Source organism: Triticum urartu, chromosome 3 (genome assembly GCF_003073215.2).
Source record: "Triticum urartu cultivar G1812 chromosome 3, Tu2.1, whole genome shotgun sequence".
Lineage (NCBI taxonomy): Eukaryota > Viridiplantae > Streptophyta > Magnoliopsida > Poales > Poaceae > Triticum > Triticum urartu.
In genome coordinates this window covers 431,271,138-431,343,226 of record NC_053024.1, presented here as the reverse complement: position 1 = coordinate 431,343,226, position 72,089 = coordinate 431,271,138, and positions in this window count along the sequence as shown.

Here is a 72,089-nt window from a genome sequence, read left to right as displayed (position 1 = left end):
GTGTTCTCTAGTAGCACCGAGCCTATAGTAGCAGATGATTGGCTCCGCAAGATTGGAAAGGAGTTAACCACTACAGGATGTACTGATGCTGAGAAGGTGCGGTGTGCCGCACATCAGTTGGATGGACCAGCAGCATCATGGTGGGAGAATTACATTGTCACCTACCCTATAGCCACGGTGACATGGGACCAATTTCAGCAGGCTTTCCGTACCACCCATGTTTCAGCAGGAGCTATGGCCATGAAGAAGCGTGAGTTTCGCAACTTGCGCCAAGGAGGACGGACACTTGGCCAATACGTGGATGACTTTAGTAAGTTAGCATGTTATGCCCCGGATGACGTTGCTACGGATGCAGCTAAGCAGGAGAAGTTTCTAGAAGGACTGAATGATGAGTTGAGCATGCAGTTGATGGTAGCAACCTTCAACAACTACCAGGAACTGGTAGATCATGCTCTTATGATTGAAGGGAAGCAGCAGCAGATTGAGAACCGCAAGAGGAAATATGGACAAGGGAAGTACAATTCAGGAGCCCAGCAGAAGCCATGTTTTACCCCAAAAACGGGAGGACATTTTCAGCATACCCATGGAGGAGGAAGTTCGCATAATCATAATGGCCCCAAGAACGGTAATGGGAATGGGGGAAGCAACGGTCAGAACCGTACCAACCCATCAACCCCAGCCAAGAGAGACCTGAGCCAAGTCACTTGCTATAAGTGTCAGAAGACCGGACATTATGCCAATGAATGTCCTGAAACCCAGAATGGTAATGGCAATGGAAGCTCTGGGAAGAAGCCGAACCCTTTCAACAGGGGACAGGTGAACCACGTTAACATGGAGGAGGTTGAAGCCCAGCCAGATGCAGTAATAGGTAAGTTTTTGGTTAAGTCATTTACTGCAATCGTTATTTTCGATACTGGTGCATCGCATTCATACATATCAAGTGGATTCGTGGATAAGTATAAACTGCCCACCAAGGTTCTTAGAACAACCATGTTAGTAAGCTCACTAGGAGTGGAGTATATGGCCAGTAAAGGATGTTTTCAAGTGCCATTGAGTATAGGTAGGCATGTGTTTCCCTCGGATTTAATCATTTTGGAATCAGAAGGTTTGGATGTAATTCTGGGTATGGATTGGCTATCGATGTATGGAGGAAACATTGATTGTGCTAGTAAGTCAATTTTTCTTACCACCCCAGAAGGGAGAAGGATCAAGTATGTATCACGGCATGTGCCGAATAGGACTCAAGTAAATTCCCTAATAGGAGTTGTACAGGAGGATGTACCGGTGGTAAAGGATTTTCCGGATGTGTTTCCAGAAGAGTTGCCAGGCATGCCACCGGATAGAGACATTGAGTTTTTGATTGAGCTTTTGCCAGGCACAGGACCAATATCTAAGAGACCATATAGAATGCCTACAAAGGATTTGGAGGAGATTAAGTAGCAGATTAAGGAGTTACTGGATAAGGGATATATTCGCCCAAGTTCATCACCTTGGGGATCACCAGTACTTCTAGTGGAAAAGAAGGATGGATCGTTAAGGATGGTTGTTGATTATCGAGGATTGAATGAAGTGACGATCAAGAATAAGTACCCACTGCCGATGATCAATGATCTGTTTGACCAATTGCAATAAGCAAAGGTATTTTCCAAGATCGATTGCAATCAGGATACCACCAGTTGAAGATTCGAGAGCAGGACATACCTAAGACAGCTTTTACTATGAGGTACGGGCTGTATGAGTATACCGTTATGTCATTTAGTCTGACTAACGCACCTGCTTATTTTATGAACATGATGAACAAAGTTTTATGGAGTTTTTGGATAAGTTCGTCATAGTGTTCATTGATGATATTCTGGTTTACTCGAAGAATGAAGAATAACATAAGGAACATTTGCGTTTGGTACTTGGTAAGCTCAGAGAACATCAGTTATATGCCAAGTTCAGCAAATGTGAGTTTTGGTTGAAGGAAGTTGGATTCCTCGAACATGTTATATCCGGAGAAGGAATAGCAGTAGATCCCACCAAAGTTGTCACTGTGACAAATTGGGAAGCCCCAACAACAGTTGGAGAGATCCGGAGTTTTCTTGGACTCGCAGGATACTACCGGAGATTCATTGAAAATTTCTCGAAGATTGCAAAACCTATGATGGATTTGTTGAAGAAGGATACCAAGTTCAATTGGACTGAGGAATGTGAGGCCAGTTTCCAGAAGTTGAAGAAACGTTTGGTTACCTCACCAGTGTTGATTCTACCAGATCAGCGCAAGGATTATGAGGTGTATTGCGACGCTTCACGTCGAGGACTTGGAGCAGTGCTTATGCAGGAGGGAAGAGTTGTTTCGTATGCTTCACGACAGCTTAAGCCCCATGAGTTTAATTATGCTACACATGATTTGGAGTTAGCAGCCGTAGTGCACGCTTTAAAGACGTGGAGACATTTTCTCATCAGAAACCATTGTGAGGTGTACACAGATCACAAGAGTTTGAAGTACATCTTCACGCAGAAGGAGTTGAATCTCAGGCAAAGAAGATGGTTGGAGCTCATCAAGGATTATGACATGAGATTGCATTATCATCCCGGAAAGGCTAACGTATTAGCCGATGTGTTGAGCCGCAAGAGCCAGGTCAACACACTAATGACCGGAGAGTTACCAAAGGAGTTAGCCGAGGATCTTCGTGAGCTATGTTTGGAGATAGTTCTGAGAGGCTATTTAGCAGCATTGGAGATTCAGTCTACTCTGATGGATAAGACCAGAGAAGCTCAGAAGACCGACAAGGAGATTGCCACCCTCAAGGAGAAGATGAGCAAGGGAAAAGTTAAAGGTTTTCGTGAGGATGAACACGATACCTTATGGTTTGAGGACCGCGTTTATGTGCCTAATGACCCAGAGATCAGGAAGTTGATTCTGCAAGAGGCCCATGACTCGATTCACCCAGGAAATACCAAGATGTATTTGGATTTGAAGGATACTTTCTGGTGGACCAGAATGAAGAAAGATATTGCAGAATATGTAGCAGTTTGTGATGTATGTCAGAGAGTAAAGGCGGAGCATCAGAAGCCAGCAGGATTGGTACAGACATTGCCGATACCCGAATGGAAGTGGGATAAGCTAGGCATTGATTTTATCACGGGATTACCCAGGACCCGTTCAGGATATGACTCGATATGGGTTGTAGTCAATTGTTTGATGAAGGTAGCTCATTTCATCCCAGTGAAGACTACTTACAGCAGTGCCAAGTTGGCTAAGATATACATGACCAGGATCGTATGTCTGCATGGAGTTCCGAGGAGCATTGTATCATATAGAGGAACCCAGTTTACCTCAAAGTTCTGGAATCAGTTGCACGAAACTTTGGGTACCAGGCTAGAGTTCAGTACAGCTTTTCATCCGCAGACAGATGGACAGACCGAGAGAGTCAATCAGATTTTGGAGGATATGCTGAGAGCTTGCACGCTAGATTACGGATCTAGTTGGGATGATAATTTGCCATATGCAGAGTTCTCTTACAACAACAGTTATCAATCCAGCTTGAAGATGGCCCCTTTTGAAGCCTTTGTACGGAAGAAGGTGTAGAACACCATTGTCATGGGATGAAGTTGGAGACCGCCAGTTGTTTGGACCAGATTTGATTAAGGAGTCTGAACAGAAGGTGAAGTTGATTCGCGATAGGCTCAAGGTAGCCCAGTCCAGGCAAAAGAGCTATGCAGATTCTAAATGCAAAGAGACAGTTTACGAAGTCGGAGACAGAGTTTATCTCCGTGTATCCCCGCTTCGAGGAGTTAAGCACTTTGGAGTTAAGGGAAAATTAGCGCCACGTTCTGTGGGACCATACAAAGTTTTGGAGCTTATGGGAGAAGTTGCTTACAAGTTGGAGTTGCCCGAAGGATTGTCAGGAGTTCACGATGTGTTCCACGTTTCCCAGTTGAAAAAGTGCCACGCAGAGATGGCTGATATACCGCTAAGAGATACAGTGCCGCTGGGAGTGATTCAGTTGGATAGTGATTTGACCTATGAGGAGAAACCAGTTAAGATTCTCGAATATGCCAGCCGGGTCACCCGCAGCATGGTTATCAAGTTTTGTAAAGTTCAGTGGAGCCACCACACCGAGGATGAAGCCACCTGGGAGCGAGAGGAAGATCTGCTGAAGGACCACCCTCACCTATTTTCTAGCCAACCCGAACCTCGAGGGCCAGATTCATCTTAAGGGGGGTAGGTTTTGTAACATCCCAAATTTTCAATTTGGAATGTTATACATTAGATCATCATTTCATATCATATTTTATTTGCACTTTGGCTTGATCCTAGAAATCCTACGCAACTCAAGGACCCATGGAGAGAGTTGGGGATTTCGTTATTTTCATATTTGAGTTTTCTCAAAATTTTGAAAATAGGATCATTTGATTTAATTATTTTATCTTCAATGATTCCAATTATAAAAATAAGTGAGAGGGAATAAAATGACTTTCCCAAAATAAAGGAATATTGAGGATTTAATAAAAAATCAAATAAGATTTTATTTCGGTCTTTTCTCGCTATTTTATTTGAATTAGGAAAAATGCCCATTTTTCAAAATTGCATATAGGCCCCAAATACATGTTCACCTTGTCCGGCTTGATTTTAGAAGTCGGGGAAAATTTATTTCGGGATTTTTGGAGTCCGTTTAGTATTTTTTTTCTTTCTTTTTCTGCACACGTCCGAATTGTTAAAAAAAATGCGCCACCGACCTAACCGGGCCGTGTCCGTCTAGGACTCCTGGCCGGCCGGCCTTATAAGCCAGGGGAAGCCGCCCCTCCGCCCACCCCGCCGAAACACTAGCCCGCTCGAGCCGCCGCCGCCTGCGTCGCCGCCGCAGCCGCCCCACCCGCCGGAGCCGCCGCCGTCGCCTCGCCGCCCGCCAGAGCCGCCACAGTCGCCGGTAACCGCCGCCTCCGCCGTTGGTTTTCTACAGAAAACCGATCGGTTTTTCGTTAGAACTCGCAGTTTATTTTTTTAGATTGGTTTTTTTCAGTTTATTTATTTAGAGGACGTTCGTCTGTATGTTTGTTTTAACGAACGGTTTTCATAGTTTAGCCACAGACAGCGAACGTTCGTTCGTTAGCCTATTTGTCGTTTTTCTTTTTCTCGGATTTTTCCACGATTATTTCTGATTGCGATTTTTGATCCGATTTTCGTTTTATTTTAACTTTTCGCTCGTTTATCGGAATCAGGCGATTCAAGCTCCTAGAGTTTCGTCTAGAAACCCTCTTTCCGTTTAACCAACTCAAACAAGTTTTTGCTTCTGTAAAATTTGACTTAGATCCAGATTTGTAAATGAAGCTCGTTTCTTTCGCCGTTTGACTTCCGTCGCTTCGTTTGATTTGTTTCTTTTTGCAAACCGGAGTTCTTAAGTTGAACTTTCTGGTTAGATCTCTTATTTGAGTTTTACCTGTGCATTACATGAGTACCTACTGTATGCTTGTTTGTTTGTTTGCGTTAGAGTACCCGGAGTGCGCCGCTTGCTACTTCGAATCTCTAGGTTTCACGAATCATCAGCAAGGCAAGTAACACTTTCATCATACCTCTTACCACCCAGTTTTTATTGCATTAGATCAATCATCAAACATTGCATGATTAGGATCTAATTAAATTGTGGGTTTTGGGAAAGTAGATGAGGTAGTACCTATTACCTGTTTTATTATCAAACCCTTGGGAGTTACTTCTATGTTTGCATATATTGCCATGCTATGCTAGTAGACGTGGATTGGGTGAGTGTATCCATGACAGATGTGAGATTGATAATTAATGGTTTATTTAAGGTGGCAACTTTAATACACATCTGGGTGGATTGAGGCACCTGGGTTTTCCAGCGATTGCCTATTTTTCTTTATGGACCGCCACCCAGGCTCAAAGGGATCATGAGATTATTCATGCTAGAAACTTCCGTGTGCAGCCTCAAGCTACTATGGGCTCTAGCATAGTTGATTAAGTCGTGCGAACTCTTACAGTGGTAGACTAGCAGATGTAGGGGAAAGTAGGTGTAACGGTCTACCCGATCGTAAGGTGCTAGCGCTTCTGAAAGACTATGTCTCGGTCATCCATTTCTCAAACACCATGTAGTGCAAGAATCCAAATGGAGGAGATCGAGTCTTGTGGGGAAAAGTGCGCAAACCTTTGCATAGTGTATAAACTAATCATGGTTAGCCGTGTCCCCGGTTATGGACATCTTGAGTTTCTAGTACTTGGATTATTATCTGAATCTCATCATGTGACTTTAATTAATTTTGTTGGGTTTTAATGATGATGCTTATTTGGGATTGAGAGGGTGTCTACACTCTCAATTTTTAACAACCACCATGATAGTTAAATAAAATTTATTCCTTTGTAGTAGGGAAAAATTGGCTTTACGCAAAACTGTAACCATAGAGCTTTCCACCAGCCATATATGCATGTAGTATAGCCTATTTCTGTTCATTGCTCTCTATGTGTTACATTGCCAACCTATTCCATGTGCTGACCCGTTTTCGGGCTGCAACGTTCATGTTGCAGACTTTTCAGACGACGAGTAAAGAGCTTTAGGTCGTGGTTCTATACTCAGTGATGCCGTTGGAGTTGATGGACTCACTTATCTTCCAAGCCTTCCGTTGTTATCGTTATTAGATGGCCTTAAGCCATATTATTTGTTATAAGTTCTCTTTTGAGACACTCATTGTAATAAGTGTGTGATTGCTACTCTGTTATAAATCCTTCAAGTACTGTACGTGTCAGCATTACTGATCCAGGGATGACACTGAAGCACAGAGATCAGACCTTTTGAGGTCTGGTCGCTACACTTGGCCTCCTGGATCTCCTAGAGGGCGCCCCGGGCCTCAATCTGGGCCTCTTCCGTGCTTTGATGGGCCGTAGCGAGTTCGGTCTCTCGAGTCGAAACGTCGCGCTCCAAGGATTCGAATTTCTTCACCGCATCCTGGAGCTCTTGCCGGACCTCATCCAGCCTGGCCTCGTGCTTCTCACGGTGGCTTTTTCCTTGGCCGCTTTCTCCTCGGCCTGGGCCAGGGCCTGTTTGAGGACCTCGACCTCGGTCGCCGCTCCTATACATATCATGGCACTACAGTCAAACACGCATTATTTATTCTTTCCGAATATACAGCCAGTCAGTACATACCTTGTTGGTCTTCTAGTTGCTTCCTCGCTTCGACGAGCACCTCCTCAGCCCGCTCCAGTCTCTGCTTTAGTCCGGAGACTTCGGCAGTGTGTGAGGTCGCGGCCAGCAATGACGCCTGCTTATTCATATAAGACATTTTTAGTCAGTTTCCTGCGAAAATAAATTGATCCTCTGTCCAGCTCTTCTTTCCGAACATCGGACAGTGTCTCAGGGGCTATTGTCTATATTGGGATTTTCTCTGTTGCGTCGCTTACCTCAAAGCCTGTCAGCAGGCTGCCGCAGGCTTCGGTCACTCCACTTTTGACGGAATGAACCTTCTCAATCACCATACCCATAAGGATACGGTGTTCATCCACAATGGAAGCGCCTCATAGTGCTTCCAGCAGATTATCCGGTGCCTCTGGTTGGACAGAGGTCACCGGCGAAATAGGCACGCCCCCTTCTTTTGAAGGAGGTTGCTCGCCAAATTCTGGAGCCATATAGGTCTTTGGACTTGTATTCGACTGGGGGCCGAACTAAGCAAAGCCCTAGTCCCCAGTCGCCATGGGGGTATGCTCCCCCATGCGTCCGGCAGCCGAGGTTTCGGCCTCTGGCGCCACCCCGGCGGCCTCTTGAACCTCTCCCTGGCCTGGGAAGGTCCTTTGGGACAACACCTCGTCGTCGCCCTTGGCCGTGGTTGAGTGAGCGGCCGGCGGTGACTCGTTGGCCATCGCTTTCGAATCCAGCGAACCTCTTGATGAGGATCGCTGGGAGCTATCGTGGGCCGGACTGCAATGACATCATTTAAACATATCAATATCATGAAGCAAGAGAGGCCGGATGTAGGGACGTGTGCGGGTTCTTAGTACTTATGACGCGGCCAGGGGCTTGTTTCGGGGGCGTCGCTCCGGGCTGCTGTCGACTTCCCATGCGGTGTTATCCGCAAGGGGACCCTTCCCCCTCATGGGCGCCTCCGCCTCTAGATTGGTGGAGGCCGCCCTCTTCTTCCTCCCCCCGTCAGGGGGAGAGGTACTTTCCTCCTCCTCGTCATCGTCTTCGGCGGCGGAGGAGTGAGTCTTGTCTTCGGACGATACGTCCGAAGCTCCCTTGTGGCGGGGGCCACTCTGGACCCCCTTGGCCTTCTTTTCTGGCGCCTTATAGGGCGCCGGTACCAGCATCTTCTCCAGGAGCGGGATGACTGGTTCCTCGGGCAGCGGAGCCGAACATCAAATCCGCTCCGCTCTCTCCATCCATACCTGAAATAATAAAGTTTAGATATCTTCCTTGAAACAAGCAAGTAGAGGATGCGTCTGGAGATAGTAAAGGCTTACCTCATTGGCAGAATGGGTAATATCGTGCCCGCGGTCCGAGTCTATGGCTGGCGGCGTCTCGTTGCCCTTAAAGAGCAACATCCAGGCATCTTCGTGAGTGGCTCTGAAGAGCCTTTCCAAGGTCTGGTGCTTCTTCGGGTCGAATTCCCATAAGGGGTAGCTTCGGCATTGGCATGAGAGAATCCGGCGAACCAGCATCACCTGGATTACGTCAACGAGCTTGATGTTTTTATCCACCATGCTTTGAATGCACGTTTGCAGCGCTATCAGCTCGCCTGATGAAGACCAATTTGGGCCCTTCTCCATCCAGGAGGTGACCCGCACTAGAGCTCCGGACTTGAATTCGGAAATCGCGACCCAATTGGTGCCACGGAGCTCTGTGATATATAACCACAGTTTCTGCCACTCCTTGAAGGTCTCCACAAAAGTACCCTTGGGCCATGTGACAATGGGCAACTTGCTCACCATGGCGCCTCCGCATTCCGCGTGCTAGCCATCCACTAGCTTCATCTTCACATTGAAAATCTTGAGCCACAGTCCGAAGTGGGGTTGGATGCGGAGGAAGGCCTCGCACACGACAATGAATGCCGAGATGTTGAGGAAGGAGTTCGGGGCTAGATCATGGAAATCTAGCCCATAATTGAACATAAGCCCGCGGACGAAAGGGTGGAGAGGAAACCCTAACCCGCGAACCAAATGGGGGATGAAGACCACCCTCTCGTTGGGCTTCGGGGTGGGGACGATTTGTCCCTTGGCTGGAAGCCGGTGGGTGATTTCTTTCGCCAGATACCCGGCCTCCCGAAGCTTGGTGATGTCCTTCTCCCTAACAGAGGAGGCCATCCACTTGCCTTGCCCTCCAGATCTGGACAGGGTTGAGTGCTTCCTAGGGGCGGAGAGAATGAGGACTTGGGCGCTGGAGCTCGAGGATGGAAGGGCAGATGAAGAGAGAAGGCGTGGGTGAAGAAAGGGGAATCATTATCTCCTTATAAAGGCAATGAATACCAAGCGCCTCCCCACTCGCCTTAAAACTCGCATGTTCCCAAGGGCTGTGTAAATGACACTGTTATATTACCCACGCCTGTATTGATGAGAATCCCACAATAAGGGGACACGATCTCTGCTTCGACAAGACGTGCCTATTAAAACCACGTCTCGAAACATGGAACAGCAGATGGAAAACGGTTCGAAATGATGACCAAGCAGACATGATTTCACATTACAAAAAGTTGTCAGCGGATTGGACTCGTGTAATATTATATTCTGTGCGGTTGTGTGTGGGACTTGTGTTGCAGATCCGGACACGTTCATTATGACCGAAGACTATCTTGGAGTATTCGGAAAGGGGAACCCGCCTTGCAATGCCGAAGACGATCTACGCGCCAGACACCTCGTCATTGAAGCCTGGTTCAGGGGCTACTAAGGGAGTCCTGGACCTATTAGACATGGGCCGGACTGATGGGCTATGAATATACGAAGACCGAAGACTTTACCTGTGTCCGGATGGTACTCTCCTTGGCATGGAAGGCATGCTTGGCGTCCAAATATGAAGATTCCTTTCTCTGTAACCGACCTTATGTAACCCCGGATCCCTCCGGTATCTATATAAACCGGAGGGCTAGGTCCGTAGAGAGATATCCTGATAATCATAGTCAGACAGGCCAGACTTCTAGGGTTTAGCCATTATGATCTCGTGGTAGATCAACTCTTATAATACTCATATTCATCAAGATCAATCAAGCAGGAAGTAGGGTATTACCTCCATCGAGAGGGCCCTAACCTGGGTAAACATTGTGTCCCTTGTCTTCTGTTACCATCGACCTTAGACGCACAGTTCGGGACCGCCTACCCGAGATCCGCCGGTTTTGACACCGATAGGGGGCGCCCCCACCCCCACCCCAAGCCCGATCTGAATTGGGTGGGGGTTGGCCCCCCTTTCCTTCCTCCTTCCTCCCCCTTCCTTCCTCTCCTAGTCCAACTAGGGAAGGGGAGGAGAATCCTACTCCCGGTGGGAGTAGGAATCCTCTAGGGCGCGCCATAGAGGGCCGGCCCTCGCCCCTCCTCCACTCCATTATATACGAGGGAGGGGGCACCCCAAAGACACACAAGTTGACATTGTCTTAGCCGTGTGTGGTGGCCCCCTCCACCATAATCCTCCTGGTCATATCATTGCAGTGCTTAGGCGAAGCCCTGCGCCGGTAGCTTCATCATCACCGTCATCGCGCCGTCGTGCTGACAAAACTCTCCCTCGACACTCAGCTGGATCAAGAGTTCGTGGAACGTCACCGAGCTGAACGTGTGCAGATTACGGAGGTGTCATACTTTCGGTACTAGGATCGGTCGGATCGTGAAGACATATGACTACATCAACCGCGTTGTCATAACGCTTCCGCTTTCGGTCTACAAGGTTACCTAGACAACACTCTCCCCTCTCATTGCTATGCATCACCTAGATGGATCTTGCGTGTGCGTAGGATTTTTTTTGAAATTACTGTGATCCCCAACAGTGGCGTCCGAGCCAGGTCTATGTGTAGATGTTATATGCATGAGTAGAACACAAAGGAGTTGTGGGCATGGGTATATATACATATTTCTTGCCTTCACTAGTTGATTCTTGATTCAACGGTATTGTTGGATGAAGCGGCTCAGACTGACATTATGCGTACGCTTACGCGAGACTGGATCTACCGACGTGCTTCGCACACAGGTGGCTAGTGGGGGTCAGTTCCTCCAACTTTAGTTGAATCAGATTCAATGAACATGGTTCTTTCTGAAGATCAAAAAGCAATCACTATACCGCGTTGTGGTTTTTTATGCGTAGGTAAGAACGGTTCTTGCTCAGCTCGTAGCAGCCACGTAAAACTTGCAACAACAAAGTAGCGGACGTCTTACTTGTTTTTGCAGGGCATGTTGTGATGTGATATGGTCAAGACATGATGCTCATTAAATTTTATTTTATGAGATGGTCAGGTTTTGTAACAGAGTTATTGGCAACTGGTAGGAGCCAAATGGTTGTCGCTTTATTATATGAAATGCAATCACCATGTAATTGCTTTACTTTATCACTAAGCAATAGTGATAGTCGTAGAAGCAATAGTTGGGAAGACGACAACGATGCTTCAATGGAGAATAAGGTGTCAAGCCGGTGACAATGGTGATCATGACGGTGCTTCGGAGATGGAGATCAAAGGCACAAGATGATGATGGCCATATCATATCACTTATATTGATTGCATGTGATGTTTATCCTTTATGCATCTTATTTTGCTTAGTTCAGCGGTAGCATTATAAGATGATCTCTCACTAAATTTCAAGTTATAAGTGTTCTCCCTGAGTATGCACCGTTGCTACAGTTCGTCGTGCCAAGACACCACGTGACGATCGGGTGTGATAAGCTCTATGTTCACATACAACGGGTGCAAGCCAATTTTGCACACGCGGAATACTCGGGTTAAACTTGACGAGCCTAGCATATGCAGATATGGCCTCGGAACACTGAGACCGAAAGGTCGAGTGTGAATCATATAGTAGATATGATCAACATAGTGATGTTCACCATTGAAAACTACTTCATATCACGTGATAATCGGGCATGGTTTAGTTGATATGGATCACGTGATCACTTAGATGATTAGAGGGATGTCTATCTAAGTAGGAGTTCTTAAGTAATATGATTAATTAAACTTTAATTTATCATGAACTTAGTACCTGATAGTATTTTGCATGTCTATGTTATTGTAGATAGATGGCCCATGCTGTTGTTCCGTTGAATTTTAATGCGTTCCTAGAGAAAGCTAAGTTGAAAGATGATGGTAGCAACTACATGGACTGGGTCCGTAACTTAAGGATTATCCTCATTGCTGCACAGAAGAATTATGTCCTAGAAGCACCGCTAGGTGACAAACCCACTTCAGGAGCAACGCCAGATGTTATGAACACCTGGCAGAGCAAAGCTGATGACTACTCGATAGTTCAGTGTGCCATGCTTTACGACTTAGAACCGGGACTTCAACGACGTTTTGAACGTCATGGAGCATATGAGATGTTCCAGGAGTTGAAGTTAATATTTTAAGCAAATGCCCAGATTGAGAGATATGAAGTCTCCAATAAGTTCTACAGCTGCAAAATGGAGGAGAGTAGTTCTGTGAGTGAAAATATACTCAGAATGTCTGGGTACCACAACCACTTGACTCAGCTGGGAGTTAATCTTCCTGATGATAGTGTCATTTATAGAGTTCTTCAATCACTACCACCAAGCTACAAGAGCTTCTTTATGAACTATAATATACAAGGGATGGATAAGACGATTCCCGAGCTCTTCGCAATGCTAAAGGCTGCGGAGGTAGAAATCAAGAAGGAGTATCAAGTGTTGATGGTCAATAAGACCACCAGTTTCAAGAAAAAGGGTAAAGGGAAGAAGGGGAACTTCAAGAAGAATGGCAAGCAAGTTGCTGGTCAAGTGAAGAAGCCGAAGTCTGGACCTAGGCCTGAGATTGAGTGCTTCTACTGCAAAGGGACTGGTCACGGGAAGCGGAACTACCCCAAGTATTTGGCGGAGAAGAAGGATGGCAAAGTGAAAGGTATATTTGATATACATGTTATTGATGTGTACCTTACTAATGCTCGCAGTAGCACCTGGGTATTTGATACTGGTTCAGTTGCTAATATTTGCAACTCGAAACAGGGGCTACAGATTAAGCGAAGATTGGCTAAGGACGAGGTGACGATGCGCTTGGGAAATGGTTCCAAAGTCGATGTGATCGCTGTCGGCACGCTACCTCTACATCTACCTTTGAGATTAGTATTAGACCTAAATAATTGTTATTTGGTGCCAGTGTTGAGCATGAACACTATATCTGGATCTTGTTTGATGCAAGACGATTATTCGTTTAAATCAGAGAATAATGGTTGTTCTATTTATATGAGTAATATCTTTTATGGTCATGCACCCTTGATGAGTGGTCTATTTTTACTAAATCTTGATAGTAGTGATAGACATGTTCATAGTATTGAAGCCAAAAGATATAAGTTTGATAATGATAGTGCAACTTATTTGTGGCACTGCCGTTTAGGTCATATTGGTGTAAAGCGCATGAAGAAACTCCATGTTGATGGGCTTTTGGAATCACTTGATTATGAATCACTTGATGCTTGCGAACCATGCCTCATGGGCAAGATAACTAAGACTCCGTTCTCCGCAACAATGGAGCGAGTAACAGACTTGTAGGAAATAATACATACTGATGTATGTGGTCCGATGAGTGTTGATGCTCGCGGCGGGTATCGTTATTTTCATACCTTCACAGATGATTTGAGAAGATATGGCTATATCTACTTAATGAAACGTAAGTCTGAAACATTTGAAAAGTTCAAAGAATTTCATAGTGAAGTGGAAAATCATCGTAACAAGAAAATTAAGTTTCTATGATCTGACCGTGGAGGTGGATATTTGAGTTATGAGTTTGGTCTTCATTTGAAATAATGCGGAATAGTTTCGCAACTCGCGCCACCTGGAACACCACAACGTAATGGTGTGTCCAAATGTCATAACCGCACTTTATTATATATGATGCGATCTATGATGTCTCTCACTGATTTACCGCTATCCTTTTGGGGTTATGCTTTAGAGACGGCTCCATTCACGTTAAATAGGGCACCATCAAAATCCATTGAGACAAAACCTTATGAACCGTGGTTTGGCAAGAAACCTAAGTTGTGGTTTCTTAAAGTTTGGGGTTGTGTTGCTTATGTGAAAAATCTTCAACCTGATAAGCTTGAACCCAAATCGGAGAAATGTGTCTTCATAGGATACCCAAAGGAAACTGTTGGGTACACCTTCTATCATAGATCCGAAGGCAAGATATTCCTTGCTAAGAATGGGTCCTTTCTAGAGAAGGAGTTTCTCTGGAAAGAAGTGAGTGGGAGGAAAGTAGAACTTGATGAGGTAATTGTACCTACTCCCTTATTGGAAAGTTGTTCATCACAAAAATCAGTTCCAGTGATTCCGACACCAGTAAGTGAGGAAGCTAATGGTGATGATCATGAAACTTCTGATCAAGTTACTACCGAACCTCGTAGGTCAACTAGAGTAAGATCCGCACCAGAGTGGTACAGTAACCCTGTTCTAGAGGTCATGCTACTTGACCATGACGAACCTACAAACTATGAGGAAATGATGATGAGCCCAGATTCCGCAAAATGGCTCGCGGCCATGATATCTGAGATGGTATCCATGTATGAGAACAAAGTGTGGACTTTGGTTGACTTCCCCAATGATCGGCATGCCATATAGAATAAATGGATTTTCAAGAAGAAGACCGATGCTGACGGTAATGTTACTATCTACAAAGCTTGACTTGTTGCAAAAGGTTTTTGACAAGTTCAAGGAGTTCACTACGATGAGATCTTCTCACCCGTAGCGATGCTTAAGTCCGTCCGAATCATGTTAGCAATTGCCGCATTTTTTTATTATGGAATTTGGCAAATGGATGTCAAAACTGCATTCCTTAATGGATATCTTAAAGAAGAGTTGTATATGATGCAACCAGAAGGTTTTGTCGATCCAAAAGGTGCTAAGAATGTGTGCAAGCTCCAGTGATCCATTTATGGACTGGTGCAAGTTTCTCGGAGTTGGAATATACAATTTGATAGTGTGATCAAAGCATATGGTTTTATACAGACTTTTGGAGAAGCTTGTATTTACAAGAAAGTGAGTGGGAGCTCTGTAGCATTTCTGATATTATATGTGGATGACATATTGCTAATCGGAAATGATACTGAATTTTTGAATAGCATAAAAGGATACTTGAATAAGAATTTTCAATGAAAGACCTCGGTGAAGCTGCTTATATATTGGGCATCAAGATCTATAGAGATAGATCAAGACGCTTAATTGGACTTTCACAAAGCACATACCTTGATAAATTTTTGAAGAAGTTCAAAATGGATCAAGCAAAGAAAGGGTTCTTGCCTATGTTACAAGGTGTGAAGTTGAGTCAGACTCAATACCCGACCACTGCAGAAGATAGAGAGAAAATGAAAGTCATTCCCTATGCTTTAGCCATAGGTTCTATCATGTACGCAATGTTGTGTACTAGACCTGATGTGTGCCTTGCTATTAGTTTAGCATGGAGGTACCATTTAATCCAAGAGTGGATCACAGGACATCGGTCAAGAACATCCTGGAATACCTGAGAAGGACTAAGGATACATTTCTCATTTATGAGGTGACAAAGAGCTCATCATAAACGGTTACGTCGATGAAAACTTTGACACTGACCCGGATGATTCTAAGTCACAAACCGGATACGTATTTTTATTGAATGGTGGAGCTGTCAGTTGGTGCAGTTCCAAGCAGAGCGTCATGGCGGGAACTACGTCTGAAGCGGAATACATAGCTGCTTCGGAAGCAGCAAATGAAGGAGTCCGGATGAAGGTGTTCATATCCGATCTAGGTGTCATACCTAGTGCATCGGGTCCAATGAAAATCTTTTGTGACAATACTGGTGCAATTGCCTTGGCAAAGGAATCCAGATTTCACAAGAGAACCAAGCACATCAAGAGACGCTTCAATTCCATCCGCGATCAAGTCAAGGAGGGAGACATAGAGATTTGCAAGATACATACGGACCTAAATGTTGCAAACCCGTTGACTAAGCCTCTCTCACGAGCAAAACATGATCAGCACCAAGAGTCCATGGGTGTAAGAATCATCACAATGTAATCTAGATTATTGACTCTAGTGCAAGTGGGAGACTGAAGGAAATATGCCCTAGAGGCAATAATAAAGTTTTTATTTATATTTCCTTATATCATGATAAATGTTTATTATTCATGCTAGAATTGTATTAACCGGAAACTTAGTACATGTGTGAATACATAGACAAACAGAGTGTCACTAGTATGCCTCTACTTGACTAGCTCGTTAATCAAAGATGGTTAAGTTTCCTAGCCATGGACAAAGAGTTTTCATTGGATGAACGGGATCACATCATTAGAGAATGATGTGATTGACTTGACCCATCCGTTAGCTTAGCACAATGATCGTTTAGTTTACTTCTATTGCTTTCTCCATAACTTATACATGTTCCTATGACTATGAGATTATGCAACTCCCGAATACCTGAGGAACACTTAGTGTGCTATCAAACGTCACAAGATAACTAGGTGACTATAAATATGCTCTACAGGTATCTCCGATGGTATTTGTTGAGTTGGCATAGATCGAGATTAGGATTTGTCACTCCGTGTATCGAAGAGGTATCTCTGGGCCCTCTTGATAATGCACATCACTATAAGCCTTGCAAGCAATGTATCTAATGAGTTAGTTACAGGATGTAGCTTTATAGAATGAGTAAAGACACTTGCCAATAACGAGATGGAACTAGGTATTGAGATACCGACGATCGAATCTCGGGCAAGTAACATACCGATGACAAAGGGAACAATGTATGTTGTTATGCGGTTTGACCGATAGAGATCTTCATAGAATATGTAGGAACCAATATGAGCATCCATGTTCCACTATTGGTTATTGACTGGAGATGAGTCTCGATCATGTCTACATAGTTCTCGAACCCGTAGGGTCTGCATGCTTAACGTTCGGTGACGATCGGTATTATGAATTTATGTGTTTTGATGTACTGAAGGTTGTTCAGAGTCCCGGATGTGACCACGGGAATGACGAGGAGTCTCGACATGGTTGAGATGTAAAGATCGATATATTGGATGCCTATGTTTGGACATCGGAATGGTTCCGGGTGAGTTTGGGCATTTACCGGAGTACCGGGAGGTTACCGGAACCCCCCGGGAAGTATATGGGCCTTATTGGGCCATAGTGGGAGAGAGGAGAAGGAAGCCTAGGAGGGGGCGTCCCTAAGCCCAATACGAATTGGCTGGGGAGCTGCCCCCCTTTCCTTCCTCCTTCCTCCCCCTTCCTTCCTATCCTAGTCCAACTAGGGAAGGGGAGGGGGAATCCTACTCCCTTTGGGAGTAGGAATCCTCCAGGGCGCGCCACAGAGGGCCGGCCCTCCCCCTCCTCCACTATTTTATATATGGAGGAGGGGGGGCACCCCAAAGACACACAAGTTGACATTGTCTTAGCCGTGTGCGGTGCGCCCCTCCACCATAATCCACCTCGGTCATATCGTTGCAGTGCTTAGGCGAAGCCTTGCGCCGGTAGCTTCATCATCACCGTCATCACGCCATCGTGCTGACGAAACTCTCCCTCGACACTCAGCTGGATCAAGAGTTCATGGGACGTCACCGAGCTAAACGTGTGCAGATCACGGAGGTACCGTACTTTTGGTACTAGGATCGGTCGGATCGTGAAGACGTATGACTACATCAACCGCGTTGTCATAACGCTTCGGCTTTCGGTCTACAAGGGTACACAGACAACACTCTCCCCTCTCGTTGCTATGCATCACCTAGATGGATATTACGTGTGCATAGGAATTTTTTTTTGACATTACTGCGTTCCCCAACACATGTTGGCTGTCCCACACGTCGGCGAAAGTGAGTAGCAAGGTTCCCGACGACCATCGAGGAGGATCCGCACTGTAGAGCGAGTCCATTGTTTTTTGTGAAGAAAAAAATGATTACAGCAAGCGTTTCCACTCTTACGATGGAGGAGTGCAAAACACGGTAGCCACTTGAACATACACAGTGCTCCTACTACAAGGCATGTGAAGTGGTTCATACGTCAGTACTACATAATCTTCTTGCTAGTGTAGTAAGATATGACGATAACAAATGGTGTTGTGCGCATGTCAACCATATGAACAGTAATGTAACATAGTACCGCTTTTTCGACTGTCTGGTCGAGAATGAACGGTGAGACCAATGTTAATAGAACTAGGTCTACAGCACATGGAGAGTATGGTGCTACAGTACTCCATGAAACATGAACCATATGAAGCATGACTCAGTGTTAGGCAGGGTGTATGAAGGGTGCACGGGATGGGAGCAAAAGTTCCCTTCTCGACCCACTTTTGGGTGTTTGGCAGAGTGCATGAAGGGTGCATGAGTCCACACTAGTAGGTTAACACAAATACACAAAGCGGGAACAACTATATTGAGATGAGAATGCAACCAAACACACCCACACGCTTTGTGCTACAGTGACTGATCTACACCGTGTGAGTTTGATCCAACGGTCATGTTGCGCTGAGACATGGACATGCCCATGCAGAGGATGCGTAAACACCACCGAAGTCCCTCTGCTTCTCGAGGCGGATGACGTTGGTGATGCAGGGTGCAACGGCCCGCAGAGACCGCTCCCGGTAGACGGGAGCCAACTCATCAAAGACGGCGTCCAATGGCACGAATGGATTCCGGTGACGGAGCCCTGAGAGGATTTTCCTGGCAACGGCGACGGCAGCCCGCAACCCGTTCTTGTCCAGCTCCGCCCCCACCATCGTGCGGAGACGGCTCAACTCCTCGGAGATATAGGTGAAGAAGGAGACCAGGTCAGGAAGCCGCAGATCATTGAAGTTGACGGGGTGGTCGAACAGGTTTAGCCCGACGGCCGGCATGGTCGCGCTGGCACGACGGTAGGCATCGCGCAGCTGCAACACGTGCGTGGCAACTTGGTACACCGAGTGGCTGAGGCGATCCTGGACCTCGTCATGATCGGCCCGCTCGCTCTCCAGCCGGCTCCCCTGACGGCCTATTGTATCTACCACTTTCTACAGCAACTCCGCCGATGCCTCGAGCATCTTTGTGGTGGATGTCTGCCGCTTTTGAAGCTCCGTGAACTCCCGCACATAACGGAGGAGCATGGCACTCCTCTCTGCCTTGATCTGACGGAGCTCCACTTCCTTGGCCCTAAGCTCCGCATCCTTGGCCTGGAGTTCCTGTGTCAGGCGCCTCACCTCAGACTCCGTGATCTGCTACGCCGCCATGGCACCAGGTAGAAGAAATTGGGAGAGGAAGCAAAGGGGGCAAAACAGCTGAAAGGCAATGCAATCTACGGGAAGGCAGAGGGCGCCAGCCGAGGAGCAGGGAATCTTTTGGTTTTCACCATGGGAAAACACCAGTCAACGACTTCTCACATCAGGGAGCAGTGGGTTTTTCAGGCGGAGTCATCATGACTAATTAGTGTCGCGCCTGCTCCTGTCAATCAAAAAATTAAAAATCCTGCCGCATCCAAAGACTAGAGCAACGCTGCGGTGGATATTTAAATTTACCTGCGGCAAGGAGATAAAAAAGGGTGAAAAAACAAATGTGGCGGCGACCTAGCTAATCGGTCGCACTAGCCCAACTAGCTAGCCAACGTGCTTCATAGATGTACTCAGCGTGAAAGGTGGTCTTTCGTGATTTGACGACTCATTACTTCCATTGGTGCTACGACCGAGGAGGATCCAGAAAACGCGCGGTAGGGTGTCCCACGTCTCGGCAAGGAAGAATATATGCGTGCACCACCCGGGAGGACCCAGAAACCGTGCGGTAGGGTGTGCCATGTCTCGGCACGGAGGAAAAATCTGCGTGTAAAAATATACTGTATCAGATGTAGTAGTACCTATGGTTTGACCTTGGGACCCAACCAGTCAGTCGAAAACACCACACTAGCCACACAGCTTCATCATGCTAATGTGGCACGGAGGATAGGTGTGGTTAGCTCCGTCTTGACCAGCCACAACGTCTCTTGTTCTAGGTGATTCTTCTATTTTCCAAGCTTTTATTAGTCTTAGGTCCAAATTTGATCAATGACAAGTGGGACCCCGTGTGTTGTTCCGATATTTCAGTGTAAGATGGTTTTTTGAACAAACACTTTGCGCGGTTAGACAAGTAACAACATGAGTTACACGTATTTTTCAAGTTTACGAACAAAAATGACAGCGGCATAGAATATCACATCCCCCCTACAGCTTAGATGATATGGTGATACGAGTTTTTACATCGTCGGAACTGAGATCCAATGGCTTGGGAGTAGTCTTTGTAATTATGCGCAATTTCCAAACTCTCCAAGGTTTTTTTTGCAAATAAAACATTTAGGCCTCGTGTGTGCCGTTGCATCTTGGATCCAACGGCTCCCCGTTGCTCATATTAGGCGCTCAAGTAGCTTAATTAGCCGCTACGATGATACTTGCATCTAGGTCGTATGATCTGTGATCAGATGCCACATGCGTAGTACTTGTACTTTCTGCACAATTCCCAAACTCTCTCGGGCGTATATTGCAAAAACATTCAAACCTCCTACTGTGAGCCGTCAGATCTCCATGAACTCGTATCACCACAGGATATACGGTGCGGGAGCACCTCATATTCTTCCATGCGAGAAAACATCAGGTGCTCTCGCAGCTTGGATGGTACGGTGATACGAGCTTCGAGGTCGTTTGATTTGAGATCCAATGGCATCTGAGCAGTCTTTGTGCTTGTAAGCAGTGGCCGAACTCTTTGGGGGGGGGGGGGTTCTGCAAAAAAACATTTGAACCATCGAGGAGTTGTTGGGTCACAAATCCAACGTCTCCGAAGAGCTTGTATCACCAAAGCATCTAAGGTGTGGTAGCACATGATATTCTTACATACATGAGAATATGATGTTCTCCTTTATCTTAGATGCTACGGTGATATGAGCTTCGAGGTCGTTGGATATGGGATCCAAGGGCATCTGAGTAGTTTTTGTACAAATTGTGTGCAATTCTAAAATTCATTAAGGTTTTCTGTAAAAATATTAAGACATCATGTGAGCTGCTATATCTCAGATCAACAAGCTCCAAGCAACTCATATCAGCGTATAGCATCTAAGGTGTGGGGCACATGATATTCTCCCGGGGAGGAGGGGGTGCACAACCAATCAGTGTTTGGGAGGGTGGGGACAAATATAATCTAAACAATCCTAAACAGAACTTCACAATTTTATCTAGGGTCGAGGGGTTAACCCCCGACAATGTACATAGCTCCGCCTAAACACAACATTTGCATGTACTGTAGTACTAGACTTAATATTCATGTGGCAGTTTCCTGTTCATTTTAAATATTGAATTGAGGACCATGCATGACTTTCATTTTACTCCATTCGTTCCAAATATTAGTCTTTTTAGAGATTTCAAATGGACTGCCACATAGGGATGTATATAGACATATTTTAGAGTGTAGATTCACTCATTTTGCTCTGTATGTACTCACTTGTTGACATCTCTAGAAGACTAATATTTAGGAACAGAAGGAGTATTTTTGAATTCGTGTCAAACATGCATGGTTTGGAAAAATATATGCACTATACTTATTAGATTGTTGTTGTGTTCGTGTGTGTGTGTGTGGTCGTATGCTTGATATATACAAAGTTTTCTCACCACCATACCGTTCATCTTTTAAATTTGAATTTGCAATGAAAAACTTACTAGCGATACCATGAAATGTGAAATCCATGTTGAGATCACTATATCACAAACTCACTCTAATTCAAGAACTCATCATAAATCAATTACCACGTTGAGATTATTATTTACAAGGAAAATACGGGCATTGTAATACACATAGATTCGTTCGGCAATTTAAAAGAGTCCTTTTGTATTCTTTTTTAGGGATCCTTTCGTATTCTCGAATGGTAGGACCCAACGACGTACCAGCCAGACCTTGGCTTGTGTTGATCCTAAAAATAACGGGCACGTGTCCTTCTGGTGGCGTGCGTGGTACACATATTAGCCAACCCCAACCAGTCGAGCCTCCGCGTTTCGAGTCGAAATATCTGGCGGCCAGAATTCCAGCCCTAGGAAATTCCCCTCATCTCCCCGGTCCATAATGACTACCGATGAACAATGGGGGGATGCTTTAGTAACTAGACAACGTTACCTACAGTGCCAAGCACGGTTCAATTCCCTCGCTCGCCGCTACCAAGGTCACCCGTCAACTGCATTGCCTAGTACTACTACTACACTAGGATGAGCACATAATTGAGCCCGTTTGGTCGCTAGTACTTGAGTTAATATATACCCCTAAAAAACTTGAGTTAATATATCAGGCAATGCACTGGTATGGAGGGATTATCCTTTTACTCTGCATATATAACTTGTCTGAAGTCTAACTAGGCAAAATGTTTGACCAAATCCTTTCTTAAGAAATACAATAGGAAAGATGTATTGCTTGAAAATTAATTGCATGATGCAGGTTATGATATTGTTTAGAATCCTGGATTTTAAATTTCAGAAAATCCAAAAGTGACCAGAAATTCATGAAACTGAGCATGGTCACGTGATATGGCACAAATATTCATACGCAAATTTTTTCTTCAACTTGAGACAAGCTGCTTATGAGAAGTTGCACAAATGAAGAGCCAAGGTATTTTGGAACAAAGACCTGTCACGTTAAGGAGAACGCTTTCACTATTGAAACCGTGGGCGTTTACATGCCGCCACGAGTCCCGCTTCTCATCGGCAAGTGCCGTCCAAGCAAGCGTGTGAGTCGACGGGAGGCGTGCAAGCAGACTACTGCGCCGGCTGACAGGGAGGCGTGTGAGCAGACCGCTGCGCAGGCTCACCGGGAGGCGAGCCCTTTGACCAGGCTCCGTCGCCCACCTTCGTCCCAACTGCACCCACTTTTAATGTTGCTAGAGCCGCAGTTTAAAATCAACCCCCCACTACCCGGTATCACTACAATCTTCTCTCTTCCCCTCCGATTCTCCTGTCGTCTACCTCCAACTAGCCTGACCAAACCGTACGCCATGCTGCATCACGATGGTCTGCCCTTAGTCTTCCAGTTTCCTAAGGAAGACACCCAGCCGGAGTCTCAAGAACATAAGGCGCTGTGGGACGAGCTTCAACCGGCCTTGGGGGAAGACGACGTGCCTGTCCTCGCTCCCGTTCTGGCTCCTGTCGCCCCGTTTGGGCCAGCGCCCATCCCCGTGGCATTGATGGGCTGGGAGCCGCACATTGTCGCTGAGCTTGATGCCACGGGGTTCCACGAGGTACCCGCTGACTTCGACGTGCCCGTGCACCTGCCAATGCATGTGCCTACATGTGCACTGATGCGCACGCTCGTGCCGGTGCCCGTTCACCTACCAGCGCATGCGCCTGCACGTGCACTGACGTGCGCGCCCGTGCCAGTGCCCGTGCACATGAATGTCTCCACCACGCCATTTCCAGCGCCTGTCCCCGCACGGGTGCCAGTGCCCCCTCAGCGGCATGGATGGCCACCGTCGACCGCTTCCTTGCACCAACACCAGTCGCCTCGTCCCGCTAGTTGACTGTTGACTCGCTCCTGGAGACCGAAGTCTAGAACATTATGGCCTTCCTTGAAGCTAGGGACAACGTCCAGGAGTATGCCAACAATAGCGCAAGACACCGCCGTCGCCGTCACCGTCTGTCAGTGGCCCGACGACACACCGAGCACGGTAGAGGAGCTGCTTCACACTGCAAGACGCCGCGTGATCTAAATTTTCCATGAAAAACGTTTGGTTTGCCATGCTTAAAATCCGAATGTCTATCATTTCCGTTTATTTTAGATCGGTCATCATATGAATGTAAAGTCGGAGTCAGACTGAATGAAATATAAGGTTTGATTGAATGAATGTTCTGCTAGAGCCATATCAAATTAAATATAAAACTTCATCAAGCCACATGTTCCTTCTCATCCAACGACCTAGACTGCTTCAATGTCGAATGCTCAACACGTTTAGCGTGCAGTTAATTTCATGCCAAAAATAGTGCTAATCAAATAATAACACACAAATAATATCCTACTTAATATCTGCATGCACTTAATATACTTCCAAATTAACGTGCATTGCACGTACACATTGACTAGTACTACTAGTACTACTAGTCAACGGCAACATTGCCCGCGAGTTCTTCGTGTTTCCCCGGGCATCTAAATGCAGAAGGGGAGGAGAGAGAGAGCACACATGGAACCCACCAGTAAGTGAAGGCGAATAGTACGTGCTAATGAGCCGGTCCCACTAATGTACTAAAACTAATATTACATGTTATCCATTAAATAGGCTATGGTAATATAAAAACATTATATGAACAAAGGGGGGTACAACAAACATTGCTGTTCTACGTATGTTGTCTATTGACATGCGGCTTGAAGGCCCTGGTCGCATGTTCGATCCTCGTCCTTTATTTTTTAATTTGTATATGGGTCCAAATTTTTTTCATGACAGGTGAGCCCCTTGGTGTGTATTTTGTAGCACTTTAATTTGTGGGTCGAAATTTGTTCCATTCCAGGTGGACTATCGGTGTGTAGTTTTGTAGCTTATTTGTAATAATTAAAGAGAACAACAGAGTTATTGCAATTATACCATGGTGCGGCATTGAAGGCGAGAAAGGACATGTGAGACAGTGATGACCGAGCTAGAGGGAAATCAATTGGGGGAGGTGCGGGGGTTGTGACGGTGTTTGGAGTAGTTGTGGGCCTAATGCTACAAAAATATAATCTAAACCCACCGGAATACATGCCTACACAAATTAATCCAAGGTTGGAGTCCCCCTCGCAATGTAAATAGCTCCGGCTTTGCGAGGGATGGAGAGCTAGCTTCAATGTGTGGAAGATACGGCATGAGAAAGTGAGGTCAATCGAGAGACATATAGATAGAGAGAGAAAGTGAGTGTGGTCCGACATTCATTGAAAAGATATATATTCTCTGGAGAGATATTGTCCGACTGAGCTTTTGGGAAGAGTGAGGGCTATAAGATAGAGCTTGAGAGATGATCCATTCACACACATGTAGATATATTTTGTGCGTGGGAGGAAGCAAGGTCAATCGATTACATATATAAAGGGAGAGAGATTGAGCGAATGTAGGTCGTCATGCGATCGAAAGAGTGAGACAGGTTGGAGACAGTGACCTAGATAGACAATGTGAGTGAGAGAGTATACAATATGAATATGTCGAATTGGGCTCAAACATGGAGATATATCATTTGTGGCCGAGAAAGAGCAAGGTCAATCGAGACATACAAAGAGAGAGAGAGAGAGATTGAGCGAGTGTGGCCCCGCCATGAGGTTGAAAGAGTGGGGGCGGCTTGGTTGGACTGTCCTAGATAGACAATCTATGTGAGAGAGTATAGAGTGTGTCGATCGAGGCCCGAACAGGGAGATATATCATTTGTGTGTGAAAAAAACAAGGTTAATCGAGACTCAGATAAAGAGAGCGAGATTGAGCGAGTATGTCCCGTCGTGCGGCAGAAAGAGTGAGACTGTCTCGAGGGAGTGACCTAGATAGACAATGTGCATGCGTGCGCACGGGAGGTTGAGGGGCTAGATAGGCAATGCATGTATCTAGCGAGAGAGGGTGGGAGCGAGAGAGAGAGAGAGAGCTCGGCATGGGGTGCAATGGAGGGTGTGTGAGGTAAATACATTTGGTAACCAAGTGTAAAAAGGGGGTTGTGTAGTTGAGAGAGTTAGAGATCGAAACATGGAGAGAAAGAATGAACGTGTGTCGAAAACCGATAGCTTCCTGATATGGGTAGGAGAGGAAGATTGACCGGTACAAGAAGTATGTAGCGTGTGTGCCGACGGGGTGGGGGTGGGTGGGGCTAAAAACAACATTTGAATGTAGATAGTACGGGACTTAATATTGATGTTTCAATTGGGTGTACATTGTAAGATTTGAACTGAGGACCATGCATATGGCTAATTATTTTTGAATTTGTGCCATACTAGGTTTGGAAAAGTTGACATTGACTCGATTGTTGTGCTATTTACTAGCAATAGGCCAATGCGTTGCATGGAACATCAAGATGCATTTATACGAGCTGTTTATCTCGTGGGAGACGAAGATGAACGAGGGAAGTCCTTATCTGCAAATGTGGAGAGGGGTGCTGGTATCTTTTTGCAAAATTGTCATAGTTTGCTTCTATCCGTCAGATATAGATCGAACGGTCTATATTGCAGGATGGTAGGCACACCATCATCACCAACTCGTTTTTTATAAGAAGTAGATATTAGGTGTCACAGCCCAGTTCAGCCCTTGCTTGCCTTTGCTTGTTCATCATGCCATCATGTTTAAATTCCAAAGAAATTTGAAATGGGGATTGTTGAAACCCTAGCACCAAATGAATTTAACTAGGTTCAATAAAAATAGTTTCAATAACCCAGAATGCCCTTTGGAAATGTTCATGATTTCTGATAAAGGTAAAAACCTCTTCCAAAAATGATGAACATATTTATAGGCTATTCCTGGATTTTTGAATTAAATTATATAGTATTTGCATTTGGGCATTTAATTGCTAATAATATTTTAAATGCTCAAATAATCACAAACTAAAATGTCTTGAATCGGAGTTATGTTGGCCAACTTTCTTCAATCGAGATACTATGAGTCATAGAGTTATGTTGTGATGCCATGTTGTATTTACACATATCGAGCATATTGTGTGTACGATTGAAATGCTTGGTATGTGTGGGATCCGACAATCTAGTTGTTTATCCTTGGCAGCCTCTCTTATGGGGAAATGTAGTCCAGTGCTTCCTTGAGCCATAGTAGTCCGCTACAGCCTGGTTCACCGGAGTCCTGCTAGCCCAGCACTACTGCTCAGATCACTTGACTGTCCGACATGTGTTTCACTTCGTTCCTGTGTTTGTCCCTTCGGGGAAATGTCACGCGGTGACATCCGGAGTCCTGCCTAGCCTGCTACAGCCCGGGTTCCCGGAGTCCTGTTAGCCCATTGCTACAGCCCGGATTCACACGCTGCTGACCGACATGCTCGATGTGATTCATGTATGCATGTCCCCATAGGTTAGTGCCACTTTGGGTTCACGACTAGCCATGTCGGCCCGGGTTCTCTGTCATATGGATGCTAGCGACATTATCATATACGTGAGCCAAAAGGCGCAAACGGTCCCGGGCCATGGTAAGGCGACACCCGTGGGAATACCATGCGTGAGGCCGCAGAGTGATATGAGGTGTTACCGGCTAGATCGATGTGACTTGGAATCGGGGTCCTGACAGCGTTGGTATCAGAGCCTGACTGCCTGTAGGATTACCAAGCGAAACCGGTCGAAGTTGTGTCTAGAAATGCTTTAGTTATGTAGGGGAATTGATTGTGGAAGGGAACGTAAGGCTCTCTTTACTCCTTTACCTTATGCCCTTCTGATCTGAGTCAACCTATTCTTTTCTACGGGGATTAAGAATTAGGCCTTCTCATCTTTCTATCAGGATGACGTGTTACTAATCCATAGACTTATAGAATTGATAGTTTCAAGCCTCAGTTCCGTTCCTACTACTTCCGTGTGTTCATAATTGGTCTCGGAACCTTGATATTATGATGTTGAGTGGTTATGCCACCATTTTTCAGGATGTCTCAAATCATTTTGAGCATTTACAGCCGTTATGCTGTCCAAGTCATCCCAGGTTTCTACATAGTCCGATGCATTTGCAAATCCTTCATCCCAGTTCCAGATGTCCTTTTGGGCCAGTTTAATCACACTAATCGGTGAGTTGAGGCACTCTGTTGCCTCGACATATATGCTGGAGCTATTACTATGACCCTAGGTGTTTTAGGGAGTCACCTAGTGATCTAGTCATGTTTTGTATTCCCAGTGTGTGATTCTGGCCATTATTCTCAAAAGCATCCCGTGATGCCATGTAGTGGTAGGTATTCTATTCATGGGTTCTTGAACCCGAGATTCACTCTACTTTACCTCTTGTTGATAGTGTTGCTAGTTCCTTTAGGATATTAGTAACCCTTGCGATAGTCCTCGAGGTCTGTGGTATATCGTTCTTCCAATATCATGAGCCAATATGGCAGTAGCTATTTGAACCAAAAGATCACAATCAGAGTACTCTTGAGGAGTTCTCCATTCATAATTGTGATTCTGTCAGTTCTACCTTTCTGCATGGGTTATCCGGAAGAAACCTGTTGAACTTGATTCGACATACTAATCTATGCATCCACAACTCAGAAAGTTATATGTTCCTTTGAGTTGTCCCTCTTTAGTTGTGCATTCGTGTTATCGATGCTTATCTTTCTCGTGGTCCGTTGAGCCATTCTATTTCAGAATGACTAGGAGAAACAAACTCCAGTACCTCATCCATATCCAGGATTGGGTCAAAGCAGTTGTATTCCGCAGATCAGAATGCCAATCCAGCTTCTGTTCTGTTCTACCTTGGAGGGTTGCCTCCTTATGTCAGGAGAGTCATGAGAATTGCACCTTGTCTTATGAATTCTTGACGCAGTGATACTTCTTGCCATCATTGTTCATTCCTCAGTTCCCGTGTTATTATAACCGGAATGCCGGCAAGTGAGTCGTGATGTGTGAAATCAATACTCCTAGCAACCCTTCGCTTGGTAGTTAATGGACATTAATATCATTCTTAGTGTGCGGATTATTGAATCATCACCCTAAGGTTGATCGTGCTACCTAGTCCTTATTTCCGGGTGCACTCATCGACCAATGAGTTAGGACTGTGATAATCCCTCGCTCCTTGATCATATCGTCTTGCCCTGAAAAGCAAGATTGTTCTTGAGCTTAATAACATATTGGTGGTTCGTGATTTTCCAAATATCTTCTCGGAGGTATCACCAGGCTGTCACCTGATCGCTATGTTGAGCTCGTGATCAAGTTGGTTTCTTGTAGCCACCCTCTTCTCCAGGAATCTGTGTTGGATACCCCTGAGCTAGTTGGTTAAGCTTAACAACAACTTGGAGAGTTGGAAGATAAAAGCTTGTCCTACCACGCTCATCCCTAAGGGATATCTTGTATCTGTGTTGAAGAAAGATAATGTCTTCATCGATTGATCCACGTGATCAATTGTCGGCGCTATTGCCTTATCAATCCCTTGATTTGAGTGTGGGCTATTGTCAAATCAAATCAGAACCAACGATGTTCATAATGTTGTCTTACTATTGGTTGATCCCTCGAGCATACACCATTACATCTTTGGTCTGACCAATACTATCACATTGTTCACATAGTGGTCGAAGTCCAGTGATATGGAGATTCCGATGAGTTGCTGTTAAGCCCATCAGCAACATTTTGTCTCCCCCATGATTCACATTGAACATTACACTAGTGTTGGAAACTTTATAAGCATTGCCCTCATGTCCCGATCATGAAGCATATGTCCGGTTGAAAGATGTGACTTCCTCTAATTCATGTGCATCTGATGTAAGTTGCCGCCGTGAATTCGAGAAAGTTTGTTTTTGCTTCCTCTGGAATCATCCCAAGTCAGTCATGCATGTGCGAAGTATTCCATGGTCTGATAGACTGATCATCTACACTCTATACGTATCCCTAGCACACCAAGCCACTGATTGATTTGTTCAAGGAGAAGAAGTTTCTTCTTAAGAGTTAGACCTACGCAAGGACTTCGATATCCTCGTTGATGGTTCCCCCTGAACTCGGTAGTGTTTCATTTTAAGACTACCAGGTGACCATGCTTTTCTAGGACAACGTGTTCACATGCTTGTAGCAGAACCAGCTCATGTTTTGGAGCTTACTACCGTAGTTCATTCCCCCGAGAATCTCGCAACGTCGTCTCGTCGATTTGTGTTGCAAACCTTCATTTTCCTTTCTAGACTCGATGAGTCTGGAATATCCTGACACCAACCAGATCTGAATCTCAGGCAGATATGATGGTTGGAGCATTTTCCAAGAACTATAATATTGGTCTCTCGATAACCGGTAAAGTGGATGTCGTGGCCAACACATCCAGCCGGAAGACCTATTATTGTAGTATCTCGATTTACCTCCGTAGTTAATCCTTACGGATTCTTGTGCTCCCGAAGTCCGACCTTTCACTTGATGTCCTAGATACCAAACCATATCAATAAATGAGTTATCCTAGCACATCAAGGAGAACATTAGAAGCGGAGTGCTAAATGTCTCTCGGTCGATTATCCAGATTTTGTTTCCTTGGCCTCGCTAAGGTGAAATCTGAGAAAGTGTTATCTTCCTTTGCATCGACATCATCCATCACCATTCATCATGGTGGTATGTTGTGTTGCCAGGATCCTTGACATGGATATTGGTAAAACCTTGACGAATATGGAGATACTCAAGTTCTTGAGAGCACGCGCAAGCACCAGGTTTTACCGTTGGCGTTAACTGGGATTTGCCTCCAGTTTCCTCGGTTAGGTTATAACCTTTTCAAACAGTGGACTCACTCTCGATTGTTGAGCTCTTCCCCAGTTACCAGAATCATTCCCAACATTTGCATTTTGTTCTCAGATTGCACCTCAGTAGTTGTTGTTCAGGATCATCTTCAAACGTGGACTTACCATGGGTCCCATCCATTTCCGATGATAAGCAAAAGTCATCCATTGCGTTGTCTTCAACAAGGTAGTCCACATCATCCATTCTAGTCGGGGTATGCCATCCCTTCGTACTCCGCCAAACGATTGTTGTGGTTTGCCTTAGGCTGGTTCAAAGAGTGTCAATGATCTCTGAATCAAAAGTAATTCTTTTTGCCACTTAAGGGAATAGTTCTTTGAGCCACCTTCCTTAAGGTGTCTCGTTGTGGTATCATGGCAACCCAACTCCTCGCTACGTTGACACCGTTCGCCACCCTCCTAGGTGTGGGAATTCCGCTACTTATTTAAACCTTGTCATATGCTCATTTCCATCATTCTTGATGTGTGTATCGTGTCTCATCTCGACAGGTGTCGCTATGTCTCGTTCTGTGAGTTGATCGTCGGTTGCTCGATCTTCGAGAAGATCGACTCCTCTAGATTCTCCTTTTCTTCCCATTGTCATGTTGGATGGAGTTCTCATAGCAAGACGTCGAGTCAAAGATGATGATCGAATCAACGTTCCTATGAAGTGCAACCTGGATCATGAAGACCGTGTTAGCTTGTGCCCCCTCTGTCTTCTTACCTCACGACTTGAATCTCGGGACGAGATTCTTGTTTAGTGGGGGTGAGTTGTCACAGCCCAGTTTAGCCCTTGCTTGCCTTTGCTTGTTCATCATGCCATCATGTTTAAATTCCAAAGAAATTTGAAATGGGGATTGTTGAAACCCTAGCACCAAATGAATTTAACTAGGTTCAATAAAAATATTTTCAATAACCCAGAATGCCCTTTGGAAATGTTCATGATTTCTGTTAAAGGTAAAAACCTCTTCCAAAAATGATGAACATATTTATAGGCTATTCCTGGATTTTTGAATTAAATTATATAGTATTTGCATTTGGGCATTTAATTGCTAATAATATTTTAAATGCTCAAATAATCACAAACTAAAATATCTACTGTTGGATATATCTTAAAAAGTAGCCATGATTAGTTTCATGATTTTTGGAAATCCCTTAGCATTTTAATTAAGTCAAAATAATTGCAGAAAAATAGAAAACAGAAACAATTTAGAAAAGAGAGAGAGAATGACTAACCCGGCGTTTACCTGAGGCCCACTTACCTGGTGGCCCAGTAGAATCGGCCACCCCAACAGGGGCGCCTTGGTCTTCTTCCACCTCTGCCAGTAGGCAGAGGCGTGTTAACGCCAGCGCGCCCGAGGCCTCCACCTCCTCCCTCCCAGCCTACCTGGCTCCTCCTCGATGCACCAGGCGACGCCACGCAGCCGTGGCCCCTCTCACCCTCTCCCGTGCCCCTCCCCTCCTCTGGTTCTCTCTCCCTCTCGCGCCGAGCACCACCGACGCCATTCGCCGTCGCTGCAGCCACCGCCTCCCCCTCGCTTCCCTGACCAGCCCATAGGCTCCGCCTCGACCCCCTCTTTCTTCCACCCCGAGCCACGCCACCGCGGGAGCCCGACATCGCCGCCACGAGTCGTCTTCCCCGAGCACGGCCGCCGGACTCCATCGACGGATTCGTCGCCTGCCGGTCGTCCCCGAGCCCGCTGAGTCCTTCCTCGAGATCATTGTGAGCTCCCACACCTTTCCCCCTCATCCCCGCACTCGTTCCCGCACTCTGGCCGCCCTTTTCACCGGAGCCGTGAGCTCCTCGCCGCCGGTGATGATGCAGACGAGACCAGAGCCACCGCAGCTCACTCCCGAGCACGGCAACGTGCTCCACACCTCACCAGGAGCACGTAGAACCCATCAGTTCCCCTCCCGTGCACCACAACGCCAAACCCACAGGTGCCCGAACTCCGGCCGCCGCGGAAGTGCTCGCCGCCGTCAACCCCGGCCATCCCAGCTGCTGCCGCTACCACCACTAGATGCGCGAGAATGCTAGGAAGCCGTAGGAGCAAACCCCGCCTCAAACCGTGGGCTGTAGCGAGATCCCGACGATCTCCGCCGCGCGAAATGGTCGTCGCCGGCGAAACGCCGGCGACTGATGACATGGCTCATCATTAGCCACTAATGACCCAGCTAAACCACCTCTAGAGCCACTGCCATGTGGGCCCCTATGCCAGTTAGGTTAGTTTAATTTTCTGTTTAAAGTTAGTTAAAACCCAGCGGGACCCACACGTCAGCTTTGACCGCGCTGACAAGGCGGTTGACTGGCCCCACATGTCAAGTTGACTTTGCTGATGTGGTCGTTGACCGGACCCACCAGTCAGCGTCACTAACCAGCCCCTGTCACTGACCAGTGGACCCCACAGGTCGGGTTTGACCTGGACGACGCCTGTTGACTTGCTGATGTCAGCATGACCTCATGCTGACGCAGTAATACATTTTCTGGATTTATTCTTATTCAGGAAATTCCAGAAAATTACCTAAACTTCAAAAAATCATAGAAATTCAACCGTAGCTCCAAATGAAATAAATTATATATGAAAAATTATCAGAAAAATTCAAGGAATCCATATGTGCCACTTTCATGCATGTTAGATCAACTTATACCTGATGATCAGGTCAAATCAATTAAATGGCATTTGAATTTCACATATGGAGTTTGAATTTGAACCTAGGGTTCAAACCAACTCCATTTAACATGTTGCTAGTTGCATTAGCTCAAAACACAGCATATTGACATGTCATGATCATGCATCATATTGTGCATTGCATTGATTGTGTTCATTCTCTGTTGCCGGTGGTTGTCCCCTCTCGATAGACGTTGTACCGACGCTGTGATCGTTGACACTGATGAAGACCCAATGATATCTTCAGAAGTGCCAGGCAAGCACAACCCCCTTGTTCATTCCGATACAAGCCCACTCTCTCGCTCCTGCTCTCTTTTACTGCATTAGGACAACAATGGTTCATCTGTTACTTGTTGCGGTAGTTGAACCCCTTATCCTCTGCATGACCTGTCATTGCCACAGTAACAGATGAAACCCACTAGCATGAGTAGGAGTTGTTTGAGCCCTGATGTGCCTATTCATTCATGCTTGTTTGTCATGCCTGCTACTGCTTAGAGTTGAGTCAGGTCTGATTCATCGGGGGTGAATTGGAACAGTGATGAACATGTCCTATTGTGTGTGAGCTAAGTGTGTGAACACGTTTTGGTAAAGGTAGCGGTGAGAGGCCATGTAGGAGTACATGGTGGGTTGTCTCATTGAAACCGTCCTCAGGAACTGAGTTCTGTGTCTGTGATCCATGAACAGCTACTACCACTCATTGGGATCCTTAATTGACCCTCTCGGCTTGTTAATCACCCTAGTACTCTGTCCAGGAGTTGCAACTAGTTTCTGGTGTTTGTAGGTTATGTGTTGGCGGCCGTGCGTAGCGCTGACCCTAGGGGTGGGCTATGTTGCGGTAGATACACCATGGCACGGTGTACCGGGCGCCCGTTTGGTGTCTCGGGAACCCTGTTCACATCGTTCGGGGCCGTATGTGGAAACCTCGGCCGGACTCCCTGCGGATGGAACCTGGATAGGCGATAAACCTGGACTAGAGACTTAGGTGTTTAGGTAGGCCGTGGCCGACACCCTCGTTGGGCTTCCGCTTGAAGGTTGCCGAGTACATGTCGTGTAAACGACGGTAAGTGGTGGGAGTGTGTGTGAAGAAGTACACCCCTGCAGGGTTATCATTATCTATTCGAATAGCCGGATTCCTCGGATATGGAAACTTGGACCCCTTGCATAGTTCATAGACAAGTGAAAGTGGATACTCTAAAACTCACAAGATAAGTGTGAGTGCTATGGATGGCCTTCTCGTAGGGAGACGGGAGCGGATCCATAGTGGTGTATTGAATGGTGAATATGTGGACTCGTGTGCGCCACCTCAAAAGAGTTGCTTGCAGTCGTAGTTCAGGTTAGCCACTGAGTCAAAGATGGCTTGCTGCAGTTAAACTCCACCACCCCCCCTTGTTGATACCGATGCATATGTAGCTAGTTTTGATGTAAGTCTTGCTGGGTACATTTGTACTCACGTTTGCCTATTTTATGTTTTGCAGAGAGACGTCAGTCTCGCTAGTAGTTCCGCGTGGACTTCGACGTTTAGCTTGATACCTCAGCTACGATCTTGTGCCCTTGGCAGGATCTGGTAGATAGTCAAGCTTCTCAGCCTTCTTCATTTGTAGTTGTCTGTACTCAGACAAGTTAAGCTTCCGCATGTGCTTGTTGCTTGTATGCTCTGTATGTTGGGTCATAAGACCCATGTTTGTAATATTCTCGCTCCTCGGAGCCTAATGAATAAATACTTTGAGTCGTAGAGTTATGTTGTGATGCCATGTTGTATTTACACATATCGAGTATATTGTGTGTATCATTGAAATGCTTGGTATGTGTGGGATCCGACAATCTAGTTGTTTATCCTTGGCAGACTCTCTTATGGGGAAATGTAGTCCAGTGCTTCCTTGAGCCATAGTAGTCCGCTACAGCCCGGTTCACCGGAGTCCTGCTAGCCCAGCACTACTGCTCAGATCACTTGACTGGCCGGCATGTGTTTCACTTCGTTCCTGAGTCTGTCCCTTCGGGGAAATGTCACGCGGTGACATCCGGAGTCCTGCCTAGCCTGCTACAGCCCGGGTTCCCGGAGTCCTGTTAGCCCAGTGCTACAGCCCGATTCACACGCTGCTGACCGACATGCTCGATGTGATTCATGTATGCCTGTCCCCATAGGTTAGTGCCGCTGTTGGTTCACGACTAGCCATGTCGGCCCGGGTTCTCTGTCATATGGATGCTAGCGACAGTATCATATACATGAGCCAAAAGGCGCAAACGGTCCCGGGCCATGGTAAGGCAACACCCGTGGGAATACCGTGCGTGAGGCCGCAAAGTGATATGAGGTGTTACCGGCTAGATCGATGTGACTTGGAATCGGGGTCTTGACATCAGGTCATATGTTTGAATCCATCCAAAGTTTTATCACTACCATGGTGTTCAACATATACATATGAATTTGTATTTAAAAAGTAGCGTGGATACCATGAAATGTGAAATCCACGTCAGAATTGGAGATCGCTATGTGACACACACTCTAATTCAAATAACTAATTATGTGATGCACACTCTAATCCATGTTAGCGTGGATACCATTTCGATTTTTTTTTCAAATAACTCCTCATTAATTAATTTATAGTATATCGTTTCAAATGACTAATTATTTGCAAGGAAAACACGGGCATGGTAATACATACAGATTCGTTTGCAAATGAAAGAAGATTCGTTTGCATTCCCAAATGTAGGCGCACCAGGCAGACCAGGGTCGTGTCGTGGTGGTCGCGTGTGTCATACGGACGCTTAGCACCCAGCCACACACCCCCCTCCCTCCCCCAAAAAACTAAGACAAAATAAGTTCGCGCTTCCACGTTTCAGATTGACATATCTGGCGGCTCCAAGCAAAATCTCCCTTCTCCACCGTCCCCTTCCGCGACCAGATTGCTCAAATCCCCAATTCGCCGCTAACCCAAGCAAAGTTCGAATCGCCCCTCATCTCGTCTCTTTCCCCACCTCTATGCTGGACGATGACGACGGTCGCGCTTCACCACCGCGCTGGAGCTACCTCATCTACGCCCTCCTCCACCGCACTGGGTGGTCCATCGACAACATCGGCCGCCGCAACCGACGTGCCTCACAGATACCGACTTCCAACGCATTTGGTGCGCATCACGACGCCGTCTCCCACCTCACTGGGGCTACTTCACCGAGCACATTGTTACACCTCCGCCCCCGAGGCCCTTGGGGCTTCACCAATGGTGTCGTCCACCGCATCGTAGCGCTCTGCTTCACCTCAAGATCTACATCTGTGCGCGGCCAGCAAACGCCAGCACATCACCCTCAACGGCTCTAAAGTGACCCGCACTCTAGCTAGGCGAGCATGTCCAAACACCGGCCCGAACTAGGTATCCACACATCACTCCCTTGTGCACTGTTCTGACGATGTTTGGATATTCTTTCACTGCTCTCTTAGTTTACACGCCTATGCAAATCCGACTTTAACTCTTATTTCTTCTAGAGATATCATCTGAAACAAGCAAAATCATTTTTAGTGATGCATGACGGCGCTACGGGATCTAGTACACATCCTGCACACCCGTATAACCTTGTAAGTATATGTCCTCTGGTACAACAGCAAGGTCGATTCCTCTTATTTGATCAACCATTCGCCGTGTCAAAAATGCAGAGTGGGATGCAAGGCGCACAAGGCATGCACATCCAAGCAAGTGGTAACATGGACTTGTACATGGAACATCCCAAGCGCAAGCAGAGCTGCACTGAGCCTGTACAAGGAGTTAGCGTAAGTCCCTGCATTTCATTTAATTCGTACTGGCATGCGTGTATGATTTCTGTGCAGTGCCGGATCCGCGAATTCAAGTTACCAGGGGTGAACATTTAACTTGAAAAATACGAAGGCACTTTGACTCCGGAAATCAACATAACTTGAGAAATGTGAAGCTACATGCACTTTGAAAACCAGTGAATGATCCAAAGTAGTTTAGATTATAAAACACTAAATGATGTAAGCACCAAAAAACACAAAATGCAACATGGTGTAAAAGGACTACTAACATGGTTTGTAGCTGCTTGAATTATTCGTTCTCTGGCTGAAAATATCAAAGTGTAATTGCACCTATAACTAGTGCGCAAACTGCATATCAATATATCTATCCTGCACAAGTATGCCAATAGTTTCAAACAACATATTATAAAATTATTTATGCTACGTTGTCATGATATGGGGACTTTCTGATAGATGGCCTCCATGTTTCCTCAAGCCATGAAAATGTACTATAATTTGCTTCTCATCAATGCCTGCAAATATCTATGTCTCTCTCAACATAGTAGATCATCATTGGACACTAAATCCTTCAATGGGAGCTTGCAAAATGCTTGCATTAGATCCCTCATTAGACACTATATGTTCATCTCCAGGAGCATGTAAAATGTTTGCATCAAATCCTTCATTAGCAGTCTGTTCACTAGACACTTCAGGCTCAAGAACAACATGAGCTTGTATGTTTGTACCGGAAAATTGATTAGATACATTAGATTCAGTCAGTTCAGAATTGATTGGGGGAGTTATAAAATAAGCAGAAATTGGTTTCATTTTCTCATAGATTCCCTACATAGAAGTAGTTTTACAACACCGTCAGGTTTAACTATTGGCCAGAAATTGAACAGTTGAATTAGATATAATCAGGGATGTGATGTACCTTCTCATTGCGCATGCTGGTCTCTGTGACTGTCCGTTTGCGCATGCTCAATGCCATGCCCGTGCTACCACCGCTGCCTCCCACGCACGCTACACCGAGGGTTGGATCTTCATCTTCTTTTCCTTCCATTCGCTTGAAGCCCGACGACCGCCCTCCAACGAGGGCGTGAGGAAGTGTTGTGTCGGTCTGTCCAACGACGGCTAGGTTAGGAGCGAACCAAACTGGAGGCTGGAACGAACAAATTGGGATTTTGCCTGCTGTCAATTGATACGGGAGGCACTCGTTTGGGTTGCGAGCCTGCTATAGGGCCTGCCTTGTGCTCATGTTATTGGCCCATCCAAATTGAAACATTTTTCTTCATTTTTTACATTGCCTGCTCGTGCGTTGGGACGAACAAAACTAGCCTGGGCCAACTTGGACGACTCAAACTAGTTGCACACTTTCCAGCCACCCGAGGCGGTCTCCCATACCAGCCCCTATGGTGGCGTCGCCCCTTTTTGCATGTATGATTGGGGTAGAGAAAAATATTCTAGTGGCGCTTTAGATTTACCCACAGAATGGTTGAATTGCTTATTTCTATGAACTGAGTTTGCCAATAATGTGAAGGATGCTAGTCTTTTCATCCTATTGTAGATTGCTTAGATCTCGATATGTCAAATTTAATCGCGTGAAATATACAGTAAAACCCAGTGTGATGTCCGTGGCTACAACTAGTTTGACTACACGTCCTCATATAATGCAACATCCCAAAATTCTAAATGCAACATCCCAAAATTCTAAATTTTGGAATGTTATAATAAATAGATATATTGATTGATTGTTTGATTGTTGTGTGATTCATTGAGTGAAATTCGAAACTTTTTGAAAGTTAAATGAGAGGGAATAAAAGGACTTTCCCAAACATTCACCTTTTGCATTTTGATCTCCGTGAATTCAAATTATTTTCAAATACAAAACCCTCGAGAGAAGATGACATGACTTCTGCCATTTAAATAAATGAAAAGGGTTTTGAAAATATTTGAATTCCATTTGGAAAATATTTCCAATCCAGAAACTTTATGCAACTCAATGATTTTCAAGAGCGAAGATAAAATGACTTCTTCAAAACAAATGAAATATGAGTTGGGAGTTTCAAAGGAATTAAATTCAAAGCCCCTTTGAATTTATTTCCAATTTGGAGTTATTTGAATTTTATTCGAATTATTTTTCTCCAAAATAAAAATAAATGGAAAATAGGGTAACATGATTCCCTACATCAGAAAATTGGAGAGAAATAAATTTGAATTAATTTTGGTATTTTTAAAATGATTTTTACTGGAATTTACTAGAGTACGAGCACTCTTTGAATTACCTGATTTTGTGTGAATTTTATTTAATGCTAGGAAAATGTTCATGTTGTAGAAAATCTTTTTCTGAAAATTTGGATATATTATATGCCTATGTAATATTTTTAGTTATTTTGTTTTTATTATTTTTAGATCTCTGAAAAAAATGTTTATAAAAAAAATTCCCCTCGCCGACTGGGCCGGCCCAGCCGCCACCGCCTTCGTCCCCGACTCCAGTGCCCGCACGACAGCGCCGCCACCGCTGTGACCTTCCCGGACACCGCGTCGCTCCGCCTCTCTCTGCCCCCTCCCGCACGCCACCGCGCCGCCCTCCCTCCATAAATAGCCGCGCCCCCTCCTCTTCTCGCGCCGCTGCCACCTCAGGCTTTGCGCCGCCGCGTAGCTCCGCCGCTGCCGCTGCGCCGCAGCCGCCGCCCCGCGCCTCACGCGACGCGCCACCACCACTGCACGCCTGTGCCACCGCCACTCTTTGCCCAGCTGCCGCAGCCGCATCTCGCCGGACTCGCCGGAGTCCGCAGCCTCGCCGGAGCCGACGCCCCGATCCAAACCGCCGCCGCCAGTTTTCAAAGAAAACTGCCCCGACCGGTAAAACCATTGCCCCGGTTCGAACCGGTTTATTTTCGGTTTAGTCCAGTTTTTTTGAAAAACCCTAGATCTATTTTTTTAGGTTTATTATTCAGCGAACATCCGCTGTTTAGATCAGGAAAACGGACGCTTGCTTTTTAGTATTTTTCTTTTTCTGTTATTTTTCGTCAGGGACCTATCTGTGATGATTTTATTTACGGATTAGTCCCTCTGTTTCAAACGACCACATCTTTTTACTCATTTGTCCAAATGCAACGAAACCAACGCCTACTTCTTCGTTATAATCCCCTCTATCTAGTAATCCAACTCAAACATGTTTTTGAAAGTTCAAAATTTGAATTAGACCAGATTTGAATTCAAACTTCGTTTATCATAACTTGAGTTTCGTGGCTCCGTTTGAGTTGATTCTTTTTGCTGTTTGAAGCTCTTGACCTAAACTTTCTGATAAGGCCAAATTCACTTAATTTTGGTATTGTTAGAAATTTTTTTATGTTGCAAGAGTTATTTGCTTGGTTTTGACGTTTTCCGAACTGTTTTCTTTGTTCTCTCCGATCTTTGAGTGATTGCTTATGTGTGCTTACTATTGCTTGCTTACGATAGATTGACCGGAGTGTGACGAGTAGAACTATCAAGAGTTTTGAGTGCGAGTCATCTTCATCAACGTTGCAGGCAAGTTCACACTTAGATCATACCTCTTACTACCCAGTTTTTATTTCATTAGATCAATCCCCAAACAATTGCATGGTTAGGATCTGAATTAAATTGTGGGTTGGGAAGTAGTTGAGGTAGTACCTATTCACATGTTTATTATCAAACCCTTGGGAGTTACTTCTACGTATTGCTTACATTGCTATGCTATGCTCATAGACGTGGTTTGGGTGAGTGAAATCCATGACAGATGTGAGATTGTTGATTAATGGTTTACTTAAGGTGGCAACTTAAATACACATCTGGGTGGATTGAGGCACCTGGGTATTCCAGCGATTGCCTTCTAGGCACCTGGGTATTCCAGCGATTGCCTATTTTTTTATGGACCACCACCTAGGCTCAAAGGGATCATGAGATTATTCATACTAGAAACTTCCGTGTGCAGCCACAAGCTACTACGGGCTCTAGCATAGTTGACTAAGTTGTGCGAACTATTAAAGTGGTAGACTAGCAGATGTAGGGGGAAGTAGGTGTAACGGTCTACCCGTTCGTAAGGTGTGAGCGCTTCTGAAAGACTATGTCTTGGTCATCCGTTTCTGAAACACCATGTAGTGCGAGAATCCCAACGGAGGAGATCGAGTCTTGTGGGGAAAAGTGCGCAAACCTCTGCAGAGTGTATAAACTAATCATGGTTAGTCGTGTCCCCGGTTATGGACATCTTGAGTATCTAGTACTTGGATTATCATATGAATCTCATCATGTTACTTTAAATTAATTTTGTTGGAGTTCTAATGTTGATGCTTAATTGGGATTGAGAGGGTGTCTACACTCTCAATGTTTAACAACCACCATGATAGTTAAATAAAATTTATTCCTTTGCAGTAGGGAAAAATTGGCTTTTCGCAAAAACCTTATAACCATAGAGCTTTTCCACCAGCCCTATATGCATGTAGTGATAACCATTATTCATCATTGCTCTACAGTGTGAATTTGCCAGTACATTAAATGTACTGACCCTTTATGGCTGCAACGTCTCATGTTGCAGGATTCTTACGACGAGTAAGTGATACGTTAGGGTTACGATTTCTACACTCAACTTTGCCGTTGGTGTTGATGGGAATCCACAACCTTGTTACTTCCGCTATTTGGATTGAGGTAATAGTATTTACGTTACTTTATACATGTGATTTACCTATGTTATATATCCTCGAGTACTATGTGTGTCAGCATACCGATCCAGGGATGACATTTAAGCACAGAGACTTGATCCATTCGGGTCGGGTCACTACATATAACATATCAAGGATGCACCATCTTACCAGATTCGCCATTCGATTTACCAGTGCAGTGTGGGAAAAAAGAAGTATTGGGACTGCGTATCCAAGCAATTGATGCCATGGACTCCTTTATAGAACCTTGTAAGCGAAAAAGAAGTTGCAGTCTGCCTATACAAAGAGCTAGCGTAAGTTCAGTTACCTGCTTCTCGGAATTTTAGTTAGCCGTTTATTGCAAAATTGTTCAATTACATTGCTTGGCTTAATTTGTTTGCGACTGATTACATAATGCCATAGCCTGTTAATCCTATTATAGACTGCACCTATCTATGTGTTTGATACTTACTGTTAACAATTACCTGTTTGTCTGAACTTAAATAGCTACTTAAGCACGTAGATAGCTGGTCATATGTACTTCTAGGGTGCAGCAGAATTCACGTGTAATTTACATTCTGATACCTTGTTTGTTTAAATGGTTTGCTGTTATCACTTGTTGCACTAGTAATGTTTGCATGTTCATAGATAGACAACTAACAGGTTTATATGAGGGACACCGTCTTTTTAACTTATATATGTGTTGTAATCATTTTGCTTACGTCAAAGAAATTTACAGATGTCTGTGTTGCTGGTAAACAGTACCAACTTGTTACTTTAATCATAGTTCAAAAAAGTGCTAGGCGTCAATTGTGCGTTTTTCCACCGCCTTGCGCTTTACTGACCAAAGCGTATGCTTATGCGCAATTATGCGCAGATTAAGCATAGTTATGCACATGCATTTTGCCAACGCCTAGAGCCTAGGCGTGCTTAAGCGCTCGCTTAGGCACGCCTTTTTAAACTATGACTTTAATACGTTGCCAAGAACTTATTAGTTTTACTAGTTCATGTGTAATTAAATACGTTGCCAAAACTGGTTAGTTTTACTAGTTTGATGTTAGTTGCTTATGGCTCTTGCAAAACTTTATTTATTGATTGCTAACATTCAAGTTTGCAGGATCCAACTGAAACTCCGTTGGCACAACAGGTATGTTTTCAGAAACTTCCTTGTTTACCTGGTTTGCTGTTGTAACTTGTTGTTGTAATCGTCTTACCAACTTCAAGTTTTCAGGATCCAATTGGAAGTCCAATTGCATAGCAGGTACATTTTCAAAAATATATTTGTGTAATAGGTTCACTGCTGTAACTTGTTGCTCTAATCAAGTTACTGACTACTCAACTTTTCAGGATCCAAGAGAAACTCCAATGCCACAACAGGTTCCTTCTGCAAAACCTGTTTGTTTAACTGCTTTGCTACTGCAACCGGTTGCTCTAATCATGTTACTGGCTACTCAACTTTTCAGGATCCAATAGAAACTCCAATGCCATAATAGGTACCTTTTGGAAAAATTGTTTGTTTAACTGCTTTGCTGCTGCAACAACCGGTTACAATGATGTTAATAACTAATTCTCAGCATCCAATTGAAACTCTTTAATTCCTTGTTTGTTTAACTGGTTTGCTGTTACAAGTCCCAGTTGAGATGTTTTGCTAACTTCAACTTTTCGAAATCCAATCGGAACTTTAATGGCAAAACAGGCTATCCCAAGATCAAAGAGCGAGGTCCCCATGGACGTTGTATCATCCCACAGCAATGGCACCGGCCCAATCGTGCATTATGAATTTCCAACTACTGACGCTCTAGAGGCTAAACTAGTGGTAGAAAGAGATCCTGCTTCTGCACTTAGATATGAAGTTGACATGTTGAGGAAGCAAACAACCCAATCACAAGAAGTACTCAAGACAACCATTAAATATTTGGTGGATTTCAAAATGAAGCAAGCTGAGACTGACCACATTGTTAAGGTCCTGAAGGAAAAAAGGAAATTAAATTCCCACTTGGTAAATCATAGGGGAAATGTTCTTTCCATCGTTGAATAACCTTTGTGTTGTTTGTTCATCTAATCCATCAAACCATTTGTTTTAGAGATCATGTAATAATTGTTTTTTTCTTGGTTTGTAATTTTATTTGAGCACAAGTCTGTATTAATTGATAAGACTCGGAGACATTTCATTTTGATTGTTGTGCCAGACCTACAAATATGCCAATCGGGCTGAATGTGCATTCAACAATAATAGTAGTATAGATGGACCGTAAGTGGCATGCATCGGAAAGGGCCAAGATGCTGCACTAGCTTCGCTAAAAAAAATGCTCTTCTAGGAAAAAAAATACAGTGGACTGGCTTATGTATATTAGTTGATATTATTGATCCATATCTATAAGTGTTTATATGTTTGTTAGTTTGTACATTCTTAGTTGATTGATTCGTATTTGAAGTTTGATACATCGCTTGTGTACATATCTAAATGGGAGTACACATTATGCTGCATGTGACATTTGAGTTGGACATAAAGGGTTCCAAATATTCAAATTCACCTTAAATTGGATTCTAGCTTCTGAATTCGAGTATCGGCATTTGTAAATCATATTCATATATGACAGTGGAATACATCTTTCTCGTGCTTTTGAAGATATATAAAAACACTTAGAATGATTTATAAAGATTCATATAGGAATACAAAATGGATTCAAATTTAGTTGCCAAGTGTTTACGAATTTTGGGAGATGGAAATTACTGTCGACATGGTGGGCGCCAAACATGGGTGGCAAAACACATTTGGCAACTAAGGGGTAGACAGTAATTTCCACTTCTCTCAATAGGGGTAGGTTAGTAACTTCAATTAGACATGACACGACCACCTCTGAGCACATTCCGACATGGTGGGCGCCAAACATGGGTGGCAAAACACATTTGATTCAAGCTTGTTTGAAAGACCTCTGTTTCTCCCTCCATTTCCCCATTGATACACAGTGGGCGGCAAAACAAACTCGCCGCGGCCGAAATCGATGTAGGCAAATATTTTCAATAGGGGCAGGTTTGTAACTTCACTCAGACGTGACACAACCGCCCTACCTGTCAGCCCCCGTTCATACACCGTGGGCGCCAACCATGGGCGCCAAAACACCCTCTCCTCGCCAAAAATCGCTCTGGGCAAATATTGGCGAGATGCGAGATTACCATCCTATCCCCAACCGACGGGACGCACAAATTTTAAACGGGGGCTAAGTTCGTAACTTTCCCATATTTCAGACAGGCGCGTCGCAAAAACATGGTTCCCCGTACCTCTCCCTCCATTTTTCCCATTCATACACCGTCCGTGCTAGAACACCATCCCCACACAAGCCTCCTCCGTCCGCCACCCCACCTATCGCCGCCGTCCTCCACCCCATCCATCGCCACCATCCTCCACCATGCCGGAGCGCCTACCAAGACCGCGTCGTCCATTGCTAGAGATGGACATTTCTCATGCACGGCGATGTACCAAGAGCCTTGCATCGTGTCCTCTCGCTTCATCGGTGTCGTCGTCCTCTTTACCGGGGCCGCTCACACGACCTTCTCTTCCACCGCAACGGGACTTATCCCTTGATGCACCCATCTATGCTCGCAAATCTACTTCAACGCCACCGATAGCCATCGCACCCCCGATGCCTACACGGCGCTGCAAGATAGGTGGTACTTCATATCTCCTCAACTTTTTGATCTCAACCAGAAAATAGATCGTAACTTGGTTACTGTACTTTCTTTTCAGCTCTTAGAATTTAGTTCTTAGTTCGAAGCAAACAATGGATGCTAAAGAGTCATTTTGGATTGTTGGTCGCAGTGACATTGACCCAGATTACTACTGCAGGCCAGGTTTGTTGACAATTTTACTTGTCTTTCTTACTCATTCGATATGATATCCAATTATTCACGTCAATTAGGTGCAAACAATAAGTGTTAGACAAACTTCTTGATTCAGATTTTGGATGATCTCTTACTGCAGTTACAATTCTGCATACTTGTCCTAGTAAGCTCACAAGTAAATGATTGATTCACTACATCTATGCTTGCCTTGTCATATTTGTTGTCAATATTTTTTAGGGTGGACCACCCTATTTCAAAATACTAGAACTATAGACATGAGTGAATAGTATTTCTCTGTGTGATCTCTTCCATCATGTGTGGGCAACGAACACTTCATTTTATAGAAACAAAGTGTCATTTCCAGCTTTTACACCGACTACAATCTTTTACATGGAATACAATCTGCCTACTTGCTATGCCTCGCACTACCAGCACTCCACCCTTGAAGCTAAACATTATGCCACTCATAATTCCTTAGTTTATTTGTTCAAATACGAATTTCATATGATTTTAATGTTCCTACTTCAGTTTTGAAATGCGTGTCTGCCTGTTATGGAGACATAAGAGGTTTGTATTTCTGTGTGGTCAGGTCAGCACGGTTGGGGGTGAACTTTGCATATGCAGGGGTTTATAGGGAGACACTCTTCGAGTTGAATCCGCAATGCATTCCATAGATAATTTGACTACTTTTTATGTTTTCATGAATCTCAGATTCTGAACAACATCATAATGATTATGAGCTTGCACGCATGAAAAGAATAAAGCAGAACAATGCCATGGCTATCAAACTTGGCATTAAGGGACTGAAATCAAGTCTGGATGCAATGCAAGGAAAATGCTCTCCACCTACAGATTCATGCTCAGAATATGATCCTAACAGTGGTTCTGAGCTAGAGGGAGACCTAAGTCAATGTAGCTCCCTAGTGGAGGAGTCAGAGGTAGATGCCCTATATTATTCACCCATCAAGGTGCTTGCTTTAACTTTCCAAGGTTATATTGGTCGCACATGTCTTGCACTACCATTAGCTTAGTTTACACATCGTGCATGTGAATACGCTCTGCCTATCCATTTTCAGTACATATTCCATCTGTCATCATACCATATTTATCCATTGAAATATTGTTCTTGTGTATTAGACGTTCAAAAGGAAGAGGGCAATTGCTGATCACGGAGGAGCACAAGCAAAGTATTTGGAAAAGGTAGTGACACGTGATAAATCAAATAGCCCATTAGGTGTAGTTGCAATATCACGTGACCCAAAAAACACCCCAACTCTAGCAGACTCTAGCCCTACTACACTGGTCATTTCTGATGCCCCAACTCAGCAGACCCCAACTGTAGCAAATAGTATGATGATGCCAATTGACATAGCACCAGCTCTACGACGCAAAACCCCCATTCCAGCAAAGAGTACACCAAATCCAGTTGCCAAATCCCTTTTCGAACCAGAGAGAGCCCCAATTGTAGCAAATAGGACCCCTGTTCCATTTCTTCCCAGTTTAGAAGACGAAGCTTGTATTGTTGTCAGGAACTTTGTGCGCATCTTTCCTTCATGGAAAGATAATACCGCAGACACGGAACAATTTCCAGTCTTCCTCCGCAACTTACGCGTAAGTAATGTACTAATGTTATTCATGGTAATTACTGTATATGTTTCTGCTGACAAAAGACACAAGATTTCATTCTTTTAAATAGGCGAGGACCAAGCTGGATTCTCAAGACGAGCAAGGGTTGGTTGCGCTTTTCAAGCACTCGTTGTTGAAGTACCGTTCCTACCTGAGGCAAGCGCACTTCAATGTCAAGCCTCTAAACAAAATATCGGTAAAGTCTCTGGTGCTACATTTATCAGATAGTGACTAGAACAATCTTGTTACACATTGGTCACGTCTGCAGCATAAGGTATTGTCTATGATATCACATAACAATTTGAACTACATTTCTGCATTTGCCTTAATGTCTCACTTGTACGAAAACTGTTAGCAAAAGAACACTCATCCTCAAGGGACCATAGAATGTCGCAACTATACGGCACACTGCATTGATCTTGCGAGTACCTCTTGCCTTGTATGACCATACTTACTTTCATAGTTGTTTGATTATGTAGCATCACTGCACATGTTAGCCTCGTTATCGTCCATTGGTGGACATTATAAGATCCGTAGGGACTCTTACATAAACTTAGAATCAACCCAATGCTTTTGAAGAGGTTTAGTTCTGCAGTCGTCTTGTAAGGACTGAACGTCGTCTATCACTGTACTTACATTAACAACTACTCCCTCTGTCCCATAATATAAGAATGTTTTGTATAGTACACCAGTTCTCAAAACACTCTTGTATTATGGGAAGAGCGATTGGTTCATTGTTTAGCATTCTGCATCTTATCTCCCTCACCCACCATTTACTAAAAATATACCAGATCTATATTTAATCTTACCAAAAAGTTGAATGCACAGATAATGTCAGTGCAGAAGTGTAGCCCAGTGCTCTTGTCAGTACATTTTGTCCTGTAACTCTTGTATTTCCATGGATTGGTAGTTGATTATGTAGCATCAATCTGCATCTTATCTTCATTATCCTCTATCCCTTCCAGTATTATAATATCTATAATTACTCTCTACAGAATGTAGAGTACAGGCAATGCTTATGAAGAAGATTATGTGCTGAAATTCTTGACTTATCCTTCCCTTGACATGGAGAAGGGCATTATAAAGCCTGTGTTAACTATTAATGTAAGTCAGTCCTTCTAAAGCCTTTGTCCTCAACTGCTGTTTAATTTGCTCATACTCCCTATCGTTTACTGCTGTTTAGTTTGTTGTTTCTATCAAAATGCATGTTCGCAAGAACCGTAAGTTCCAAGTTTTACTTGTAAAACCAAATTCCTTATTCATACCACGCACATTACTCAATACCCCCTATATGTATGCTTTTTTTGTGGATCTATAATCCAGTGTGTGGTGAAGCAGCCCACAGTTGCACCTTGTCATCTCCTGTTTTATCTTACTGGTGTGGCTGATGATATGAAGAACATGCCATGCACATTAACCAAACTAGATACAATGATTGTCTTTGTCCTTCATCTATGCTTGTTATGTTGACATAGTAATCCAGTAGTGTGGGGAAGCGCCCCGCATTATGAACAATGCCAAATTATGCTATTGATATTTTGAACTTACTCTTTATTTTCTAATTTCAAATTGGATGGAATTGACAACACAATTATCATCTTTGTTTATATAAGTGCAAAATATGGCATCTCTCTGCTTGTTTTAGGGTGATATGCCTGATGGCATGAACAAGTCTGTTGAAGGCTGTGAGACAAACCCAACATATATTGCAGCAAAGAAGGAAAAACATCTTGAAGATAGAGAGACAACCCCAAAGTCTTGTGTTGATGCAGTGTTCAAATTACTTGAGACTAGTAGTCAGACAAGGTCATAGAATTCGCTGTCTAAATCAGTTCGACTTCTTCAGTCCCAAGTTCTAGAAGACAGGCATTCTGCAACTCAACTTCGACTTGAAGTCCTATCTCTAAGAAATATAGCAGAGAACACCAATGAGAACCTCATTGCTAAACAGCTACACCTGGAAGCTACGACCGACATGCTAGGCCGGTCTCACAACCTTGCTCGGCAGCTTGCGCAACAGTTCCCATGCAAGCCTAACCTTTCTTGAACTGTCTTGGAAGTGGTCTCGGTTAAGTATTATTTTCTTACGCTGCAATGGTGCCCAGTTTTTGTAATATGCTTCTTCATTGCGCTTTATGATCATTGGTGGCGAACTTCGATGCCCAGTGGATGTAATATACCATAAATCCTTTATTGTATAGTGTAGGTTTATTCTAAGTTACTATGCCATAATTTCTTTATTGTATAGACTAGGTTTGTTCTTAATTCGTACAAGTTACTGCCATCATTTGCTATCTAAAAAAAATCTGATGTAGTCAACCGGGCCGAAACATTCGCCTCTAACGGGCCTGGTTTTTAGTAGGCCACAATTGGGCCGGTCTGGATCTTTATTGGGCCCGAATGGCCATTGGGGCCTTCACACTTTGCACCAGGCCCACTGTCGGTGTCAAAACTGGCGGATCTTGGGTAGGGGGTCCCGAACTATGCGTCTAAGGCGGATGGTAACACGAGGCAGAGGACACAATGTTTACCCAAGTTCTGACCCTCTCGATGGAGGTAATACCCTACTTCTTGCTTGATTGATCTTGGTGATATGAGTATTACAAGAGTTGATCTACTATGAGATCGTAGAGGCTAAACCCTAGAAGCTAGCCTATGATTATGATTGTTGTGTCCTATGGACTAAACCCTCTGGTTTATATAGACACCGGAGGGGGCCAGGGTTACACAGAGTCGGTTACAAGGGAGGATATCTACATATCCGAATTGCCAAGCTTGCCTTCCACGGAAAGGAGAGTCCCACCCGGACACGGGACGAAGTCTTCAATCTTGTATCTTCATAGTCCAACAGTCCGGACAAAGTATATAGTCTGGCTGTCCGAGGACCCCTTAATCCAGAACTCCCTCAGTATCCCCTGAACCAGGCTTCAATGAATATGAGTCCGGCGCGCAGATTGTCTTCAGCATTGCAAGGCGGGTTCTTCTCCAAGTTCCGAATACCTGTCAAATAGTGTTCGCCTTCTCATGAATGTTGCACTCCTTGGCTTCTGCGCCTAATAATGGCTATCCTCCACGTGTTGAGCGAATGCGAGAAGTCGGGGCATTTTTACACTTGCCACCCTAACCATGTGAGTAAATCGTCTATTTAAAGATACGGGGATCCTCAGATCCAGATCACACCATCCTCCCACAGCAAGTATCCATCGGAGCGCGCTCGGAAAAATTCCATCCCATCATGGCCGGCCAACGCAGCTCCTCCTCTCGCTCCCGTAGCCCTAAGCCAATCGATTGGAAGAAGTGTTCCAGCCCCCACGGCCAATTAGTAGAGTTATAGACCCAGGGGTTTCTCCCCCCAACGTATATGGTCCCCGTTCAAGCCGGACTTGCCACCTACAACGGCGGGGAGCAAGCGGAGAGCTTTCCCAACCCATCCATGGGGGAGCGGGTATGCCTTGTCCCTTACTTATTTAGGGGGCTTGGATTTCCAATCCATCCCTTCCTCCACGAGCTCCTGGAGTTCTATGGCCTCCAGCTGCATAACTTTACTCCCGCCTCCATATTACACATCGCTGGCTACGTTGCCCTTTGTGAGCTGTTTTTGGGCTCCGAAGCTCATTTCGAGCTATGGAAGAGGCTATTCTGCCTCGTACCCCATACACAGGAGGGGTCAATATATCAAGTGGGCGGAGCCGAGATATGGCGCATCGCCGGGACCGGATACCTGTTCGGTACTTCGAAGAAGACATCCGAAGACTGGCCTTCGGAGTGGTTTTATATGGAGGACGTCCCATTTCCGGACCCTATTCGGAGGGGCCTTCCTGAGTTCAATAACGCCCCTTTGAAGAAATGCCGCAGCTGGCGCCCTCGGAGCCCCCAGGAGGAAGATAATAGAGAGGTCTATACAAATCAGGATTGACAATAATCGAGGTCATGTCAATATGTATAATGCGGGGGGTGCAGCCACTTCAATATCGGGGACAACCCATGTGGCACTTTAATGGAGAATACGATGCCACCCGCTGCAGTTGTAAGGGACCGGACTCCATCGCTACTCTAGCGAAAATATTGTCTGATTTATACAAAGGAGAGGAAGAGGAGTTCATCTGCATTAAGCCATGGGATGGATTCTCCATCTACAACCCCCCAAACTGGGTGAGCTGCTACTTTCTACTCCAGACCTTCCTGCATTCTTCGTCATAAGTATTTACCTTGCTATTTCATAGCAGGAACTACGAAAATCTGTGAAGGAGGTCCACAACCCGTCTCCACAACCAGAGGACCCAGACCGGGCCCTCGACCCTGGACTCGAAGAAGATCCGGACACATTTATGGAGCTCATCGACAAGATGTTCTATCAGTTAAGCTGTGACGGTGCCTTGGTGGCCATCGTAGCCGATTATCCTGGACTGCTCCCTGCATCGCATGTAAGTAAAACCGGAGTGCCAACTTCCGACAAGGATCCCTATTTTTCGCACTTCACCTACCGCACACATATGGTGTCTTACAGGGAAGGCCCTTAGGATGCCATGCTGAACTCGAAGTAACTCACCAACAAGGGGCACCGAAGCCGGGTAGGCTTAAAAGGAAGGCGGTTAGGACTGAGACGCCATCGTAGAGGTATGAAAAAGAAACCCGCTCCGTGGTTGTCGTCTTTTAAAATATAATAACGTCCATGGTTCCTCGCAGGAAAAATGAGCCAGACCATATCCGGAGAGCCTGCTGGCCAAGCCTCCACCAGCCGAGCTCCAGAGCCGGACTTAGAGGTAGATGCTAACGTGGGGCCAACACCGGATGTTCCTCCTACAGAGGATGCGGATAGGCTGTCCGCTACAAATTCCAAAGTGGAGAGTGCCATGAATCACAGGCGTCGTCGAGCCGTACTCCACGATGCTTGTTTCTCTCAAGAGGCGTTCGATGCCTTCAACTCAGGAGACGTGTACATCCGAGCTGCTCAAAATAATCTTGCACGAGCCACGGACCAGTATGTGAAGGATATACGGGTAAGAAAATCTAATAATTATGTATACCAGTAGCCCCTGAGACTTGAAACAGTTGGCACAACTGATTTAAGGATCATTGTTTGTGTAGGTTCTTATGGAGAAGAATACCCACTTGTCTCAAGAGCTGGAGGAGTGCAAAGCCCAACTACGGGCCGCAGTTGCCGCAATGAAGGAGTCCGAGAAGTCCCCATCTGGTAAAACTTGTTTCTATCTAAAAGAATGACATGTACCAGTTAGTATTCGGCATGCATGCAAATCTAACAATAGATTCTGCAGATGATCCCGGAGTGAATCCGGAGGTCATGCGAGGGGATGAGAAACATGCTCAACGATAGTTAAAGGCTGGCGAGCGCGTGCTTACACAGGTTAGGCGGGAGAAAAACAATCTCCAAGATGCCAATACCCGGCTGGGCGTTGAACTGAAAGATGTTCGGGCCCAGCTTGCTGACTCCATAAAGGAGAATAAGAGGCTTCGACGTGACATTTTTAGTAAGTGCTTGAACGAACTTTTATAGTGTTCGGTGAAGAAATCGGCTAACAGAGTTATATCTATAGGTATGCTGACGGGTCGTCCCGTAGAGGAGATGCTTGGGTCTGCGGGTGATCTTCTGCCAGAGCTCTCACAGCTGCACAAACAAGTTTGGCAGGTGATGCAGGGCATTGCCCAAGCCTTGTGGACATCCGCCTCCCTGCTAGGAGGCATGGGGGAGCTTGTAGAGATGCTCAAGGGAGCGCGGCAGCGCTTCCGATTATGGAAGATATCAGCCTGCCGACAAGGTGCAAGGGAAGCCTGTGCCATGGTGAAGACGCGGTATACCAAGGCTGACCAGAACCACATGGCCGAGGTCGGACCTGTCGGGTCTGATGGGAAAGAGATCCCTGTCAGTTTGGTGTATGACCAGGTGAAATTAGCCGCAAGGTATTCCCAACAAGATTGTAGGCTAGACAGCCTGTTGGATGGTATAGAAGAAGAATTTAGTCAGTCTAAGTGATTGTGTACTTCAAGTGACATATATTGTCCCTAGCCGGATTGTAAATCATTTGTCATAGCGGACCTTTTCGCCTTAACCTCCGCACCCGACAGTCCGGAGTGTATCCGAATACCTACTCAGTTATGTAAAAACTGGGGTATACATGGAAACCAGGCGTAGGGGTCATAAGTGCTTGAACAGACAAGTACCCAACTAGCTATGTTATATTACATGGATAGTAAGAAACATCTTCCAGGGAGAATAGTTCCATTAAGGGTTCCTTTCCCTGGGTACGCATGCATTAATGTGCATGTCCGAACTGCGAGAAGAGACGCGGGATATAAACATCTGGGGGCATGTATTACCATAAATAAAAGTCATCTTTGTTCACCGACCGAATATTCCCTTAAGAATGCTAGCTTTCGGCTTCACCCAGTCTAAGGTACACATCCGGCTGACCCGGCAGTAGCTATCGCAGAGGTGCTCCCCTTATGCCCTAGCCGAATTAACGGGAACGTAGGGCATAAACACAAGAGCCAGGCAACCCAGCTTGGCCAAAACTTAAGTCATATCGATGCATATAATGGCGAAGAAAAGGTACATGTGGAAAAGTAACACATGTGCGGGGGGCATAGAGCCTGGAACATAGTTATATTAAGCTTTTGTATAAGAAGCCCCCAGGTATAATGAGCACGCCTAGCGTGTCAAGATTGTGTAGTCAAGACACATTTTAGCCTTTTAAGGCCGTGAATAAAAAGGGAAGAAAGAAAGAAAGAAAAGATAGATAACGGATATATAAAAAATTGACGGAGGTAAGGAGACGAACACAGAGTCCGGCACTAGGCGTAGAACCTTTGGAGTCTGGTTGCGTTCCACGGGTTTGGCTCGAGTCGATTGTACGATGCATCCCGCAGATGGTACGCTCCACCGGTTAGAACTTTGTCAATAACGAAGGGACCTTCCCATTTGAGCTTGAGCTTGTCCTTTTCTTCTCCGGTAGGCGTAGAACGAGTTCACCAACGTTATAAGTTTTGGCATGTACTTCTCTGCCTTGATACCACCGAGCCTATTGATGATAGAATGCGGAGCGGGCTTTTGCCACGTCACGCTCCTCCTCCAGGGCGTCCAAACTGTCCTGCCGACCAAGCTCGGCTTCTTTCTCTTCATACATGCACACTTGAGGTGAGTCATGAATGATGTCGCAGGGCAGTACCGCCTCTGCGCCGTACACCATAAAGAACGGTGTGTATCCAATAGTGCGATTCGGCATGGTCCGCAGACCCCATAGTACGGAGTCAAGCTCCTCCACCCAGTGCGTATCTGATTCCTTGAAGGATCGCACTAATCTGGGTTTAATGTTGCTCATGATAAGACCATTTGCTCGCTCAACTTGACCGTTAGTTTGCGGGTGATAGACAGAGGCATAATTGAGCTTAATGCCCATGTTGATGCACCAAGTTTTTACATCGTCGGCTGTAAAGTTCGAGCCGTTATCGGCGATGATGTTGTGGGGGACGCTGTAACGGTGTACAACCCCGGATATGAAGTCTATCACTGGTCCGGACTCGGCCGTTTTAACTGGTTTGGCTTCTATCCATTTGGTGAATTTATCCACCATGACCAATAGGTATTTTTTCTTATGGCTCCCCCCTTTAAAGGGTCCGACCATATCAAGCCCCCAGACCGCAAAGGGCCAAGTAATGGGGATTGCTTGGAGAGCAGTAGGTGGCATATGGCTTTGGTTTGCAAAAAGCTGGCAACCGACGCAACGTTGAACAAGGTCCTGTGCGTCTGCTCGGGCCGTCGGCCAGTAAAAACCTGTACAGAAGGCCTTGCTTACAAGGGCCCGAGCTGCGACGTGGTGGCCGCCAAGTCCAACATGAATTTCTGCCAAAAGTTGTCGTCCTTCCTCTTCGAAGATGCACATTTGAAATACTCTGGTAGCGCTTTCCTTATAAAGCTCTTCCTCATGGACCTTTTAGGCTTTAGACCACCGCACAATGCAACATGCCTCGTTTGGGTCATCAGGGAGTTCTTGCCTAGTTAGGTAAGCCAAGAAGGGCTCTGTCCACAAGGTGATGACAGCCATAATCACATGGGCCGAAGTTGTTATTTCGGTGGCAGAGCCTCCGATTACGTCAGAGTGTTCGGGGTCTGGTGTTGTGGCCGGATCCGGACTGTTTTTGCCAGTCTCCCCTTCCCACACCACGGATGGCTTAAACAGCCTTTCCAAGAAGATATTAGGTGGGACAGGGTCGCGCTTAGTGCCGATGCGTGCGAGGATATCCGCCACTTGATTGTTTTCTCGGACCACATGGTGGAATTTGAGGCCCTCGAACTGAGCAGACATTTTGAGGACGGCATTGCGGTAAGCCGCCATTTTTGGTTCCTTGGCGTCAAAGTCCCCGTTTATTTGAGATATTGTGATGTTCGAATTCCCCCGCACCTCTAGGCGTTGAATGCCCATGGAGACTTTCATCCGGAGACCATGCAACAGGGCCTCATATTCTGTTGCATTGTTGGAGTCTGTGTATAATGTTAGGAGTAAGTATTGGACTGTATCTCCGGTGAGGGATGTCAGGACGACGCCTGCCTCCAAACCAGCAAGCATCTTAGATCTGTCAAAGTGCATGATCGAATTGGAGTACGCTCCATACTCTTTAGGTAGTTCGGCTTCCGTCCATTCGGCGACAAAATCAGCCAGTACTTGTGACTTAATGGCTCGCCATGGTTTATATGTTATGTCGAACGGGAGGAGCTCGATAGCCCATTTAGCAATCCGGCCCGTGGCATCGCGGTTATTTATTATGTCGTTAAGTGGTACTTCGGAGGCCACCGTAATTGAACACACTTGAAAGTAGTGTCGTAGTTTCCGGGATGCCATGAAGACCGCGTATGCTATCTTTTGATAATGTGGGTACCGTGATTTACATGGAGTGAGGATGGTGGATACGTAGTATACCAGCTTTTGAAGCGGGAACTTATGTTCGTCCGTCTCTCGTTCGATGATGAGCACTGCGCTTACAACTTGGTGTGTTGCCGCTATATATAACAGCATTGGTGCGCTGACATTTGGCGCGGCCAAGATTGGGTTGGTGGCCAATACGGCTTTTATTTCTTCCAATCCAGCCGTGGCCGCATCCGTCCACTCGAAGTGTTCGGTGTGTCGAAGAAGGCGATAAAGAGGTAGTGCCTTTTCTCCTAATCGGGAGATAAAGCGGCTTAAGGCAGCCACACATCCAGTTAACTTCTGGATTTGCTTGAGGTCTGTTGGGATAGCCAACTGTGACAAAGCTCAGATTTTATCCAGATTTGCTTCAATTCCTCTATTGGAGACAATGAAGCCCAAGAGCTTTCTGGTGGGCACGCCGAAAACACATTTTTCCGGATTGAGCTTGATGTCATTTGTTCGGAGATTTTCGAACGTGAGCCTCAAGTCGTCTATTAAGGATTCGACATGTCTTTATTTAATGACCACATCGTCTACGTATGCCTCCACTGTTTTGCTGATTTGTGTTTCCAGGCATGTCTAAATCATGCGTTGATAGGTTGCACCGGCGTTTTTGAGCCCGAAAGGCATGGTGTTAAAACAGAAGGGGCCATATGGAGTGATGAATGCCGTTGTGGCTTGATCGGGCTCCGCCATCTTAATTTGATGGTATCCGGAGTATGCATCGAGGAAGAACAATGAGTCGTGTCCTGCGGTAGCGTCGATAATTTGATCGATGCGGGGGAGGGGGGAGGGATCCTTGGGGCAAGCCTTGTTAAGGTCTTTGAAATCGACACATAGGCACCAGGATTTGTCCTTCTTTGGTACCATCACCAGGTTTGCTAGCCAGTCCGGATGTTTTATTTCTCTAATGAATCCGGCCTCGAGTAACTTGGCTAGCTCTTCTCCCATGGCTTGTCGCTTAGGCTCAGAGAAACGCTGAAGAGTCTCCTTGACCGGCTTGAACCCCTTTAGAATGTTAAGGCTATGCTCGGCCAGCCTGCGTGGGATTCCTGGCATGTCTGAAGGATGCCAGGCGAAGATGTTCCAATTCTTGCACAAGAACTCCCGCAGTGCGGCGTCTGTTGTGGGGTTCAGCTGTGCCGCGATGGATGTTGTTTTTGTAGGGTCCGTTGGGTGGACCTATAATTTGACTATTTCGTCCGCTAGTTTAAAAGAGGTGGACTTGGGTCTTTTGTCGAGTATCACATCGTCACTGTCCATCGTGGAGCGCATCGCAGTTAGTTCTTCGGATGCAAGGGCTTCGGATAACGCCTCTAGGGCTAGTGCGGCGGTTTTATTCGGCGCGGAGTGCTATGTCCGGATCACTAACCAAAGTGATGATTCCATTGGGCCCGGGCATTTTGAGCTTCATGTACCCGTAATGGGGTATAGCTTGGAAGATTGTGAATGCATCCCGCCCTAAAAGGGTGTGGTATCCGCTACTGAATGGGGCCACTTGGAATGTGATTTCTTCGGACCTATAATTCTCCGGCGTGTCGAATACCACATCTAGTGTGATTTTTCCCACACATCGTGCCTCCTGACTAGGGATGATTCCTCTGAAGGTCGTGCTGCTTTGCTCAATGCGGCTCTTGTCTATTTCCATTTTGCTAAGAGTTTCCTCGTAGATGATGTTTAATCCGTTGCCATCGTCCATGAGCACTTTAGTAAGCCGGAAGCCGTCAACCATTGGAGTGAGGACCAAAGCAGCTGGTGCTCGGGCTGTTCGGACTTGAGGTTCGTCACTGGCATTGAAGGTTATGGCCGCGTCGTTCCATGGATTTATTGCGGAGTGTTCGCTTGCGCCTAATATTTGAGGCGAAGGTCTTGAAGACTGTCAATACTGTATTGTTATTTTCCACGGGATGGTGCTCTATTGTATTATTGATGAGGATATCCTCGCCGCTCTTGGCCACCTGCTGGAGTATCCAACGTGCTCTAAGGCTGTGTGTTGGCATGGTATCCGCTGTACTGTGAATTTTGCAAGGCCCGTTGAGACATCCCTCCAATACAGTTCTATGCCCTGTAATGGGCTTTGGTTTCTTTGTAATTGGATCGGGTGACTTACGAGAGTACACCCTTTTAGTTCGGACGGGGGGTTTAGTAAGAGCCGGGGGATCCCAGAATTTTGTTTGGGTTTTCCAGGAACTTTCCATTGCACAGTACTTCCGTACTATGGCCTCCAAGTCAGCAAAGTGTGCTATGTCACAGTGACTTATGGCGTTGAGGATTCCCTTGTCCGTGCAATTTTTGCAAAAGAATGAAATTGCATATTCCTCGCGACAGTCCTTGACCTTGCTCATTACAAGGAGGAATCTGACCCAATAGTGATGTACTGTCTCTGGGGCTCTTGTCTAATGTGGGAAAGATCACTTGAGTATGGGTGGGTGGGCAGATTTAGGTCCGAACCCTAACCCGATCTGAGATCCAGGGGCGAAGGAGTTTCCGAGCTTGGCAGTTCGGACTCCGGGATGCTGCCCAATAGTTCTGGCCCGCTGTCTGATTCTAGGTTCAAAGCTTGGGCCATGTCCTCCCGTGGACGGGTATCCGGCTCGGAGAGGTCGGGAATCCGGACATAGTTTTTCTTCGAAATAGAGGAAGAATTGCTGCATTGCTCCTCCACCACCGCTATCTGATGGGTGACCGGCGGAGAGTCAATCTCCCTTTGGTCGGGTTTAAGCCCGATCCGATCATAGTCCGTTGCGACTCCCAGGGCGGCGATGCGATCCAAGAGCTCGTTCAAGGAAGAGTTCTCTAATGGATCCATCTGCTTGAAGAATCCCAAGCCGACATGGAGGCTGTTTTTGATGACTCAGAAGTCTTAGTCTGCGCAATGACCGAACGGGCGGTCATGATGGAGCCGCCTAGTCGGAGAGTTTGGCCTATAGCCAGAGCTCCCCCCGAGGTAATGTTGTCCTTGACAGCAAGACGAGCCATCAAACCTTATCGTGGCGGCACAATGGAACTCTCAATGAAAGCACCAATGTCGGTGTCAAAACCGGCGGATCTCGGGTAGGGGGTACCGAACTGTGCATCTAAGGCGGATGGTAATAGGAGGCGGGGGACACAATGTTTACCCAGGTTTGGGCCCTCTCGATGGAGGTAATACCCTACTTCCTGCTTGATTGATCTTCTTGATATGAGTATTACAAGAGTTGATCTACCATGAGGTCATAGAGGCTAAACCCTAGAAGCTAGCCTATGATTATGATTGTTGTGTCCTACGGACTAAACCCTCCGGTTTATATAGACACCGGAGGGGGCTAGGGTTACACAGATTCGGTTACAAGGGAGGAGATCTACATATCCGAATTGCCAAGCTTGCCTTCCACGCAAAGGAGAGTCCCACCCGGACACGGGACGAAGTCTTCAATCTTGTATCTTCATAGTTCAACAGTCTGGCTGTCCTAGGACCCCTTAGTCCAGGACTCCCTCACCCACAACTTACTCCGGCCTATATTCGTCCCAAATTTTAGTTGGGCCTTTTGTGGAACCAGCTCTTAGTTTGGCCCATGTAACGTTGGGCCATTAACAGGCTGAATATTCTGCTGGCCTGTTATGGCCCAGAAGAAACCATGGGCCTTTAGCAGGACGAAATGCATGTTGGGCCTCAATTTTCACTAGTCATCGATGGGCCTTCAGCGGGCTGAAATGTAGACTGGGCCTTTTTCAACCCAGTTATATGACGGGCCATTAGTTGGCCCACTGATATCATGGGTCTTTAATAGGCCAAAAGCTTAGTACAGGCATCAACAGGTCGAATTATACGACAGGCCTTTAACAGGCACAAATTCACGTTGGGCTGAACTGTTGCCACCTTTATCACGGGCCGTTAGTGGGCCGGATGTCGCGTCGGACCATATATGGCCCATGGGCAGCACGGGTCATTCCCAGGCCGAAAGACACACCGGGCTGAAATGGGCCCATGTCTACATCGGGCCTCTAACAGGCCGAAAGTCACTGGGCTGTAATTGCGCCCAAATATTTGGCGAACAATTAACGGGCGAAATCTGGCTTCGGGCCGTAAATGGGCCTTTAGTAAACACGCTGTTATTGGGCTGGCCCACAAGTACCTGAGTAAGTACTACGGGCCTTTGACTGGGCCGACCTTTTTAACCTATATGGGCCTCTGTTGGGCCGTGCCACATGTCGACATATCATAGGCGCCTCCTGTCCAATGAATTGATGACATCTATCCCAACGGTGAACCAACACATGTTTCCTCCGGCTAGTGAGAATTTTACGCGTGAAAAATCCTCATTGGTCCGGGCTGTTAGCAGGTTATCGGATCCAAAACCGGACCCGATAGCTTAACGGCGACCCGTTACGGTGGATGCCACGTGTCAGTCACCCTTGATGAAAGCACTTCCATGACACGGCATTTATCGTCATGGAAGTGGACACTTCCATGGTGATAATTTTTGTAATGTCATGGAACACTTCTACGACAGCACAGGTATGACTATCTTGATTCTGTCATAAAATTGTCATGGATGTACATGCATGACCTAAAAGGTGACCTACTATGACAAACACGTATCATCACGGAAGTGTATTTTTTTGTAGTGGTACAAGAAGGAGCGTTTTCTGAAGAAGCATGTAGTCACAATGACGACTGATGAACTTGTGGCCATGCAAGCTGAGATCAAAGGACTTAGTGATGAATTTGACGCATATCGTGCAGATTGGCTGGGAGCTAGAGTCAGATTCGTCAAGATGGTGAAAGGATTCACCTCCAATGTTGCAGCCCTAGTGCAACAAGAAATTCCTCAGGCTGAAGCATCTACTCGGCCTACTAAAGAGCATGCCAGCACCACTGATGAAAATTGGGATGCTGAAGAAACTGAAAGCACCAGGGCTGATGAAGAAATTCCAGCTGCTGAATAAACTACCAGGGCAACCTCTAGTGTTGCGCCTGAAGAACAAGCCAGGCCTGTTGAAGCTTCTGCTACAGCGCCTGAAGAGATTGACCAAGCCAGGACAACTGCATCAGTTGTGCCTGAATAAACTGAACCAATTCCTCTGCTCCTCTTGCACCAACTACAAGCATCAACCTTCCTTCTGCATTAGAAGTGAAGAAAACCAAGGCTATAGAGCGAGCAGCTGTGAAGAAAAGGAAAGCATTTGCTTCCTCAAAGTCTTCCGCTCCAAAGAAGGCGAAGACTTTGACAAGCTCCTATGAAAATCCTATAGATGTTTTTCCTCTGTCAAGCATGCCATCAAAGGAGATTGTTCCCTTTGGTGAAGAATATATGATTCCCAATGAATCAGATGAAGAAGATCCTTCCTATGCTTCGTTAGAGCAGTTGGATGAAGAAATTGAAGTGGATAACATCCCTTCAACCCCACTGGTTTCATCACCTATGCCTCAGTTCACTGTTGAAGAGGTCGGCGTTGAAGAAGTAGATGAGGAAGATGAAAACGTGGACATTGGGTGCACCACTCCTATTCCAAATGATGACTACTGGGAAAGTCATCACCCCAATTCACCACAGTTTACACCTTTGCAACAGATTCCTCAGCCCCTTGTTCAGACCAAAGAAATTCACACGGGATTTGAAGAACTTCAAGCATCTCTCCTCACTATACCTGAGGAAGTTCCAGCCACTAGCGCTGATGAAAATGTTGCTGTTAAGATGGAGGCCAAGGTTGCTGAAGAGATTCCCACTGAAATTCCTCAGCCTGTGGCTCCATATTTTGTCATTCAAGAGGCTATGATGGAAACTACTACAAATCTTCAGCCCCAAGCCTCAGAATCCTCACTCCAAGAAGCAAAAGTTCAAAGCTGATGACTTCATTGTTGAGCACATATTCTTCACGGATTATACTCCATATGACTCTGCAAGACTTCGACGCGAGCGCTTCTGGACAGCAAGCTAAATGAACTTATATTCTTCACTGCTATTCGATAAGGACAAGATCTTTGACCATGGGAAAATTCCTCATGTGGACATAGAGTTGCTACCCTGCTTCACCCCAGTCCTCTGTGTTCTTCATGACGCTAGACTGCTCAACCTTTGCACCGACATCTATGACTGGAATGGAGAACTCATTCTTCAGTTATATGCCACATTGCACATCACTAGCAATGTTGAACACGTCAACTCATGGGTATTGGACTAGATGACTGACAATACTCGCCACAAAGCACCGACCTCTTAATTGCTTCATGCCGTCCCAATCAGTCCTCCCACTGAAGGTGCAAGGTGCATCTACGATAAACCTGAGCTGTCAAATCATTTTATGCAAGTGCTAATGAAGCCTTTGAAGCCTCGCCAAGGTCCAAGGACCCAATTCCTCGTCAAGGAACTGATGTATGTGCCAAGGACCATATACAGGATATTGACCAAAACCCTCAGTCCAATTAAGGGCCACAACTCTGATGATGAAGAAGTTGTTGGTATCATGAAGAATCTGCTTTTCAACATCATCCATGGTATTCCCATCAACTACCATAATTTCTTCACGAGGACTCTGGCCAATGTTGCTCTATCACCTTTTGAATTGAAGCCTTACGCTCCCTGGATCATCAGATTCATCAGAACAAGGTCTTCCATTCCTTATAAGGCTGATTTGCAAAATCATGTCAGCTACTTGCCCCCAATTGAAGTCCTCAAACGGACTATTTCCTCAGCTGATGAGAAGGGCAAGGCTGCTGTTATTGATGAAGGCACTCGTCCATTGGATGGACAGTTTCACAAAGCTGCCTCGTATTCCACCAATGATGACTCTGCCACTAATGACACTGCCACAAATGCCTCAAAGCAAAATCCGCAAGCCACTACTCCCAGGGTGATAGCTGATCGTGTGCTTCTCCCCAGTCTTCATCAGAAGGTTGATCGCAACCACAAGTGGGTCAAGCGTCAGTTTGGTGCTATTCTTCAGAACATGACAGTCACTCAAAACACTCTGAAGAAGAATCACTATTATCTGCATGAAGTCTTTGACCGCACCTGGGCCATTCTGTCTAACCTCTACAGTGCCGAAGATCTCAAGAAGATTGAATTTCAATATGACTTTGACTGGGCACAACCACCTTCGAAGAAATTCAAGAAGGTCAAAGTTCCTCAGCATGTGGCCAGTTCATATTCTTCATCGTGCGAGACTGATGAGCATGAAGACTTGAACGACACTGCGGTAGGCCCTACTCCAACGGACGACCCCAACAACACTTGCGCTCCTCCATCAACTTTGTGATATTCTTTAGGAGCATTAGTCCTCATTTTTCGTCCCTTTTGGTCATTCGATGACAAAGGGGGAGAAATTTGAGTTAGTCTTCCAGCAGGTCTATATATGGGCATTTTTTTTGCTAAGTTACAACTCTTGTTCTTCGGAAGTATTTGTTGGATCGAGATGTAAACTTAAGTCTGATGGTGGTCTGATACTTTGCTATGTTTTTCTGCATGCTATTTCCTCATGTATGTTAATGCACGCATGCTGAATTACATCAGTCACCATATTTCATCATGCATTTCAAATTCTTCATATCATATGTCAAATGCGTGTATGAATTACAATATATAGGGGGAGATCTCCATGATTCTACTCTACAATGTGCATTTGATCTTCAAGGAAATTTCCTCACATGTGCACATCTTCAGGGGGAGTTCTTCTATATCTTGCAATCAAATTCCTCAGTATCAGTATTTACACTTCATATGTTTATCCCCGTTGTATAATTAACCTATATTGTCATCAATCACCAAAAAGGGGGAGATTGTAAGTGCATCTAGTGCCCCTTAGTGATTTTGGTGTATTGAAGACTTATAGGTTAAGTGACTAATGTGTTTGTGAGGGTAAACAGGTCTATAAGTCTATGAGGAGTTTGATATTTACAGTGAAAGTCGATCCCTAAAAATGAATGTCTTCAATTGAAGACTTTGGCTTTCTAAATACTTTGAAAGTGAAAAAATTGGTGTGATCCTGAAGACTTGATATTCATGCGAGGAATATGAAGCGTGAAGACTTTTGTTTTCGTAGTTTTGTTTTTCTCTTTCTTGAGTCATAGGAAACACCATACTGTTAAAGGGGGTCGAGGTAAAACTAAGGAAAAGTTTCCAAGTGATGCTCATCTCAAAATCCTACACCTACCAATCCCTTCGAGTGAAGCTATTGGAAATCTCGTACAGTTCAGTCAATTTCTTCAGTGACAGAGACGAAGATCTTCTGGTCTCAGAGGAATTTATTCTGACTGAGGAGTTAGGAATTTGCCAGTGTGGATTGTCTACAAGTGAGGAACATGATAGCCCTGAGGAATTTGATAGCCAAATTTCCGACCGTTGCTGTGCTACGCGCCAGCTGTTCCAAAGTATCTACCCACCTAATGGTCATATTATTGAAGGGCATTTATACCTTATCATGTCGGGCTGCTCCGTAGGCTAGAAATAGATGCCCCCTTCAACCACTAGCTGGTTGGCTACTCCGCGAGAAACTGACACTTGTCATTGAGAGCATCCGATCCTCCGAGGATTTTGAGCGAAAATCATCAAGTGAGGAAAAACCAAAAACCCAAACCAAACACCTACAAACCCAAAGTAATTGAGCATCACTGAAGAGATTGTTCGTGTGTGTAAACGACTCTTGTTACCTTCCAGGACTGTGCATCCTCCAGGCGGTTAGGCATCATGGTCTAGAGCATCCAAGAGGAATTGTGGATCGCCGAGTGACCGAGTCTGTGAAGGTTTGGAAGTCACCTGAAGACTTACCACGAGTGATTCGGTGAGGTCTGTGTGACCTTAGCTCAAGGAGAATACGGTGAGGACTGTGTGTCCGGGACTATGTATCGTCAGGTTTAAATACCTAGCCGCTCCAACCAGACGTACGATTGTCACATCAGTTGGAACTGGTCTACCAAATCATCGTCTTCACCAAGCTACTGGTTCTATTTCCTCATTTTTGTGTAGAAGTTCATGATCATTACTATTTGAAGACTTTGACTAAAGACTTTCTCGATTTCCTCGTTGCTATTTCTTTAGTCAGTTTGTCTTTAGCCTGCTTATCCTGTGTTTACGCTACCTGTACTATGTGCTTGTTTTCATTTCATCATGATGATTGTGCTACTACTCTGTTATGCTTGCATCTGAGTACTTATTCCCCTGCTAAGTAGTTCATTGCTTAGGAATTTCCTCACCGTGAAATTCCTCAGTGACGACTTTGTAAAAATCGCCTATTCACCCCCTCTAGTCGATATAATGCACTTTCAACCACGGTCTTGCTTAGATCTGGAGAGGGTGAGAGAGTGATAAGAAGAGAGCAACCCTAGCAAACAAGTCCCTAAGTAGTGTAGTAGTAATTGTTTTCCCCTCCATAGCGATCATTTTAAATTGAATAAACGTGCAGCCATATTTTTTCATGTAACATACCAGTAAAAAGAAACTCAATCAATAACCGCACTATCGCGTTCAGGTCACACTTTGTATGGCTGATATTTGGTCCTAGGTCCCACATTAAGTGGATGAATAGATATCTCAAATTGTCACGTTACCTGCCTTTTCGTGTGCAAATGCGCTCCACCGTGAGTGTACCCGCGCGTGTGCATGAGGGGAGCGTGAAGTCAGATTTATAAACCTTGAGGTTGTAGAGCTAGTCGGAAACAAACCCTTGCCTTTAAATCCTTGAAGTTTGTGCCCTGTCCTCTGTAATCCCGGTCATTTTTAACCTTAAGGGAATGTGCGGTTCAAGGGGTTTTAATGGGGATTAATAGGGCTTGTGGGGTATTAAATCATGTACAAGCCAAATCCCCTCCATTCCTCTCCAAACCCCTTGCGAGGAGGTTGAACCGAACAAGGCCTAAGACTAACCAAAGTGGGAGTAACATAATTCCATATGGTATCATAATATGATACTCAACTCTCTCTTTCTTCATTTAATTCTACGCCACCTCATCAAATTTGCCTAGTTGGCATGCATGATAATATTATGATACTCTCATTACAACCAGCCTGGTCGAATTAATATACCTAATCTAAATGGTCGCCGCCCGATCTCTTTGTCCTCCTCAGCACTCGGCTGAAGAAGAATCATGCAAGACACCGGTTGTTTTCGCCGGCGTCGCCTCGCCGGTGGCCTCCATGGGATACAATCGGTGGCGGCCTCCCGTGTTCTACTTCTCCTCGATGATGGTGGTGGGCGGTGACGTGTTTTCCGTCACCTCATCGACATCCACATAACCATGTAGCCACGTCACCTCGTCGACATCCGTGGCGGCTTCTTTCTATGCCTGCATGGCGCGGCTACGTGCGCGTCGACTGCGAATGGTGCAGTTGCAGGCACTGGAGGCGTTGTACGACGCGATGGGGTCGAGGGCAGCGACAATGCCCGTGCCGCCGTTCTCCCGGACAAGCCAGCGTGGAGCAAGTCGACACTCTTCCTCGAGCTGTATATGAGCGGCCAGCTGCGGAACCACGCATTGGCTTAGTGCAGAAACTGCCTCCGACAGGCTAGGTGAGGTAGGTGGAGTAGCGAGCTGCCTCACTCATAATTGCCGGGCTCGGCGGGCCACCCAGACGGCTTTTATGCTAGAGAACTTCTCTTCCTACTCGTCGGATGCCGCCGAAAGAGTGGAGAAAATGGTGGAAGAAGAAGCTTGGCCGGCGTCCTGCTCCTGAATGAACGTGTGTGGCCGGAGTGGGTTTCTCACATTTCGCGTGGGTTTAAATGTATGTTTTTGAATGTGGCGAGGAGGCGGGTACAACTGGGAGTGCAGCAGGTGAGGGAGTCCTGGACTAAGGGGTCCTCGGGCGTCCGGCCTGTTATCCATGGGCCGGACTAATGGGCTGTGAAGACATGAAGGCTGAAGACTGTACCTGTGTCCGGATTGGACTCTCCTTGTTGTGGAAGGCAAGCTTGGCGACTGACTATGAAGATTCCTTCTTATGTAACCGACTCTATGTAACCCTAGATCCCCCGCCCCCCGGTGTCTATATAAACCGGAGGGGTTAGTCCGGAAAGGATATACTCATTACCATAGTCATACAGGCTAGGCTTCTAGGGTTTAGCCATTATGATCTCGTGGTAGATTAACTCTTGTAACACTCATATTCATCAAGATCAATCAAGCAGGATGTAGGGTATTACCTCCATAGAGAAGGCCCGAACCTGGGTAAACAACGTGTCCCCCGTCTCCTGTTACCATCGATCCTAGACGCATAGTTCGGGACCCCCTACCCGAGATCCGCCGGTTTTGACACCGACATTGGTGCTTTCATTGAGAGTTCCACTGTGCCGTCGACGAAAGGGTCAATGGCCTCTTTAATCGTCTATAGTGACGCTGTGCAAGGAGAAACCTTCCTCCCCGGACAGATTTTTGTGCTCGATGGCTTCGTACTGCGGGCCAACTCACTTGGCCATCTGGAGCAGATCGATAGCTATGCCCCTAGCCATCAGGTCAGATTCAGAAGCTCGAACTATGTCGCGGACATCCGTGGATACTTGACCTTCAATGGATTCAAGACAGCGGTGATCGTTCCCCCTCGCTCTGATGGACATGACTTAAATCTGTCATCGGACAATATGCAGGAGATGGTTCCCATAACTGCTACGTCCTTAGACCTAGGGCAGAGCGCACCATCTGAAACCACAAAATCTGCGTCATCGGAGCCGCACACGGACCAAGCACCATGCAATGTTTGCGTCAACGGAATTCTGGACTCGCTTCCGACTATAAGTTCCAAACTACGCACGCCCGCAGGCGCAGAGCTGGATCGGTTATCGATCTTCGAATTCAGCGCCGCAGACATCTTCCAGCACTCACCTTTTGGTGATGTGCTAAACTCTTTAAAGAACTTGTCCTTGGATAAGGACTCACTGTCGGACTATGTTCGGTTCGAGCTAGAGGCTGATAACGGGGAATTTTGCTTCCCACCCGCCACCCACTTCATAGCCACCGTCGAGGACTTAACTGACGTGATGGATTATGACTCCGAAGACATCGACGGTATGGACGACGATGCTGATAAGGAGCAAGGCCAAGACCCACCATTTACTGGATGTTGGACAGCCACCTCTTCGTACGATGTGTACATGGTCGACACACCTAAAAAAGCTAGCAACGATGACAAAGGGGATCCAGTTGCGGATAAACCTTCTGAGACACAGTCCAAGCGCCAGCGCCCTAAACGCCGTTCTAAGCCTCGTCGCCCCAAAGATGGCAACACTAGCACCGGAGAAAATAGTACTCAGGGCGACGCCGAAAACAATGAAGACCCTGTTGGAGCTGCATCCGAATAGGAGGAACAAGACAACGGGAAGATGACCCTGATAAATAGGCCATGCCCAATGACCCGGATGATGATAGTTATCGTCCAGTCTCCGAAGATGAGGAGAGCCTCGATAGTGAGGATTTCATCGTGCCTGAGGCACCCCTAGAGCAGGAACGCTTCAAGCGCCAGCTAATAGCTACCGCCATAAGCCTAAAGAAGAAGCAGCAGCAGCTCCAGGCTGATCAAAACCTGCTCATTGACAGGTGGACTGATGTCCTGGCAGCTGAAGAATACGGCCTCGAGCGCCCAGTTAAGAGTTACCCAAAGCGTAGACTGCTACCTTAGTTCGATGAGGAGGCACCAGATCCCATACCTCCCGCACGCAATGCGGACCGACCACCACGTGGTCGGGATAGTGTGGCGGACCGAGCACCCAGCGGTCGGGATAAAACGGCAACTCGGGCCGAACAACAGTCCGCCCCACCACCTCGCAAAAACAGGGACAGAACAGCTCGGTACCATACATGCGATCTTCGGTAAGATCTGGACAATAGAGCAGGACACACCAGATCAATCTACGGATTACTAGGACGCTTCCCGACTCTGGATGACGGCTACCTATTCGGACGTGACAAACCTAGTCACACCCGGGCAGATAACCGCAGACGGACTTCATCGGAGGTGCGCCGTGACGCGGCCGGATATAGAGGCGCCGCACACCCTCTCTATTTCATAGACGAGGTGCTGGATCACGAATTCCCCGAGGGGTTCAAGCCCGTCAATATTGAATCATACGACGGAACAACCGATCCCGCAGCATGGATTGAGTACTTTATTCTCCACATCCACATGGCCCATGGATTCGACCTCCATGCCATCAAATACCTCCCACTAAAGCTCAAAGGGCCAGCTCGACACTGGCTAAATAGCCTGCCCGAAAATTCCATTGGCAGCTGGGAGGACTTGGAAGAAGCCTTCCCTGACAACTTCCAAGGTACATATGTCCGGCCACCCGATGCCGATGACCTAAGCCACATAGTTCAACAACCTAGAGAATCAGCCAGAAAATTCTGGACTAGGTTCCTAACCAAAAAGAACCGGATCTTTGACTGTCCGGATGCCAAAGCCCTAGCAGCCTTTAAGCATGGCATCCGTGACGAATGGCTCACCCGCCACCTCGGCCAAGAAGAGCTAAGGTCCATGGCAGCCCTCACGGCACTTATGACAAGCGTTTGTGCGGGAGAGGATAGTTGGCTGGCTCGCAGTACAAACACAGCCAACGAAGCAGGCCCCTTCGAGGCCAAAAACAGCACTAGCAAGCTCTGGCGCAACATACACAAATGCCGAAGTAATGGCGATAACACCGATGACACTACAGTTCACGCCGGATTCAGTGGCTCCAAGTCCGGCCAGGGAAAGAAGCCCTACAAAAGGAACTGCGGAGGACCGTCCAGCTTGGACCGCATACTCGATCGTTCGTGCCAGATACATGGCACCCCAGACAAACCGGCCAACCATATTAACAGAGATTGCCGGGTCTTTAAGCAAGCCAGCAAGGCAAATAGCGGAAATAGGGAAGGGGAATCAAAGATCAAGGACGATGACCAGGAGCCCCGGCAGCCGAACACTGGGGGGCAGAAGAAATTCCCGCCTCAAGTCAAAACGGTGAACATGATATATGCTACACACATCCCTAAAAGGGAGCGCAAGCGCGCACTCAGGGACGTTTATGCGGTAGAGCCAGTCGCCCCAAAATTCAACCCATGGTCGTCATTCCCGATCACCTTTGACCGTCTTGATCATCCAACTAGCATCCGTCATGGCGGTTCGGCCGCATTGGTACTCGACCCAATCATTGACGAATTTCACATGACACGGGTCCTGATGGACGGTGGTAGCAGCCTCAACCTTCTCTATCTGGATACAGTATGCAAAATGGGCATTAATCCCTCACGAATCAAGCCCATGATAACTACCTTTAAAGGAGTTATACCAGGCGTAGAGGCCCATTGTACAGGCTCGATCACGCTGGAGGTGGTCTTCGGTTCCCCGGATAACTTCCGAAGCGAAGAGCTAATCTTCGATATCGTCCCCTTCCGCAGGGGCTACCACGCACTGCTCGGACGAACTGCGTTTGCTAGATTCAACACGGTGCCACATTATGCTTATCTCAAGCTCAAGATGCTCGGTCCACACGGTGTCATTACAGTAAATGGAAACATTGAATATTCCCTTCGTACTGAGGAGCATACCGTAGCCCTAGCGGTATAAGTACAGAGCGGCCTTCTCAAGCGGCACCATAATCTGGCCGCCGAGCCCTTGGACATCATTAAGAAGGTCCGGACTACACTTCAATAGGACAACTCGGTTCATCAAGAGCTGAATTAGTAAATTCGGCCTCCATCCCAGCCCCGATGAGGAAATGGCATCCGTACGGCGCGTACAAAACCACGCACTCAAAACCCCATGGGTACTGACGGAGGCATAACTCGCTTGCGATCCACTGTACGACTTGACCGACCCTGGGATTCGCACGCCTTTATTTTTTCTTTTTATTATGTTTTTTTTCTCTTTTCGAGGTCTATGCGGACGTCCCGTTTGCAGAACACACCAAGGAGGCAAGGATCTCTGGCATACAATGGAATCCCCAGGTCGTCTCTATTAAACGATTGCGATATTTGTTTTACATACCCGCATGCAGCTCGCCCTTAGTTGTGGCATGTTAAATAGCTTTACTTGCTTATCGCATTACTTGCACAAAGTACACCTCGACGTACTAATTACATCACAATGGTAATAAATGGTGGCGTCACCTTATTACTTAATTTTCCTGTTCCCTCACCTTTGTATAAATTACTTATTGCACACATACACCATGGTATACTACGCCAGGGCTTCATTACACCCCGCATTATGGCAATAAAAGTCCGAACACTTTTCCAGTATAGTTCGGCACCCCGAACTTATAGCATTATATGCATCGGCTCCGAATCATGTCTTTGGTCAATAGTTGGGTTGCCCGGCTCCTATGTTTACTACCTTACGTTCCTCTATATCGGCTAGGGTAGTAAAGGGAGAACTACTGCGATTGTATCCCGGTTCTTCCAGATGAGCACCTCAGTAGAGAAAGCCGAAAACTGACTGTCATGATGCAGCGAGACCTGGTCAGCTGCTCGAGAGGTTCCAAATCGTTAGAGATTTTTTCCGCTTCTTGCGAAGAATCGGTTCCTCCGATTAGGCGTGTATAAAACCCCTATTTCGGCCTTCCGAATACCAGGGGCTTTGCCAACTATCTTAATTGTCAAACTCCTATGGCTAAATGAGGACGGTACAGGACGCATAGTCTGATTGCCTTGTCTGTTGCGCTAAACACCTCCTTTAAGGACCAAAATGTGGAGTAAAGAGTGTTTAGATTTATCCCGAACACCCCCGTACTATCTACGTGGGGGCAGAAGCCGATGACTGGTCAACCCTCAGATTTCATAAACGGCCGCACAAGAGGTAAAATGTAAATCGCAAGCATTACAATACATAACATCATTGTTCCATATTACAGGACAGGATAATACAAATGTTCTCATGGAAATATAACATCCTTCGAACATTGCTCCGCCACAAGGCGGGACCCCTCCAGGACGCCATCAAAATAGAGCTCGGGTCGACGATGCTCCTTGACCTCCGGCGGCCCCTCGGTCATCAGCTTCTTGGCATCCAGCTTTGCCCAATGCGTCTTGACGCGGGCAAATGCCATACATGCACCTTCAATACAGACCGACCGCTTCACGGCTTCGAGCCATGGACAGGCACTTACAAGTCGCTTAACAAGTAGGAAGTATCTGCGAGGTCTAGGCTCGGCAGGCCACATCCGGACTATCAGATCCTTCATGGCTAGCTCTGCC